The following is a 72,089-nucleotide window of genomic DNA, read 5'->3' on the forward strand; positions in this document are numbered from 1 at the left end:
GTATTATTCTGTATGTTAGTAAATTGAACACCAATAAAAAAAAATAAAATAAAATAAAAAAACAAACAACAACAACAAAAAAAAAACAAATGTGGTTTCCAAGCTACCCATACTTCTGCCTGGCTGAGTACAAATTTGGGAATACCCACAGTTCTCTCTTGCGTTCAATAATTCGCTAGAATGAATTGCAGAGCGCAGGAAAGTACTTTACTTATTAAGGATACAATTTAGGAACAGCCAAAGGGAAGAGATGCAGGGACACTGTATTGGGGGGGATGCTCCTGGGGCTTCCATGCTCTCTTGAAGCACTCTCCCAGCAGCTCCCTGTGTTCACCAACCTGTAGGTCTCTGAAACCTGTCAGTTAGAGATGTTAATGGTTTTATTATTATAGAGATGCAATTTTACTAAATCATTGGCCATTGGTGATTGAACTCAAACCAGCCCTTCTCCCCTCCCCAGAGGTTAAGGGCGGTTGGGACTCAAAGTTCCAGCCCTCCAGCTGTGCCTTGGCCCAACCCTGTCCTGAAGCTACCTAGGGTTACAGGAATCACTTCATTAGCATAAACTCAGGTGTGGTCTAGAGGAGCTTGTTATGAATAACAAAGGACAGTCCTATCTTTCAGGGAATTCCAAGGGGAAGGTTTTAGAAGATTTGATGCCAGGAACCATTTTACTGCACAAATGAGAGAGTACTTCAATTTTTTAAAAAGGATTTTATTTGACAGAGAGAGAGGAGACAGAATGAGTTGAGAAGGAGGGCCAGAGGGAGAGGGAGCTGAGCAGGAGCCCAGTTTGGGGCTCCATCCCCGGGCCCTGGGGCCATGACCTGAGCCCAAGGCAGATGCTTAACGACTGAGCCCCCGAGGTGTCCCATACAGGGTATTTCAAATGACAGTACTGGTCTCACTGGTCACAGTGGAGTGAGACCGGTACTAATGTGAGCATGTCTGTCACATAGAAGGAGTTCTAGGGCATCTTAAATGACTTCCTCATGTTTTCTTGTCTCACAAAACTGACTAATAAAATTTCTGTGGTAATGAAATGCTCCAGTATGGTGGCCACTAACCACATGGAGTTGGCTACTGAACACTTGACATGTGGCTAATGTACTGCAATGTCATTATTTTATTATAATTATTACTTTACTTAATTGTGTTGTGCAAAGCTCTACAGTACAGATCCTCCAGAAATGACAAATGATTTCATGGGGAGGCGGTAGCTCCTGCTGGATCAGGAGCAGCCCTAGGGCCCTCATTTCTTGCCTCTCTCCTTGGAACCGTAACCCAAAGTGAAGAGATCTTGACATCTCCAGAAATGCTTAGTGTCAGATCTACCCACCCATCCATCTATCCATCCATTTATCCTTTGAACAAATATTTCTTGAGCATATTCAACACAGTTATATTCAGTGCTTTTCCAGGTAAACAGAGGTTTTGAATTTAGAATTGCCCAGCAATTCTTAGAATAGACACAGAATTAAATTTTTAAAAAAATATTTTATTTATTTGAGGGAGAGAGTGAATGAGAGAGAGAGAGAGAGAGAGATCACATAGGGGCAGAGGGAGAGGGAGAGGGAGAAACAAACTCCCCCACTGAGCAGGACTCTGTCTGAGGACACTGGGATCATGACCTGAGCTGAAGGCAGACGTTTAACCAACTGAACCCCCCAGGAGCCCGAGTAATTGGTGGTTCTTGCAATCAGGAGGGCATTTATGATAGAGGGAAACTGAGTAGTGTGGAGGGCGATATCTTAAGGAACTCCGTTATTTTCTCCCAAGTGGGATGGTGGGTTAGAAAGAGGAGAGAAAGGAAGAAGCATGGAAGTAGAGTTTAAGAGACTTGAATAAAGGACACCTGGGTGGCTCAGCGGTTGAGCATCTGCCTTTGGTTTGGTTGGGACGTGACCCTGGGGTCCTGGGATCGAGTCCCACATCAGGCTCCCTGCAGGGGGCCTGCTTCTCCCTCTGCCTATGTCTCTGCCTCTCTCTGTCTGGGTCTCTCATGAATAAATAAATAAAATCTTAAAAAAAAATAAAAGAGGCTAAGTGAAATGACACTGCAGGGAAATCATTAAGGGCAATGATGGAGACAGAAGCAATTGGAGCAGAACAAGGCAGGAGAGAGTGCGACATGAGGTAAGTTGCCAGGGCAGCTCAGGCGGCCTGTGTCCCTGCAACAGAAGCCAGCGGGAGTGAGGACTGGGCACAGGTCTGAGGGGCCCGGAGGCAACACTTGCAGGAAAAGCTGGACCCTAGGACAGAGTCTGAGGCAGGTGTGGGCTCCTTGGAAAAAGGGTCACCCCAGGGCCTACCTGGAAAAGGGGCTTCCTCTGATGCTGAGCTGAGTGAGTGAGCCCAAGGTTGATAGGCATGTGGTTTTTCTTACCTAGTGGCAGGTGAGGGTGGGGCAGGAACAGTTTTCTTCCAAGAGGAGAGAAAAAAAGCCAAACAGAAGCTACATTAGGGAAAATTTTTGTGCTTGTTAAATATTTTATGAGAAGGTCCTTAGCTAGGATGCTTCATGCATGTCTTAGTTGGCACTGCTGTAACAAATTATCATAGACTGGGTGCTTTGTAGACAACAAAATTGATTTCTCACAATTCTGGAGGCTGGAAGTGTGATTTTTGTGTGCCAGCATGGTCAGGTGAGACCTGTCTAGGTTGCAGCCTTCACTGTGTCCTGCAATGGTGCAGAAAGGGTGCAGGAGCTCTGTGGGTTTCCTTTATAGGTGTGCTAACTCCACTTACGAGGGCTCCACTCTCACGACCTAATTACACTCCAAAGGTCCCCTACCTCCAATACCGTCACATTGGGCATTAAGGCTTAAACATATATGAATTTTGGGAGGGCACAAACATTCAGTCCATAGCAATCTGAAATGGTTTGTCCAGTCCTCAGTGATTTGGGACCTTACCTCTAGTCACTATGGTGTGCTGACCCACAGAACTGGACAGTGATTCTTATGACATTTCTTAAAACTCTCTCTTTCTAAGAAATTGGGTAATTTCTTATAAAGGAGACTTGCTTTTCTGTCTGCTGTGGCTAGGCTATAGTTCTCTTTGTTCTCTCTGTGCATGAGTAGGAGTTTGCAGGGCCTAGGAGCTAGTTTGTTTGCTTAACATATCCTAAGAATTGCTGCTTGTCTTTTCTAAACTTTAATTAATTGTGGTTAATTTATACCTGTGCCTTGGCATAAAGGGCTCAATTTAATTTCTCTTCTTTCTCTATATACACATGCACACACACATGATACATATACACACACATACACGTATACATATATACATACACATATATAAAGGTTTAGGATATATATACGTACACACACACATACACACACATATAAAGAGGCTTAGAAAAATCAGACCAAGTTATTAGTGATTTATATTAATATTAGAATTCATTAATTCCATTCCAAATAAATCCTTTCCAAACAAAACACATTAATGTATGTAATATATTAAATATATAATATATTACATATATATTTATAAATATATAAAAATTAATGTATAATATATATTCTATTTCAAACAAGTCCTTTCCAAGCAAAACGCAGAGCTGCAGAATCACCCATGCATCTGGCTCTTATATATATATATATATATATATATATATATATATATATATATGCATTTTGCTTGGAAAGGATTTGTTTGGAATGGAATTAATGAATTTTTATATTTATATAAATCACCAATCACTTGGTCTGAGTTTTCCAAACCCTTACAAGCTTACATAAGTATTTTTAATTTAATTACTTTGAAGTAGTGTGGTTATCAGAATTCCCACGGTTCAGGCTCCTCGTTCCAAGGTCAAGATAACTATGCATTTGAAATGTTAAGGTCAGACCCTCAGACTAAGGACTTTGCTCCTTCCTTGGCTATGTGCTGGGCTGAGCTGTCAAGCTCACACAGCTGGAGGAATTGGCCCTGATGCCAGCCTCAGGGGCAGGGACATATTGGTGGTCCTGTCCATAGAGACGTGGGATTAGGTGGTGGCAACAGGACAGCCCAGTTTAAGTGCTGAGAACTGGAATGTAGACTGTGCAGGAGGCTGTGCAGGAGGGGTCAGCCCAAAGCGACACTGACCCAGAGATGCTCAGAAGACATGCAGGTGAATGGCAGGTGCTCAGGTCACTGCTCTGGGCTTGTGTTGGGACTCTGCTCTTATAATGAAGTATTACAGTGAATCTTCCAGGGAAAGTTTGCAAGGCCACTACACAGTCTTTTCTTGGGGTGTCAGCTTTCCAACCTCTTGGATTCCTGACCTTGTTTCAAAAGCATATTTCTTTACAATTTGACTTTTATCCAAGGAGGAGTGAAGGCAATTGTTGGTAATTTGGCAAGTGCTTAGTTTAGTTATATAGTAGTTGAATTTTTATGCCAGAGTTTCACTTTTGTGTGTGTGTGTGGGGTGGGGTGGGGTGGGGTTTTTGACTTTGCCTGTCCCTCTAGACTTCTGACCAGCACATAGGTGTTTTCAGAATGAAATGTATACCTCATTAATATTAACTGGGTAAAAAATGCATTGCTCTCCCAGAGAAGCTTATTTGGGGGGTCACCTTGACTCTTTTCCAGCAAGTGGGGAAATGGTGGGATGTGATATGTCAACGTATCCCCTGCACATGGGCCCAGCAGGCTGAGATCCAGGCTGAGCTATGTGAGGTTAGGGTCTAGGCTCTCTGCCAACATGGGCGTGGCATGCCACAGGCTGCAATAAAATGGCTCAACTTTGCTTTATCAGCACCTGCTTTTGAATAGCTATCAATTAGATGCCTTCTACATGTGTGGCCCCTCCCACTGGAAGATTTTCCAATCCATGGTCAAAGCTAGTGTGTGACAATATCACTCCAATGTGGGTGTAAGAAATCCATCTGCAAAGGAGACTGAAGAGCTTCCAGGGCCTGCTGTGTGGCCAGGAATACCTCTGGGGTATCTGTTCAATGACACAGACACCCATGGCTTCCTGTGGAGGTGATGTGTGTGGCAGCGTGGGTCTTACTCTGTGCCTGGACTGGCTGTGAGGTTCTGGAGAGCCCTATGAGGAGGACATGCTGAGGTTTCTCCTTGCACGGAGGCCCCTCTGCTCTTGGGAGATGGTTCTTAGGCAGCCTGGGAAAGGCAGAAAGTGAGTCCCCTGGGCTCGGAGGCAGCCAGGTGGTGGGTCAGTTGGCAGATCTGTGGGAAAGGGCTTCACATTTGAGCTCTTGCTCCCACTTGCTCATCGTGACTTGAAATTCCTTTACTGGGGGGGGGGGGGGGGGGGGAATTCTTCCAAAAGAGTCAGGTTTCAGGTCCTCACTTCTTTCAGCAATTTATAAGAAATTTGTCATTGGACCTGGCCTCAAGGGATTTGAGTGTTAATTAAAAGATTTTATTGTCAACCTTAAAATTATTTTAAAAATTCCTAATTATGTTTCAGGAAATTTATGGTTTTTAAGGATGAGTCTTTTAGAGACTTATTTAGCTGTATGAGCTTGAGCAAGTTGTAGTAATCTTTTTAGACTCAAATCACATTCTTTAAAAGGAGGCAGTTGTACTACATGATTGCTTAGATCTATGTTAGTTCAAAAGGTAACAATTCTCCAATTAGAATCTTTAATGGAATGATTTTCATAATCAGAAAAACAATGCATATGTTATGTGTAGAGGTGGTAATACTGATTACAAATCATTATTCCATGGTCATGGATTGGAAGAATTAATATTGTAAAAATGCTACCCAGGGCAATTTACACATTTAATGCAATCCCTATCAAAATACCATGGACTTTCTTCACAGAGTTGGAACAAATCATCTTAAGATTTGTGTGGAATCAGAAAAGCCCCGAATAGCCAGGGGAATATTAAAAAAGAAAACCAGAGCTGGGGGCATCTGGCACAATGCCAGATTTCAGGTTGTGCTACAAAGCTGTGGTCATCAAGACAGTGTGGTACTGGCACAAAAACAGACACATAGATCAGTGGAACAGAATAGAGAACCCAGAAGTGGACCCTGAACTTTATGGTCAACTAATATTCAACAAAGGAGGAAAGACTATCCATTGGAAGAAAGACAGTCTCTTCAATAGATGGTGCTGGGAAAATTGGACATCCACATGCAGAAGAATGAAACTAGACCATTCTCTTACACCAGACACAAAGATAAACTCAAAATGGATGAAAGATCTAAATGTGAGACAAGAGTCCATCAAAATCCTAGAGGAGAACACAGGCAACACCTTTTTTGAACTTGGCCACAGCAACTTCTTGCAAGATGCATCCATGAAGGCAAGAGAAACAAAAGCAAAATGAATTATTGGGACTTCATGAAGATAAGAAGCTTCTGCACAGCAAAAGAAACAGTCAACAAAACTAAAAGACAACCTACAGAATGGGAGAAGATATTTGCAAATGACATATCAGATAAAGGGCTAGTATCCAAGATCTATAAAGAACTTATTAGACTCAACAGCAAAGAAACAAACAATCCAATCATGAAATGGGCAAAAGACACGAAGAGAAATCTCACAGAGGAAGACACAGACATGGCCAACACGCACATGAGAAAATGCTCTGCATCACTTGCCATCAGGGAAATACAAATCAAAACCACCATGAGATACCACCTCACACCAGTGAGAATGGGGAAACTTAACAAGGCAGGAAACCACAAATGTTGGAGAGGATGTGGAGAAAGGGGAACCCTCCTGCACTGTTGGGAATGTGAACTGGTGCAGCCACTCTGGAAAACTGTGCAAGTTCCTCAAAGAGTTAAAAATAGACCTGCCCTACGACCCAGCAATTGCACTGCTGGGGATTAACCCCAAAGATACAGATGCAGTGAAATGCTGGGACACCTGCACCCCAATGTTTATAGCAGCAATGTCCACAATAGCCAAACTGTGGAAGGAGCCTCGGTGTCCATCAACAGATGAATGGATAAAGAAGATGTGGTCTATATGTATACAGTGGAATACTACTCAGCCATTAGAAACTGCAAATACCCACCATTTGCTTGGACGTGGATGGAACTGGAGGGTATTCTGCTGAGGGAAATAAGTCAATCGGAGAAGGATATACATTATATGGTCTCATTCATTTGGGGAATATAAAAAATAGTGAAAGGGAATAAAAAGGGAAAGGAGAGAAAACAAGTGGGAGGTATCAGAGAGGGAGACAGAACATAAAGACTCCTAACTCTGGGAAACGAACAAGGGGTGGTGGAAGGGGAGGAAGGCGGGGGGTGGGGGAGACTGGGTGATGGGCACTGAGGGGGGCACTTGATGGGATGAGCCCTGGGTGTTATATGTTGGCAAAATTGAACTCCAATAAAAAAAATGAAAAAAAAATCACATTGAAATGTAAATACCAAGTCGTTTCCTGAGGTCAATATTGGTAAGGGGCAGGAACATAGATAGGTGAGGAGAAAAGGAAACAAACACAAAAAGTGTCAGAAATACGCTGCATTTGGCCAAAGTTTGAGTGTCAGTTTTTCTGGCTCATCTCTATGACCTTGGGTATATTGCTTGATCTCTCGGTACTTCAATTTGCTTATCTCTGAGGTGGTAGAGCCCAGTTAGGAGGGTGTTGTGAAGCTTACAGCAGGTAGAAGAGTGACGGGCATGTGTAGGGCTACCTCAGGGGCTGTTACTCTTATTAATGATGCTCATTTGTGAGCCATTTCCTGGTTAGCAGCAGTTTAGAATGATTCTTGCCTTAATTAAAAAATCACTTCTCAATCTGGGAGTAGAAAGAAGTAAAGGGAGGAATGGAAGTTTCAGCCTTGGCTTTAAAAAGTTGGTGAAGCAATGGGAAGTGGCACCTCCATTTTATGGATTTCAATCTAAGGAGCTCTATAAAAAAACCCAGACTGGTACAACACTTTGAAAAACTTAGTTTTCTTCTTTTGGCTCTGCAATTTGCATGGATTTTGAAAAAGGTGTTAAATTAAAAAAAAAAAAAAAAAAGGTGGCATTATGTATTTTCAGGGTTTAATGATTTATGCATTTTTTTTAAGGTTTAAAAAAGTCTCTGTTTTAGGGTGACCTCGGTTGGCTTCATAGCCTTAAATGTTCCTGGTCTGAATGGTGTTTGAAAATACACCTGCAAAATTTTTCAGTATCCTTTCAATGAGTCCATTGCCTGGGTATAGGAATCACAGAGGACACTGTGACTTCCCTCAATTCATGCCACCCCATCAGCTGGCCTTGATCCTTTCCAAAGGCCAGAACTCTCTTGGGGATCCTTCACTTCTCTTGCAGGCCAATGACTGCCACCCAGGGATCTGCAGCATTCTCCCCAGGCCCTGGGAAGTCTCTAGGCAGTGTGTGTGTGTTGGGGGGGTGAGTGGGTGGGGGGGTCTCAGAGGGGCGGAATAAATGCTAGCCATGATTTCTTTCTTCTGTTCTCTAGTTCTTCCCTACGTCTACTTTTTGTGGGTCAATCCTTTGCAAATGTACAAGATAGTTTGGCTTTTACATAATGCTTATTTTAAAATACATCTCTGAAGTTGTCTAGGCTGAAAGTCACATATAATAGGACTATGAAAATAAGGAAAAAGGATAAAGCAACAACAATAGCAAAAGATGAAAAGAAAGATATAACCATGATGTAAAGATACTTGGTGCTCTTCACCTTAATTTAACTCTGAAACTTCTGGCAATCTGAATGATGATAGAGATAGAAATGAAATAAAACACTATAAAATACTATAAAATACATGATTTCCATTATATCATGAATAGAAGAAGACTAGTTTGAATCTTGACTTAAGAGTTTTGTTCTCAATTCTAAACAGAGTATGTCATGAATGTCCTTATATAAAAGATATTGACTGAGTAGTCTTGAATAGAAATGATGCAACAGTTTCAGGGATTGTATTCTTCATATGTCTATTTCTTGTGTTTTCCCTTGTCCATCACATAAGAGAAGATAGGTTAATCCTGGGACCACCTACTCTAAGAGGTAAGATGAGTCTGGAATAATGAGAGGGCCTCAAAAGAAGATTCTGTTGAATCACTAATGAGGAAAGTACACACAGTACTGCAGTTCTGTTAACCATGATGCTTTCACCTGCCTGATTGCCAGTATCTCTTATTGCTGTATTCTGCCCACCAGGTTGGTCCTGCTCCACTGTGGCTCCAACACAGAATGGGAGGGAAGATTGGGTCAATATAATGATGTAGAGATTGATAGGGACTAGATACAAGTCTTTCTAAGGGTTTTGGTCTTTCTTTATTGTTTTTTTTTTAAACTCTTATATTTAATTTAAAAAAAAAACCCAAGTTGGTAAAGAAGAAGTAAGACTTTCACTGTTTGCAGATGACATGATACTGTATATAGAAAACCCTACAGACTCCACCATAAACTGCCAAAACTGATAACTGAATTAAGTTTTGGTTTATCTTATAAGAGCAATGGAAAGCCATTGTAGATTTTTTTTTGTTTTGTTATTGTTATTTTTAGGATGAGACACATGCTAAAAGGTTTGAATTTTGAAAATACCACTCTGTGTGTGTTGTGTGTGGAGGTAGCAGGGCAGGGGTGTGTGAGAAGGACTGCATAGGAAGCCAGCACAACCAGGTTAGATGACAAATGAAGGGCTTGGCTCCAGGTAAGATGGTGGCAATGGGAATGGAGAGAAGTATGTGGACTTGTGGTTTTGTATATGTGCGGCCGAAGCGAGCACGACTTGTGGTAATTTGGGTGTGGACTGGGTGATGAGAGAGAGGAACATGCCAGTGACAACTCACAGATTCTGGAATGCAGCATGGAATGCCAGCAACAAGGAGGCTGTAGAAGGAAGATGATGAGTTTGGTCTTGGGTGTGTGCCTATGGGTCCCTAGGAGTGGATAGACAGTGGGGGTTTGTATGTACACGTCTGGATTCAGAGATGTCATGGATGGTAGATTTAAACTGGGAGCCCTCGGCATGTCAGTGGTCATTGAGAGTGGGAGATGATCCATGGCAAGAAAGACCACGGGCCTGGAATCCAGAACAAGGGGGTGCCCCAGTGTCTATGTGCCAGGGAAAGTAGGAGCAGGCAAAAGAGACTTAGCAGGAGGAATTGGAGATAGAGGCCTGGGGAGTGTGGTGTCCCAAGACTCCAGGGAGAAGAGTGTCTTGAGAAGGGGGAAGGGAGAATCTGTGTACCATTAGGAGTTCACCCATCTGGTGACTGAGGCAGAGGTAGTTGAATTTCATGAGATCTATCTGGGACAGTGGTGGGGGTAGCAGCTAGGCTAATGTGCTGAAGTGGGCACGGAAGATGAGAAAATGGAAAAGGCAAATGTGAGTAAGTCTTTCAAGAAGTTATATTATGAAGGAGAAGAAGAAGGGGATAGAGTCATAGGGTTGGGAGAATTCCAACAGATTTTTAAGTGTGTTGGGGAGTGGGGTTGGGGGGGTGAGGTGGGGGAGAGTTAAGTTCTAAAGCTTACACTGCTTCAAATATTTTTGGAATCATTAGCCCAAAAGAACAAATGTACACGGTGCAGGATTCCAACTAGTGTTGCTATATTCTACTACCTTGCAGGATGCTTTGAATATGGAGGTGTAACTTAAACATAAGTGATTTTACAGAGATTGCCATTGTGGTGATAGGGAGTGGCTATCTTGCAAAATGAGAATGAAATATACAGGAGGATGAGACATAGAAGTTAGAGAAGAAAGACGGGGTGAGAGATGCCTACAGTCTCCCAGCCAGTTAGGTGTAATACATCCTGTCCCGTCCAAAATTTTTAAATTCATTCCCTAAAGTGTAAAAATAGCCCCTGGCCTCTGCCCTCCACTGTGTCCAGCACTGTCTGTTTCATCACTTAGTAGAGCACATTTTGTGATCAGCTCATACCTCTGAGCACAGGTCCTGTTTCTGTCTTTGAGCATGCACTGTGTCATAACAGACAATTTGAGCTCTCCCCCTTTCCCTCTCCAAATAATCTCCAGAAGTGCAACCCATTACACTACACCTCTGTTCCTGAACCTAGCCAGCACCCGGGCAGCCAGGAACCTGATAGTGCCAACTCTGGACAACAGGCTCTGCCTCTGCAAAGGGAAAAGGAACAAGCCCCAGAAATGCAGGTGTGGGAAGAGTTTGTGACTGGGAAAGGATAATGTATGAGACATCTGTTTGCCAAACACCCCACTTAGCCATGTTTTCCAGTGCTAGTGCCCCTGGAGATGGGATGAGGAACACTCAGAGTGTTTCTCTGCCCAAGAATGAAGAAGGCTCACTTTCTCAAGAAACTTGTGATACATGAGAATTTAGATTTCAGTAGTTAACTGTGCTGTTGTGGATCCAAATACAATGGGTCTATTTTGTGTTTTTTTTCATACAACAAAAAAACATCCCCTATTTCCTAAGGATCCAGCCATCAGATCCAGGCAAGCAGATAGCCTGTTTAGAATGAAGGAAACAAACTCTCTGTGGTGTGAGTATGGGTGTGGGGATGGGGACAGCCCTTCCAACCTCCCTGTGGCTCATTGTTGATCTCTAACCCTCCTTCACTAGCCAAGTATACAGGCATAGACAGCACACGTAGACCCCATGTAGACTCATTCACACCAGCAATGACCCACCTGACTGCCTTCACTGGGTACACTAAACGGGTTCATAGCTGTCAAGCTCTGGGAAGATGTGCTCTGTGGAAACATCTTTCCTTTAGTAAGATAGTGAAGTGGTAAATAAAGTGGCTGCTGGTAGTGAGCCCAAACATTAAATAAGGGAAGGGGGACAAAAGGACACGTCAAATTGAGAGAGAAATGGGCATTGTAGGAAGGGGTAGAGCTCTGTGTATCAGTCTAATTTTGATTCTTGGATTTTGGGTGCTGCAGATTTTTGGCATTCATTTATGATGCTCCCATTATGATTGGCTATGGTGGTACATCTTAAATTTAGTTTGATTGTCCTAGTTTGGCCTCCTGATGTGCTCTTCCAGTAATGGGAATCTGTGCTTCTGGAGAGAGCAGCAGGAAGTGTATAGGGCTGGGATGCTGTAGGAAAAACTGTGGACCCCATGGGGAAGATAAAAAAATCAATATCCGAAAGGATTTGATTTGATGGGCAGGGCATGGGGAGTGGCAAGATCCTACGATAGTGATGAGCCCAGAACAGTGGTGACGCCTTTGTCCAGAGTGGTATCTTTGGAGAAGGACCTGGGCTAGCAGCTGGTAGTTAGTCTCTAAATGGGAGGGTTACAGTAAGCACTAAGCTTTTGCTCCAGCCTTAAGGGAATCCTGGATAATTAGCAATTCTGGTGGGAGTCTCAGGTAGTTGATTGGATGACTTGGGAATTAGAGACAGTATATCTTGGTAGCCTCAGTTCTTCAGAGAGGTTACAACATCATAAGATATATTGTGTTGTGCCTGCTTCTGAACTCTGACTACACTTTAAAATTAACTCAAGACCTTACTACTGGTGCCCAGGCCTCAGCTATTAACTGGCTTACCTGGAAACTCTGGGGTGGAAAGATACATTGACAATTTTAGAAGTGACAAGTATAATTCTAACTTTCAGCCAAGGACTGGGATATTTAATAACTATCTGGTGCTGCTAATCCCTACTCCTCTTGCTGCTGTGTTGGGGCCATTAGCACACTCCCTCTCCTGGTTACAGTTGGCTCAAGAACAAGGCAGGCATTTCTATGTCTCACTGCATTAAGTCAAGATAAATATGAAGTAGATTCTGATAAGTTAAGATGTATCTGGTATGCCCTAGAGGGACCACCAAGAAACCAAGAAAATAACTTAAAAAGATGAAAAAATCATTAAAGCAATTGAAATGTGAGACCAAGAAATAGTTAATGCAAAAGAATGTAGTAAAAGAGTAATAGAGAAAGAAAGAAGAAATGAGACCCATAGAAAACATGTTAAATGGCAGATATAAATCCAGCTCTATCAATAATAATGCTAAATATGAATCAAACAATCTAATCAAATAAACAATCTGTAAGGCAGAGGTTGTCACACTGGGTAAAAATACAAGATCTAAGTATATATTCTACACAGGGGACAAAATATAGATTCAAAGATACAAATAGGTTGAAAGTGAAAAGATCTGCACAGGTATATAAACATACACTCTTTTAAAAGTACCTGTGCAGTTGTGTTGGTGTACAGTGCTGTTCAAGCCTTCTGTCTCCTCATTGACCTTCTGCCTACCTTTTCTACCCATTATTAAAAGTGAATTGTTGAAGTCTACAGGTATCTCCATTATTGAATTTTATTTCTCCTTCAAGTTTGTTAGTTTTTGCTTCATATATTTTGGGCCTTTGTTGTTAGATGTGTTTATGTACAAAACTGTCATATCTTTTTAACGGATCAACCCTCTTATCATTATAAAATGTTCCTCTTTATCTCTAGTAGCATTTTTTTATTTTTAAAGATTATGTCTAATATCATTAGAGCCACTCCAGTTCTCTTACAGTCTGTATACTTTGCGTTCTTCTACCTCCCAACCACTGTAAACTTCCATTCTACTCTTTTTTTTTTATGAGTTCAGCTTTTTTGATTGCACATAAAGAAGTAAAATCATACAGTATTTGTCTTTCTCTGGTTTATTTCAGTTAGCAGAATGTGCTCAATTTCATCCATGTTGTAGTAAATGGTAGGGATTGCTTTTTTTCTCGTGGCTGGTAATATTTCATTCATTTGTAGAAGGGCTTCAAGGTTGTTTATGTATCTTGGCAATTATGAATAGTGCTGCCATGAACATTAGAGTTTTAAATCTCTTTTGAGATCCTATTTTCATTTCTTATGGATTTCTTATGGATATCCACCCAGAGGTGGGACTGCTGGATCATATGGTACGTCTATTTTTAATATTTTGAGGAATCTCCATATCTTACCCAAGGAACTCCATAGTGGCTCTACCAATGGTGGACACTCTCACTAACAGTGTATCAGGGTTCCCTTTTTCCACATACTCACTAACACTTTCTACTTCTAGTCTTTTTGATGTTAGCTATTCTAACAGGTTTGAAGTGATACCTCATTCTGGTTTTGATTTGCATTTTCCTAATGATTAATGATGTTGAGCATCTTTTCATGTACCTTTTGGTCATTTGTATTTCTTTGGAAAAAAATCCATTCAAGTCCCCAGCCCATTTTAAAAATTGAATTGTTTGTGAGTGTATGAGTTCTTTATATATTTTGGATATTGACCTCTTATCAGATACATGTTTACAAATATTCTGTTTTTTAGTTTGCCCTTTCATTGTGTTGCTTTTTAATTTGTTGTGCAGAATGTTCTCAGTGTTCTGTAGTCCCACTTATTTATTTTTCATTTTGTTTATGCTTTTAGTGTCTCCTATCTAAAAAATTGTTGCCAATTTGTAAATTGCCAATTTCTCCTTTGTCAAGGAGATATTTCCCTAATGTCTTTTTCTAGGAGTATTACAGTTTTAGGTCTTATATTTAAGTCTTTATTTCAAGTTACTTTTTTGAGTGGTATAAGATAGGAATCCAGTTTCATTCTTCTGTGTATGATTATCCAGTTTTCTCAATCAACACATTTATTGAAGTGTATTATCCTTTCCCCATTGAGTATTCTTAACTTCTTTCTCAAATATTTTTTGACTCTGTATGCAGCAATTTATTTCTGACCTCTTGATCTTATTCCTTTGGTTCATGTGTTCATTTTTAGGCCAGTACCATGTTTGATTACCATAGCTTCCTAGCATAGTTTTAAATCAGGCAGTGTGATGCCTTCAGTTTATTCCTCTTTCTCTATTTTGTTTTGGCTATCTTTTATGGTTTCATAAAAATTTTAGATAGTTCTTTTTTTTCTATTTCTGTGAAAACTGACATTGGCATTTTCATAAGCATTGCTTGAATGATGGCCTTGTGTAGTTTGGATATTTTAGCAATATTATCTCTTGATCCATGAACATGAATCTTTCTATTATTTGTGTCTTCTTTAATTTCATTATTCAAAGTCTTATAGTTTTCAGTGTATAGATCTTTCATCACCTTGGTTAAATTTATTCCTAAGTTGTTATTTATTTTTTAAATTGTATAATTGACATACAATGTTATATTACTTTCAGGTATATAACATAATGATTCAACATTTATACATTGCAGAATGATTACCACAATAAGTCTAGTTCCCATCTGTCATTGTACGAAGTTAGTGCAATATTATTGACTATATTCCCCATGTTGTACATTACATTCCCATGACTTATTTATTTATAGCTGGAATTTTGTACTTCTTAATCTCTTTCATCTATTTCACCCTCTCCAACCTCCCTTCCCTCTGGCAACCACCGACCTGTTCTCTATATTTCTAAGTCTAGGTTTTGTTTTGTTTTTCGTTTGCTTGTTTGTTTTGTTGTTTAGATTCCACATATAAGTGAAACCATACTTTTCAGCTTTTGCCTTTTACCATCCATGCAGTCCCACATGGCAAGATTTCATTCCATTGTTATGGCTGAGTAGTATTTCAGTGTGTGTGTGTGTGTGTGTGTGTGACATCTTCTTTATACATTCATCCATCAATGGACACTTAAGTTGTTTCCATATCTTAGCTATTGTAAAAAATACTTTGGTGAACATAACTGTGCATATATCTTTTTGTTTTTGTTTTTTTTGCATATATTTTTTGAATTAATACTTTCATTTTCTTCAAATAGATACCCCGTAATGGAATTGCTGGACCATTGAGAAGCTCTATTTTTAATTTTTTGAGGAACCTCCATACTGTACCAATTCCCATTCCATTCCCATTAACAGTGTATGATGGTTCCCTTTTCTCCACACCCTTGCCAACACTTGTTATTTCTTGTCTTTTGATAATAGCAATTCTAACAGGTGTAAGGTTATATCTCATTGTGGTTTTAATTTTCACTTCCATGATGATCAATAATGTTGAGCATCTTTTCATATGCCTATTGGCTATCTGTATTCAGATTCTCTACTATTTACAAATTAGATTTTTTGTTGTTGTTGTGATTCTTGAGTTGTATGGTTATAGATTCTGCATATTAACACCTTATTGGATGTATGATTTGCAAATATCTTCTACTCAGTAGGTTACCTTTTTATTTTTATTTTGTTGATGGTTTTTCCTTCACTGTGCAGCAATGTTCTAGTTGGATATAGTCCCACTTGTTTATTTTTGCTTTTATTTCTCTTGCTTTTGAAGTCAAATATACAAACACTTTGCTAAGACTGATGTCATTGGGCTTACTGCCTATGTTTTCTTCTAAGAGTTTTATGGTTTCAGATCTTACATTAAGATGCTCAATTTATTTTAAGTTAATTTTTATATACGGTATAGGAGGATGGTCTAGTTTCATCCTTTTGCGTATTGCTGTCCAGTTCTCTAACACTATTTATTGAAGAGATTGTTCCTTCCCCATTGTATATTCTTGCCCCCTTTCTTGTAAATTAATTGAACATATATGCATGGATTTATTTCTGGGCTTTTTAATCTGTTTTATTGATGTGTCTGTTTATTCCACATATAATATTCCAGTATTGTTTTGATTACAGTAGCTTTGTAGTATAGTGTGAAATGAGGGTGCATGGTACCTCTGACTTTATTGTTCTTTCTCAAGATTTTTTGGGGCTACTTGAGTCTTTTTGTGGTTCCATACAATTTTAGAATTATGTTTTCCTAGTTCTGTGAAAATGCCAATGGAATTTTAATAGGAGTAGCATTAAGTCTGTAGATTGTTTTGGGTGTATGGACATTTTAACAATGTTAATTCTTCCAATCCATGGTATATCTTTTCATTTATTATTATGTCTTCTTCAATTTCTTTCATCAATGTCTCATAGTTTTCAGTATACAGATCTTTCATCTTCTTGGTCACATTTATTCCTAGAAATTTTATTCTTTTCGATACAATTGTAAATGAAACAATTTTCTTGATCTCTCTGATAGTTTATTATTAGTATATAGAAACCCAATATATTTTTTGTGTATTAATTTTGTATCCTGCCACTTTATTGAATTCATTGACTAGTTCTAACAGTTTTTTGGTGGAATCTTTAGGTTTTTCTGTTCATTGCATCATGTCACCTGGAAATCCTCTGAATGGACTGTGCTGTGGGTTTTTCATTTGTGGTGCTTATTATGTTGAGCTAAGTTCTTTCTATACTTACCTGGTTGTATGTTTTTTCAAAATGGATGTTGAATTTTGTCAAATGCTTTTTCTGCATCTATTGAGATTATTATATAATTTTAACCTTTTAATTAATATGGTGTATCACACTAATTGATCACAAATGTTGAACCATCCTTGCATACCTGGAATAAATCCCATTTGATCATGGTGTGTGATCCCTCTCGTGTATGGCTGACTTTGGTTTCTAAATATTTTTAAAGATTTATTTATCCATGAGAGACACAGAGAGAGACAGAGGCAGAGACATAGGCAGAGGGAGAAGTAGGCTCTTCACAGGGAGCCTGATGTGGGACTTGATTCTGGACCCAGGATCACACCCTAAGCTGAAGGCAGATGCTCAACCACTGAGCCCATCCAGGCATCCCAGGTTTCTAATTTTTTGTTAAGGATTTTTGCATCCATGTTCATCAGGGATTTCAGCCTGTTATTTGGGTTTATAATACATAAAATAATAATGATAATAATAATAATAATGTGTGGTGGTCATTCTGGTTTGGTATCAGAGCAATGCTAGCTTCATAAAATGAGTTTGTAGGCATTACCTCCTCTTCAAATGGAAGAGGAGGTAATGCCTCTTCTCTTTGAAGAGTTTAAGAAGGCTAGGTATTAAATCTTTGAATGTTTCGTAGAATTCACCAGTGATACCCAACTGGTCCTGGACTTTTTCTAGTTAGACATTTTTGATTACTGATTTAACCTCCTTACTAATAATCAGTCTACTCAGATTTTCTATTTCTTTATGATCCAGTCTTGGAAGATTGTATGTTTATAGGAATTAATATATTTTTTTCTAGGTTGTCCAATTTGTTGGCATAGAATTGTTCATAGTAGTCTCTAATAATCTTTTGTATTTCTGTGGTATCAGTTGTAACTACTTTTTCATTTCTGGATTTATTTATTGGAACTCTGTCTCTTTTTTTTTCATGGTGAGTCTAGCTAAATGTTTGTCAATTTTGTTTATCTTTTGAAAAAAAACAGATTTCATTTTTTTGAACTTTACAATTTTTTTTTAGTCTCTATTTTACTAGTTACCCCTCTGACCTTTATTATTATTTTCTTTCTTTAACTAACTTTGGGCTTCATTTGTTCTTCTTTTTCTAGTTCCTTGAGGTGTAAAGTTAAATTGTTTTTGTGAGATTTCTTTTGTTTTTTAAGGTAGTTTTGTATTGCTATGAACTTCCCTATAAGAATACATTTATTGCAGCCCATAGTTTTGGTACTTGTGTTTCCATTTTCATTTGTCTCCAGGTGTTTTTCATTTCTCCTTTGATTTCTTCTGTTATCCAGCAGTTGTTCAGTGACAGTTGTTTAATCTTCATGTATTTGTGATTTCTTTCAGTTTTTTTCCCCTGTAATTGATTTCTAATTTCATACCATTGTGGTATAAATTATGCATGATATGATTTCAACCTTGAATTTGAGACTTGCTTTGTGGCCTAATATGTTATCTATTCAAGAGAATTTTCTACATGCACTTGGGAAGAATGTGTCTTTTGCTGTTTAGGGTGATATGTTCTATTAAATTCCTCTGGTCTAATCTGTCTTTTAGGTCAATGCTTCCTTACTGGTTTTCTGTTTGGATGATCTATCCTTTGAAGAGTGTTGAAGGTCCCATTATTATTGTGTTGCTTTCCATTCCTCCCTTTAGGTCTGTTAGTATTTGCTTTATGTATTTTGGTGCTCCTCTGTAGAGTGGATATATATTTATAAATGTTATATCTTCTTGCTGGATTGATCTCTTTATCATTATGTAATGCCATTTTTTGTCTTTTATTATAGTCTTTATTTTAAAGACTATTTTGTCTGATATAAATATAGCTACACCAGCTTTCTTTACATTTTTATTTGCATGGAACATCTCTTTCCATTCTTCACTTTCAGTCCACTTGTATCTTGTAGGCAGTATATAGATGTGTCTTTTAAAAAAGCATATATCCAGTCAGCTGTCCTATGTTTTTGACTGGACAATTTAGTGCATTTAATTTAAGGTAATTATGGATAAATATGTACTTATTAGCCATTTTGTTAATTGCTTTCTGGTTATTTTTGTAGTTCTTTTGTATTCATTTATTCTTTCTCTTCCCTCGTGGTTTGATGACTATTTGGTTTTATGTTTAGATTTCTTTCTCATTTTATTTTTTGGTATTTACTATATATTTTTCTTTGTGGTTACTGAGGTTCACATATATCATCCTATGTATATATCCATCTATTTTTAGTTGATAGCAACATAATTTGAACACATCCCAAAGTACATTTTTACTTCCCTTCCCCATGTTCTATGTTTTTGATGTCAAATTTTACATATTTTTATTTTGTGTATCCCATAACTTGTTATTATAGTATTAATTTTACTGGTTTCGTCTTTTAAACTTACAGTAGCTTTATAAGTGATTAATCCACTACTTTTACTATATATTTACCTTTCCCAATGAGATTTTTACTTTTATGTGTTTTGTTATTAATCAGTGCCATTTCTTTTCAGCTTAAAGAAGTCCCTTTAAGATTTTTTGTAAGACCAGTTTAGTAGTGATGGACTCCTCAGTTTTTGCTTGTCTGGAAAACTTTTGATCTCTCCTCCAATTTTGAATGATAACCTTGCTGCGTATTCTTGGAAAATTTTTCCTTTCAACACTTTGAATATGTCATGCCACTCTCTTCTGGCCTGCTAAGTTTCTGCTAATAAATCTGATATGCTTATGGGGTTTCTCTTGAACACAACAATTTGTTTTTCTCTTGCTGCTTTTAAGGTTCTCTAACTTTTGAAATTTTGATTATAATGTATTTTGGTGTGGATCTGTTTGGGTTTATCTTATTTAGAACACTCTAAGTTTCCTGGACCTAGATGTCTGTTTTCCTAGGTTAGGGAAGTTTTCTGTCATTATTTCTTCAAGTAAGCTTTCTGTCCCTCTTTTCTCTCTTCTCCTTCTGGTACACTGAATATGTGAATGCTTTATGCTTTAAATGTTGTTCTTTAGGTTTCTTTGTTATCGTCATTTAAAAAATTCTTTTTTCCTTTTTCGTCTTTGTCTGGGTTAGTTCCATTGCTTTGTTTTCCAGCTCACTGGCTTATTCTTTTGCTCCATGCAGTCTACTGATGAACCCCTCTAGTGCATTTTTCAGTTCAGTTATTACATTCTTCAGTTCTATGACTTGTCTGGTACTTTCTTAAGAGTTTCTCTTTGTTGAAGTCTCCATCATGTTTATCCATTCTTCTGAGTTCAGTGAGCATCTCTATGGCCATTATTTTGAATTCTTCATCAGGTAAATTATTTGTCTTTATATTATTAAGGTCTTTGTCTGAGGTTTTGTCTTATTCTTTTGTTTGGAACATATTTCTTTGTTTCCTTATTTTACTTGACTCTGTGTTTGTTTCTGTGTTTTAGATGAAACAGCTATCTCCCTCAGTCTTGACAGAGTGACCTCATGTAGGTGATGAAACTCCTCATTCAATCTTGTTTAAGCCTTAATTGTCTCTTAAACCTTTGTGATTGTCTGAACCACCTGATTTATTCTTGGTTTATCCCCATTATTGAAGGTATGTTAAGATCTGTCAATGTTCCAGGGGAAGAATTTCACTTAATGCCTAGTTTCAGGCTCATTGGAAGCCAAGTCCTCAGGCAGTAGTTTTTAAAGTACACAAATATGTACAGTGCTGTGGGATTGCAATTGTAATCCCTGCTGGCCTCCAGACCAAGAGATTTGGAGGTGTCCCCTTTGGGTGGCAGTTGTAAAAATCATGATATAAACTGTTTTCTGGGATATCTTGTCAATGTAGTAGGACCAAGAGGTCATGCAGGATGGTGTCCACCTTATATGCCTTGGGAATTTCTTCTTAGACTCTAGATGTATAGGAAACTTGAAGCCTTTCCTCCAGGCTGAAGCTCCAGGCTAATAGGCCTTTTTCATGGAGTACTGGGATATTTCTTTTTCTGTCTGTGCAGTGTTCTGGGGATGCTAGCCTGCCAAAAATTATCTTTCTGATTGTTACATGTGGGGCCCAGAAACATAAACTTCTTCGCCACTAGAGCCAGGAGATCAAGGGGCATCTTTTGAGTGGATTATGCCCTTCTGTTGGCCCTGGCTAGGTGTGGCTGGAGAGTGTAGGGGGTGGGTCATACTTAGCACCTTTAGAAAGGTAGTGGGAAAATGTCTTGATTGTGTGCACCTGCAGGCTTCAGGAATGCAGTGGGGGAATGCTTTTCTGTGTGCACATGATGGCTTAAGGCTAGGAGCAAGAGAATGACACCACTGCTCCTGCTCACCAGTCCCAGTCAGGGAGTGAAGTAGCGCTGCAACTGCCTATGTACTCCAGCTTTAGCAAGGCAGAGGGATAGTGCCATGATCACTTGCCCCATCTATCTTAACAAGGCAGTGAGAGGGTGCCACATCTGAGCTCACCTACCTGTGCTAGCATAGGTAGAGAGTACAAAAATGGTATCTTCCAACACCTTCATCTTCAGTGAACATTTCAATTGTCCCTTCCTTCTCCAGCAGATGAATTTTGATCAGAAAATATATCTCCTTCACATAGGGGGCACTTTTTAAACTGCTAATTTTTTGCTGAATCCTAGGGCAAGTGAAACTGCACATGAGACCTTCAAAAGAGGAATCTGTTTCCCATGGACCTTTGTATGGCTTGGATTGCCATGCCAGAGATGGGGTTTTTGTGAGGCTATGTCTCTCTTACTTGTCTCAACGTGGTCTTTTTATCCTTTTTTTTTTGTGTGTGTATTTGTGTGGAGAAGCAGTATATCTAGTTTTCAAATCTTTTTCAGAGGAAAATGGTCCATAAAACTAAAAGACAACCTATAGAATGAGAGAAGATATTTGCAAGTGACATATCTGATAAAGACCTAGTGTCTAAAATCTAAAGAACTCAATGCCCAAAAAAAACAAAAAATCCAATTAAAAAATGGGCAGAAGGCATGAACAGACCTTTTCCCAAAGAAGACATTCAGATGACCAATAGACATATAGAAAGATGCTCAACAGCACTCATCATCAGGGAAATACAAATCAAAAGTACAATGAGATATCACCTCATTCTTGTTAGAAAAACTACAGTCAAAAACACAAGAAACAACAGGTATTGTTGAGGATGTGAAGAAAAAGAAAGCCTCTGTACTCTTGGTGAGAATGCAAAGTGGTGCAGCCACTCTGGAAAACAGTATGGAGGTTCCTCAAAAAGTTAAAAACAGAACTGTGCAATGAATCAGGAATTGCACAATTGGGTGTTTACCCAAAGAATATAAGAACACTAATTTGAAGGAAAACATGCACCCCTATATTTATAGCAGCATTATTTACAATAGCCAAGCTATGGAAGCAGCCCAAGTGTCCACCGACAGATGATTGGATAAAGAAGATGAGGATATTATTCAGGATAATTCAGGATGAGGATTTATTATTATTATTATTATTATTATTATTTTATTCCTAAAAAAGAATGAAATCTTGCCATTTGCAATGACATGGGTGGAAGGAGAGAATTTAATGCTAAGCAAAAAAGTCAGTCAGAGAACAAAAGGACAAATACCATATGATTTCACTTATATATGGAATTTAACAAACAAAACAAACAAACAAAAGGAAAAAAGGAGATAAACTAAGAAATAGACTCTTAAGTATAGGGAACAAACTGATAGTTACCAGAGGGGAGGTGGGTGAGAGGATGGGGAAGTAAGAGATGATGATAAAAGAGTACACTTACCATGACAAACATAAAATATATACAAATATATGGAAAATATAAAAGGCATAAAATATGATAAAAAAGAAACATCCAATAAACCTGTCTTAGCTAAAAAACAAAAACAACAAACAAACAAAAAACCCACACAAAAAAATAGAACTCTTGATAGCATTATTTGAGAAGTGTTCCCCCTGTTCTAAATTATCTGGAAGAATTTTGGTAAAATTGTTTTCTTAATGATCTGGGGCTGGAGTTACCTTTTTAAAAGATATTTTAAATTACACATTCAGTTTATTTCATACTTATGTAATTGTTTAAGTTCTCTGGTAATTTATATATCCCAGGAATTGAGCATTTCTTTTAAGTTTAATTTACAGGTATAAACATTTATATTTTTTGGAATTCCATTAGCAGTATTCCCTTATTATCCTGCAGGATGTTTAGTAATTCCACCTAATTTTTCTCTTGATATTGTTGGTTTGTGTCTTCTCTCTTTTAATCATTGTCAACTTGGTTTGTCAATTTCACTGGTTTCCTTTTCCCTCAAAGAACCAACTTTTCTTCTATGAATTGGTTTTCATTTCGTTTTGTTTTGTTTTCAATTTAATTGACTTCTGTCTTATTTTTATTGTTTCCTTTCTTTTGCTTTGCTTTTTTTTTTTTTGTGAAGTTGAAACTTAGATTTTTTTTATTAGAGATCTTTTCTTTTCTCCATTAGAAAGATTTAATGCTATAAATTTCCATCTGATCAATGTTTTAGCTGCATCCTATAAATTTTCACATGTTATGCTTGTGTTTTTATTTATTGGGCACTTTTAAAGAATGTAGATGGAGTGTTCTATAAATGTCAATTAGATTCTGTTGGTTGATGGTGATGTTGAGTTGCTTTATATCCTTGTTGATTTTCTGTCTAGTAGTTCTATCAATTTCTGGGAGTGGGTATTGTGGTCCTCAACTATAATTTATTTCTCCTTTCACTCCCATTAGTTGAAGCTCTGGTATTTCGTGTATAAAAATTTAGGATTGTTATATATTCTTGAAGGATTAATGTAATGTCCTCCTTTTTACTCTACACAGCAAGGTACATCTCTGCATGTACCTAGAAAGAAATCTACTTTATTGCAATTAATATATTCACTACTATTTTTAAAAAATTCATGTTGTATAATGTATCTTTTCCTATCCTTTTACTTTAAACCTAGCTATGTTGTTATGTGTCAGGTGAATTTGTTGTAGACAGTATATATTTGGGTCATGTATTTTGTTTTTTTATTATTAAACCATTGTGTCAACCTGTGTGCTTTTATTGGTATATTTAGATCATTTACATCTAAAGTAATTATTGGGACGCCTGGGTAGCTCAGTGGTTGAGCATCTGCCTTCAGCCCAGGGTGTGATCCTGGAGACCCAGGATGAAGTCCTGCATCGGGCTTCCTGCATGGAGCCTGCTTCTCCCTCTGCCTCTGCCTATGTCTCTGCCTCTCTTTCTGTGTGTCTCTCATGTATAAATAAATAAATAAAGTCTTTAAAAAAAAAGATATAATTAAAAAATAAAGTAATTATTGCTCTGCTAAGGCTAAGGTCTGGCTTTTTTCCCTGTTTATATTGTTTATATTTTTTTCTTTTTAGTTTTTGCTCTCCTGTGTGTAATTTGAACATTTTTTTAGAATTCCATTTTGATTTCTTTATAATATTTTGAGGATATTACTTTGGATAGTGTTCTTTCTGATTATTCTACATATTACCCTAAACATATGTAACATCACAGTTTATGGGTGTTGACATTTCATCAACAAATGAAGTGCTAACCTTGTTTCAAGTTAGGTCCTTTTACTCTCCTTAGTTTTTGCATATAATTATCTTAAGTATTTCCTTTACATATATTATCATCAAATCAAATGGTATTGTAAATTTTGCTTCAACCATAAAATGATTAAAATAACTCATGAAAGAATAATCTATTATGTTTACTTATCTTTTTTACTCTTTTCATTATTCTTTTTCTGTCCTGAAAATTTTAACCTTCTTTTATTATCATTTTCTTTATGTTTGTAGAGCTTCATTTACTCAGTCTTTTAGTGTAGGTCTGCTAGTAACAAGTTATCTTAATTTTACTTTGAGAATTTATTTATTTCCTCTTCATTCCTCAAGGATAGTTGAGAAGTTTTTAGTCCCACACTCCTTTCTCCTCTCCTTTCGGACTTTGAAAATATGAAAGTTAGATCATTTATTATCCCATAGGTTCTTGATACTCTGATCATTTTCAAATCTATTTTCTCTCTGTTGTTTAGATTGAGTTAGTTCTATTGATCCTGTCTTCAAGTTCACCGAATGTATCATCTATTGTCATCTCTCAACTATTGAGTTCCTCAAGTAGTTTTAAAGTTTTAGTTACTGTGTGTTTTCATTTTGTTCTTTTTTCATTTTGTTAATTTCCATTTTGTTCTTTTAAATAGTCTCTTTACTGAGATTTTTCTGTTTTTGCATTTGTCTTGAAATATTGTTGAACTATTTTTATGATAGCTGGCTTAAATATATGTCTAATAATTCCAACTTCTAATTCATCTCTGTGTGCTAAATTATCTTTTTCATTGAGGTTGCAGTTCTATTGGCTTTTGATATGATGAGTGAATTTTTATTTTATATCCTGGACATTTTGTTGATTATATTAGGATACTTCTAATATATTTAAATCTTCTGTTTCAGTAGATTATTACCCTATTTAACTTCAACCCATAGATAGCTTTTTTGTTGGCTTTTTTGTTGGCTCTAATTCCAATATTTAGTTTTCAGATCTTTTGTAATGCTGTTCTGGTCTAATCTTCTGCCACTTCTATGGACTGCTTCCTTGTTTTTCTTTCTTTCTTTCTTTCTTTCTTTCTTTCTTTCTTTCTTTCTTTCTTCTTTCTTTCTTCTTCTTCTTCTTTCTTTCTTTCCCTCTTTAGATTTATTTATTTGAGAGAGAAAGAGAGAGAGAGAGCATGAGAGGTGGGAGGGGCAAAGGGAGAGAATGTCAAGCAGACTGCATGCAGAGTGCAGAGCTTAATGCAGGGCCCAATCTCACAATCCTGAGATCATGACTTGAGCCAAAACCAAGAGTTGGTCCCTCAACTGACTGAGACACCCAAGTGCTTTTGGGGTCTTCTTTCAATTCCAGGATGCTATCCACATGGACTGAAACACCTACAGGAATGGATAGCAGTTCTCTGGGTTGTCTTATGTTGCTGGCCCACATTCTGTCACCGGGGGCAGAAGCTCAGAAGCCACAAGACTTAGATCTCCTCCTTATGCAGTTGCTGGAGGGCAGGGCAATGAAGGGCTCTGCTCACCTGGCCCTATAGGTGGACTGGCCTGGCTACTAATGCTCAGGTCACAAAGAGGAAGTTGGGGCTCCCCACTAGGACTCTGCTGGGTTTCCTCTTTCCCAGCTCTTTGGTCAGAGAGAAAAGCTTAGAAAAGTTTTTGTTTATAGCTGTTAGTAGTTCTGATTTGCAGGCTCCTCAGACTCCTTAGTCTGAGGTCTATGGCAGATAGAAGCTCAGAAAATCACATTGCTTTTCTTCAGGTCTTGAAGTCTCTAGTCAGCCCACCTCCTTCTCTCTAGGCTTTTGAGATCTTTTTATCATTGTCTGTTTATAACGTCCAGGATGTCCAGTGTTATTTAGTTGTACTTAGAGAAGATAAGCAGAGAAAAGAACACCATGTTTTTCTAGACCCAGAAAGCTTAAATGGATTTTGCAATATGGGTATTTCCTTTGTACTTGCAACTATAGTTTGAGCTCAAAAATATATATCCATGGCATATTTGTGTGGGAATGTAGATGTTGTTTTTTATTTTAAATTTTAATAACACAGAAAGCATCTTGACATTACTTGTTATTCAAACAATGTTAGCAGATGATGAAATGACTTTATCACATTATAAGTATTATGTATAAGCATTTCTGTCTTTTTAATTTTTGGTTGAATTTATTAAGAAATATTATCAAATCTGTAGCAAGTGCTAATTCCTAAAGCTATTCAGTGTTTGAAAATAGTGTTTGAGGATGGTTCTTCCAACCATTTAAAAACACAAAAGCCATTCTTTGCTTGAGTCATACGAAAACAGGCAGAAGGCCTTAGTTTGTCTATTTCTGCTCTACAATTTATCCCAGTGGTATGCTGGGAAATGTTTAACACTTAGATCTCTGGAGACCAAAAGCCCTGGTTTATAGAGTTTTCTGTTTTCTGTGGTGGAAATACTCCCACCAAGGCTGATTTCAAGTACCAATGTGATGTCACTCAATGAATTGTTATGAAAATGTGTGCATAATAGGCTCTCTTGAGCTGGTGCTAGCAGATTTCAGCAAACCGTTGATTGAAGAGACCTTAAGAGATCTGCTAAGAAAATCATAGCTTCTATGTCACACACACTGAATACTTGCTGTAGGCATCATATTTTGATAATTGTTCACTTAGAGTCTCTCTCATCTTTATAAAACATGCACACATATGGAAAAGTTGCTTTCTACGTGATTTCGTTGTAACAGAACAGGGGAAGAAATAAATCAAATTATTACTTTTCTGTACTGGACCTGAAAAACTGGTTTCACCAATCCCAATATTTTCTTCATAGGCAAATATTTACTTTTGGAATGACAAGCCCTGCACCCCAGGTAGTAGTTAATGCCACACATTAAGTAATGCTTCTTTATGTTATTTACGGAAGCATTACCCTGGTTTGGCTTTCCAAAAAAAATGGCAAGTCTTGTTTTAAATGTCTTTTGTGGCTGCATTTGTTAATACATCAAAGTAATAAAGAAATCTGCTTCTTTGAAGGATAGTTACTTAGTCAGCTGTTTGCTTCCTTGCTCATGAATGGATACTTTTCCAACTGCATGCACAGCAGGGCAATGTCTCATGCAGAATATTTACTCTAATTGGCTCTTTTCAAACCTTCCCCATTTTCTGGTCTCTCCTGCCCTCTGCTCTTATAGCTCTTTATCTATGGTACTGGCCACTTTGCAGCTCTGTGTTTTGTGGGTTCTGCTATGTCCCTCTGCCCAACTCTGCTCTCTGGGATATTGAACACTACCAGGACCCATGTGTTCCTCTCCAAGTCAAAGCAATAGCTGGCATCTCCTGCCATTGGAGCTGCCATGGCAAAGAAATGAATACAGATTAAGAGGTCTCTTTAACCCTGAGACCAATTCCAGTGGGGGAGGGGTGGTTCCCTGAACCAACAAGCAATTCTCAGACAAGGTGTCCAAGAATTTAGCTCAATTTTGAAACTATCTGCCTGGAGATAGCATCAGATTCCATAGCTTAAGGGCTCAGTCCTACAAGACTGCCCTCCACCCTCCACTTCAGATGCCAGCCACAAGCTCCAAGTTGTTACCTGGGCTACTCTTGACCAACAGGCTATGTCAGAGGTTTCCCAGGACCTCCTCCCTAGATTTGATTAATTTGCTAGAGTGGCTCACAGAACTCAGAGAAACATTTTACTAGATCATATTGGTTTATTATAAAAGGATATAACTTAGGGAACAAGCAGATGGAAGAGATGCATAGGGCAAAGTATGGGGAAGGGGTGTGGAGCTTCCTCTGCATGCAAGCCAACTCTCCCCTCCCTTCCACATGTTCACATGCTTGAAAGCTCTTTAAATCCAGGCCTTTTAGGTTTTGTTTTGTTTTTAAAAATTTTATTTATTTATTTGAGAGAGAGAGTGAAAATGAGAGCACAAGTGGGTAAGGGAAGAGGGACTCTGAGTAGGGAGCCCCACTTGGGGCTGGATCCCAGGACCTTGAGATCATGACCTGAGCTGAAGGCAGACACTTAACTGACTGAGCCACCCAGTGTCCTGTCCTCTTGGGTTTTATGGAGTCTTCATTAAATAGGCAGAATTGATGAAATCATCAGCCACTGGCATCCTATTCAATGTCTAGTCCCTCTCCTCTCCTGGGAGGTCAGTGGGGTAGGACTGAAAAGTTCCAACCCTCTAATCATGTGGTTGGCTCTACCAGAAACCAGTCACCATCCTTAGATGCTTTCTAAAAGGCACCTCATTAACATAACAAAACACCTTTATCACTTTCAACACTTAGGAAGTTCCAAAAGTTTGGGGAGCTGTGAGCTTTGTTTTTTAGATTTTATTTATTTATTTGACAGAAAGAGAGAGAAGGTGCACAAGCAAGGGGAGTAGCAGAGGGAGAGGGAGAGGGAGAAGTAGGCTCTCTACTGAGCAGGGAGCCCAATGCAGGGCACCATCCTAGGACCCTGAGTTCATGACCTGACTGACAACAGACACTTAACTGACTGAGCCACCCAGGTGCCCCCAAATATGTATTTCTTTCAAATCATAATATTACAGGGCCTAAGACCTGATGGGCGCTCTGACTCGAATGCCACTGCAATATTAGTAGAGAGCTCCTGTCTCATTGGAATGGTAGAATTTCTGGGAATGAGCAGGGCAGTAGGGCAGTCAGGATTCTCAAAGCAGCTGCTGACCTCTCTTGCTCATAAGGCCTACCTGAAGTTTGGTGTAGACAAGTCAGTAAAGTCGTTCCCTTTGTCTTATTTATAAGCTGTCTGCCACATGGGGTCAAAGCAGAGCTTAGTCCTAGAAACAAAAGGGTTACATTTCTTCCCTGGGCCTACGACTAACTCAGGAATCTGTCAGCTCTTTTATTTTGGGAAATGGGAGAGAATCTCATCTGTGGGAGAAGGGTTTAAAAGCATTCTACTAAATCCCTTTGTTATCATTCTTCATGAAGTTGAGGGTCGATTTGTGGTACAGATGGAGGAAGGGTGCTAGATAATGGCAGAGCAGGACCAAGATTGCTAGAGTGGTTGGTTGTGCACAGTCAGGCATCACTTCCCATCCTATCCTGAGTTACAGCTAACCCTATTGAGGGTTGATGATTAAAATTTATGATCTCAGAATTCTTTATTTTTCTTAAGGATTCATTGCTTGTGGAAATGGAACCTCCCCAGAGGGAGGTGCAAAACTCCTTGAGAAATATCAGTGATCTAAATTCTTAATTATAGTTAGTTCTTCATGTCCTTTTCAAAAGACTAGGGGCCAGGGAGGGGGAGAAGAGGGCCATAGGAGATGTGGTATATGAAGGTAGCAGTTCTGAGCTAGCTGAGGGCAGACAAAGGGCAAACTTTGGCCATTTCACACTGTTGCCTCTGGCCAGCCCTTGGAGGAGCAACACAACATTAAATATTTCAGCAATGACTTTTTAAAGGGACTATGGAATGTTCAGGACATTCACTAGGAGGACATAGATACACATTTGCCTATGGGATTCTTGTTTTCAAAGAATGTGACTTTATTCTAATTGAAACAGATCCTAACTCAGTAGAGTCACAACATCTCTCTAAAGCACAAAAGCAGAATGGAACTTGGCTGGCAAAAGAAAGAAATTTGCTTTACTAAAGATGTCTAATCACCAGTGTTTCCAACACCTTCTTTAGTTTCATATTACTGTATGTGGAGACTTCTTATGCAGAACAACATTCTGAGGCATTACATGGTCTTAATTTATCAAAGAGAGATCATGCTCACAGTGCAGAGCTTCAGGAAAGAGCTAACTTCTATAGAGCACCTACTTTGAAATAGGAGCCTGCCTAAAGTTCTCAATTAAATCTCATTCTCTTAGTCAGCTTGGGCTGCTCTAACAAAATACCACAGACCAGGTGGCTTACACAACAAACCTTTATTTTTCAGTTCTGGATGCTAAAAGTCCAAGATCAAGGTGTTGGCCAATTGGATTTCTGGTGAGGGCCCTCTTCCTGGCTTGCACACAGCCTCTTTCTTCCTGTGTCCTCACGTAGCCTCTCCTTGGTTCATTAGGAGGCAGAGATCGCTCTCTTCCTTTTCTTATAAGGCTAGTAACCCTATCAGCTTAGAACCCTACCTTTATGATTTCATTTAATCTTAACTACTTCTAAAAGCTCTATCTCCAAATACAGTCACTTTGGTGGTTAGGGCTTCAACATATGAATTTTGGGGGACATGATTCAATTCACAGCACCCACTTTGACTCAAGGTAGAGTGTGTTGAAAATAATAAAATAGCTACAGAAGAGGAAACTGAGGCAACAGTGGTAAAGAAGTGACAAAGAGTGATTCACCAATGCTAGGATGCTGGCTAGTCAGATCCAGATATGCCTTCTTCATGAGGCATGCTAAGGTCCAAATGCTAGGCTCTTTTAGGAGCATGGGCATGGTGAGGGCTGCATCTGGTCTATTGGGACTGAGCTTGAAAGCTTCCTGGCAAAGGGCAGACATGTAGTGCTTCTCCCCTGTAGGTGTTTGGTAAGTTGAGTAGCAAAATTCTGAAAACACAGATAATTCCTTTGATGTTCAAGGGCCAGTTGTGCACTCCATATTCCTTAGAGAAGAACAGAGATATTAACAAGTGAATATTGTGAACAAAGTCCTAAGAACTTCTGTTGGAACCATGGTCCCAATTCAGATGACCCACTGTCACCTGTGCTGAATTAGTCTCTATCCCACCTGTTCACAGGGGACTCAGAGCGGAGCTATTAAGACCCTTCTTCCTAGGCTAATTCCACTTTTCAGTTACTTTTTTTAGCATTTGCTCACTATTTATTAATACCTACAGTGTGTGGTGCTGTTTTGGGTACTAGAGGTAAGTAGGTGAGCAGAACAAAGCTGCATCCTGATTGTCAGCACTCCATTTTCTTTCCAGGAGTCAAGATGGGCAAGGGACTGGTTACTTGAGACTTCTGGACAGGCCTGGTGTTGTTTATCCCTATTTAATTTTATTTGAATTTTATTTAATTTACTTCATTTTATTTTGTTTTACTTCATTTATTTTAGGACAAATGCAGAAAGCCATGCTGCCAGAGTAGATAGTGCCACAGAAGAAACTAATTATAAAGACCAAGTGGTCATACATTGGCAGGATTTGCTGCTGTAATCAAACAAAACACAGTTAATCTGGCACACATTTCAGGATGTACATAGTCATTACTGTGCTGTATGATAATCAGACACAAATGATCAGCAGTTAACCAAAATAACTATAATCAGTATGACTTTTACACAGACAAGTCATCTTCTACATGCTTTCTCTTATTAGGTCTCTAGCACTCAGATCTAGTGTCACTCTAGCTTTCCTAGTACTGGATGTGGCTGCCACTTCCCAGGGTACAAAGACAGAGCTCTTCATCTTGTGTGCTTCATCAGCTGGGCCTTCCTGGGTCCACCAGCCCTGCTTTGGGTCTCTTCTATACCTCCTCACATTCACCAGAATTCCCACATTCTTCCCTTCTTCCTGCCAGGCACCTTTGTCCCTGTCCTGAGACCAGTGCTGTAGGAAGAGTCTGGGATCTGCAGGGCTTGTGGTCTGTCAGTGGGAGTTGGCCAAGTTGAGGAGGGAGAGAGATGGAAAATCTACATCCCCTGGAGAGCCTGGGGTTCAAGAATGGGAAGGAGGTTGTGAGCCAGGTGAGGGATAATGTTGGCAGGCAGAGGAGCATAGCCCCGGTGCCCATGCCTCTTTCAGATCCAAGCTCCAGGGACTCTTGATGTGATTTTAGATGTAAGGAGGATTTATCCAAAATCCTCCCCTCCAACCAGACATTCCTTTAACAAGACACAAAGCTTCCATTTAATGATTGGAGATAACAATCTGAAATGCAAATGCTTGGAGAATTACTACTTTGGCTTGAAAGGGTTTGGGATCCAGGATAAATATGCTGCTTTAATTGAGAAAGGGGAAGCCCTGGGAGACAGTGGAGGGTAGGAAGGAGATGCCTTTTAGGAGGCAAGGAGGAAAATGTGATTGGTTCCTAAGTTAAGTTCCCAATTCAGCCTCAGGTCTGGATCTGTTCTAGGCTGATGGGAGTCATTGGTTATGTGATGTTGGGCCACCTGCATGACTCAGGTCATACACTAATTTGGCCTCTTTGTCATGAGAAGACTTTGTGAAGAGTGATTCTTGATAGAAAAAGATGATTTACTTAATGAAGTGAGGTTAGATTGCAAGGAGGCTGTCTAACATGTTGGCATTGCATTTCAGGGCAATTACTAGATGCTTTGGGTGGAGTTACAGGCATAAGGCCAAAGGCTGAATGACTTTAAGCCACCCAAGTAGAAAGATTCCTGCTGAGAAATGGATGGCCTAAAATGTTGGGGGCTGGGTGGCTGGTGGGCTGGGAAGGAGAGGGGGCGGCTTGCCCCAGGAAAGGAGCTGGTGGTAGCTTTGTGGGGAAGGCTTCGATGGAAGGATCAAAGGAGCTTAGGAGCCCAAGATGAGATCAGACACTGCTCTCCCTGTGTCTGTCCATGGGCCATGGTCCACATCCCTCTGGAACCAGGGGAAAGCCTTTACCCCAGTCAGGGCTGCCCCAGAAAACCTGTGCTGAACATGCTGAGAACATTGGAGGATTTAGGGCCAAGCTAGAAGTTTCTCAGGAGCCCAGGAAAGCAAACAAAGAAGTTCCTGTAAAGTTCCTTTAATCAAGGTCCTATCAGTAAAACAAAATTACTGATTTCAGAATTATGCTCATTACTGTGGGTGGCAATGCACCCAAGAAGAAACAAAAGACAGATGGCTCACTCTGAATCATATATTTTTTTTTGACCAGACAGTATTTAATGTCAAAGAAAGTAGAAGAAAAAAATTAGAACCCAGATTAGTCTGATGTAGCACATTCTCTTGTCATGATTATTTCTATTTCTTGGATTTCACTTGGGAGGTTGCTCCTATTTGGGACAGGATGCTAACTGTTGTCACTTAAGGCACATTTCACAACAAAGCATTGTTCTGGATTTCAAGGAAGAACACTGGTCTTTCTGAAAATCTTAATTCTCAGAGTCGTCTCATCTACTTTCTCCCACCATAGAGAATAACAGATGTTTTTCATAAAGCTGTACATGTTTATCAAATATGTAAATTAACAAATACCACATCCATTTTTATATTTTAAAATATATATAAAGTATTTTATATCTGATAGAGCACTTTTCTTCATCAGGAAGGGGGTGAAATTTGGTCCACACGTTAGGACCTTCTGTCTGGAGTGAAGAATTCCATTTCTGGCCATTCCTGGTCTAAACTGTGGGCAAATGGCCTACCTCTTCCTGACTCCCTTTCCTAGTGGATGGAGGAAGCAGAAGTACATGCCATGTTGTCACCAGAGCCCAGAGACTCATCTCATCCATGTACCTTTCATGCAGTCCTTGACTATTTAGGACATACATAGATTTAGGATATCAGACCCTAGAGGAGGAGGGGGCATGTATTCTCTGAAGAAGCCCTCATTCTCACTCCAAGGATATAATTCATGGAGTTATTTAGGCCTTTTGGGAAGATTGAAAATATTACTCGAAATGAATTACCATTTGATTTAGCTATCGGTTAGGATTGTTGTTAATTCATAAATAAGCACATAATTACATCCTTTCTATCCATCTTTGTACATCTCCTAATCAATTCCACTCACAGATTGTTGTGGAGGATCTTCCCTCCCACATGGAATGCAAGCATGGCCCCACTAGGCCTAGCTCAAGGCTCTTTATGAAACCTTCCCTGATGGACTCTCCCAGGGTTGTGAATTTCTTTACCATTGAATCAGTTCTACATCATCTAACTTATTTCTCAAAGTGAAATTGTAATTAATTCCTAGTTAGCACTTACAACATGCCACTTGCTGTTCCAAATGCTTTTCAAATGTTAACTATTTCCACATGCATAAAACTCTAAGACACAGATACCATTATTATTCTCTGCAGACAAGGAAAGTGAAGGCCTGAATGGTCACTTGATTTCTGCGAGTCCTACCACTTGTTGGAGTTATAAAGCAAAGCTATGCATATGGGCATTAGGTCCAGTCCCTTTCTACAGGCATGATTACTCTCCAGGGAAGTCATGGATGCAAGAACACTCCCTGACAGTAGCTCCTGGCTACATATCAGAGTGATCTGGGGGAGCTTTTATAAATTAAAAGTTCCTGGGTTCCCACTCAAAGTCTGTGATTTAGGGAATGTCTTCAACTTCCTTCAGTGCTTTGAAGGTGAAGCCAAGTTTGGGGACCTTCTTTCCTGCAGCAGGATCCTAAGTGCACACTGGGTATAAAATGAGTGTGTATGTGTGTGTGTGTGTGTGTGTGTGTGTGTTGCCTTGCAGAAGCCTCAAGATCAGAGTTCTCAAATATATGTGAGTCTGTAGATCATCTAACAAGCCACACCCAGAGGAGAGCTGTCACCAATCCTATCAGATATGGCAATTTTTGACAATGGTGGGTAACTAATTTAGGGAAATTTATTGTAATTTAAAATAAAAACTTGTAATTGGAAGGCAAATTTCTCCCAAAACTCATGCTTCCACTTTTGTCCCTTGCCTAGTTACTGAGTCCACTTGTGGGTCAGAATGTGCCCAGCCATGCTGCTGGGTGACACTGATGTCCAATATTCCAGAGGGACCAGGGTGAGCCACAGAACCGAGAAAATGAAGCTGGTCACTTTTGCTTCATTTGGCCTTAGATTCTATTAAGTCAGTTGTCTCACTGTGTATCAAAGTCAAATCCAAACACTTTTTCAAAAGTACAGCATCTTATTCATGGCACTGTGTCCACTGATGTTTGGTTTGGTCCAGAAGATGGACACACTGTCAGCAGGATGGGCCTCCCCAGTGTGTGAGTCTCACTGCCCTTTGCAACAGGCTTCCTCTCCACCAGAACTGAAGAAAGGCATTTTAATATGAATTCCTGCTCCCTGCAAGTTTCCAAAGTTCACATCTTTCTCTCTTACATCAGAGCAAAACACAAAACGCAAAAAATCCCAGGGTAGCAACTATCCAGGATTAATTTCCCCCTTCTTTTGGCCCTTCTCTCCCTCTCTAAGGGTTAAGTATGTGGAGGGAAGAATTGCTAGACTTTGTGTCTGTGCTTGGTGGGAACTATTAAATTACTGCTGGATGTTTTTGATTATACCACACATCAGTGCCTGAGCACTGCGGCCCTGGAAGCCACATGTGCCTCGCCGTCCTGGCCCCCGGCGCCTGGCCCCACACTCGCTCGCAGGGGCCTCTCTGTGGCACCGAAACAGTGCAAGGATGGGAGCTAGTGTTGGCAAAGCAGAAGGAAACGGGCAATAAAACCGAGAGCTGAGCGGCTTACTGGAGCCAGGACGCTGGGGTCTGCTTAATTGCTCTGAAATGAAAAAGATTCGGGGGTTTCATGAAATCCCATAGGTACACTTGCCAAGCCTCAAATATTAGATTGAATTACAGTTTCTAATCTCTCCCCTCTCCCTCAGCCATGTGTCTTATTTCTTCTGGATGTTTGTCCACAGCTTCGAGCAGGAGGAGAAAGGTTAACCTGAGTGGTGACCAGGCTCTCCCAGTCTCATCAAAGCACACAGAGGCACCCTGTGGGAGTTCTCCATCGCTGGGCATCTGGCATCCATTGGTGCCAGAGCTCCAGAAACCTTGAGAACAAAGGTGCTTCCCCCAAGGCCCAGGGGCAGCCATGTTCTGAGGCTGACCAGGATCAAAGTGTACAGGTCATTTCTTTGGAAAGAATTGATATCTTTTATCAGAGACTCAAAGGAGTCTTGTAAAAATTAAGAAGTACTAATAGAGAAAACAGAAGTATGATAACACAGTTAGGGATTTTCCTGGGTGTGAAGATGATTTTCAGGACTGCATAAAGGAGGAATGGGAAAAGTGAACAAGGCTGCTGAAGCCAGAAGGGTGGTAGATAGTTGGTATCCAAATGACAGAGAGGGGAGGGAGCACAGCATTCTCCATCTGACCTCACCAGTGGGAAGTATCTCACTGAGCAATTGAGGGCAGGAAACCTGGCTGGGGTAGAAAGGATGTAGCATGAAAAACAGCCCAATGAGTCATGCAAGATGAACACTGGCCTATAATAAGTGCAAAGAATTGTTAGAGAGGAGAAGCTGAGAGTACAGGGAGGTTTGGTGGGGGGTGGGAGGGTGAGATATAAGGCCAGCTATGCCAGGAGGGCAAGTGGTGCTGGTGGTGTGGCCTGCTGCTCCTCAGTTCACACTGGCTTCACACTCTCTAGGCAAAACCTGGACGGTCAGGCTAGCGTGACCTCTGAGACTGAGCTCAGAGGCAAGGACTCGTTCTTCAGGCAGGTTTTGTCTTCCCTGGGGCTTTTGCTTAACTCATTTTGTTTGTCTCACAAACTTTCAGCTTTCTTTTTATGCTTGGTGGAACAAGTGTATCGGATTGTTCCACCAATCGTAGGTTTCAGGGCCAGAGGGTAGCAGGCACTAAAAGGAGCTTTCCTTCTGGGTGACAGAAACTTTTCAAATTTTCAAAGCATTCTTAGAGGGGAAAAAAGGCATTGAGGTCTGTTTTGAGGATATACACAAGAAAAGTGATAGACTGAGAATAACAGTGACATGGTGTGAAATCAAGGAGACTTTGGAGGCTGTCAAGGTTAATATGGAAAACAGGGAAACAGGGAAAGTCTACCTGAATGTGAGCTACTGTCACCATCATCATGAGTGAAGAGGCTCTTACTTTTCTAGTTCCTAGTTTACTGAGCACATGGCTTAGTGTAAACTGAATTTGGAAATTCTCTTCTTTCCAACATTCACACCACTAAGTTCACAGTGTCTTCTGTAGCAGCATATTTACTACTGCTTAGAGGTGGCACCTCTGTGACTTAGTGTGCCATCGCTCTCATAAGAGGGTCATCCTGTGCCCTATTTCTTCCTCCTTCTCTGTGGTCCTACCTGGTGATTTGTGCTCTGCTCATGTTTGTCATTGTATGTCATGGTTTTTTTTTTTTGTTTTTTGTTTTTTTTTTTTCCAAATCAACTCTGTGTGGTCTTTTTGTGGTTTTGTTGGTAGATGAAGGATCTTGCTTGTGACTGGATGGCCTTCTAGAAGTAGTCCAGACTTTCAGTGTGTGCTGTCCCCTCAAAGAATATCACAGGTCTACCCAATGCTTTCTTGGCAGACAGAAAACCAGGATCTTGTGACACAGTTTTCATGGGATGACTCTTGTTCCCAAGGAACAGCATGATCTTCAAGGTAAGGTCAGTAGCTAAACGTCAGGGTGAGGGAAAGTGCTGTGGAGGCAGAGAGGCAGATGAGGTCTCTGTGTCCTCCCTCTGCAGCTGGTTGGAAGGAAGAGCAGAGAAATAATGCATACGTGCTGGACACTGGTCCCTTTCACATGCATCATCTGATTTAACCTCCCAGGAACTTCATAGGTGCTAATTATTTTCATTATTTTAAATGATGATAAAGCCCAGAAGCATATTAGTTAACAACTAGCTGTTGTAACAGATAAACCTCCAAATGCAAAAGGCTTTAAAAATAACAAAGGTCTGCTTCTCATTCATTTAAATTGCACATAGGCATTCCTTCTCAAGAGGAACTCTCCTCCAGGTAGCCCTTCAGAGATATACTTCCCTCCACTCCTGAGACTTAATCATTTTCAAGAGTTTTGTGGTGCTTTGGCTTCAATGGTGAGACTGATTTAAAATATGGTGAGGATGGTATTTTCTAACTGGAATGAACCATAGCAATAAATAGTCCAAACTCTGTATTTGTGTTGATTAGGAAACTGAGATTCAGGAAGATTGAGGGATTAGTCAAGATCGCAAAGTTAGGTCATATCTGTGCATTCGGTTCTACAGATGTGACTGAAAATTTGCTGAATGGGCCTAGATATAGATAAGATTTCCTCTCTCAATAAATTAAAACAGACTACAAATTCAATTCAGCTTTTATTTGTAGATATGAAGCACAGGAGGAGTTCAAAGTTCTAGAAATCCTTGGTATGAATATTTGGGCAAGGAGATAGTAATGCATGTGGCCATAGGCAATGTGGGAGATACCTTCCAAGGAAGGTAACAAGTGCTTTTCTCTGCCACTTCAATTTTCACCTGCTTTTCAAAATATTTGTTCTCTCTATTGACTAACAGAAAGTATTTCCAATAGGTGACAAGTGGAGTTTCCTGATTTGCCATCACAGGGGCAAATCTGATTACGTTTTATCTTTGGTGTTCCCTATGTTCCCAGAAACTGCAACTGTGGAGCAGGATAGGAAAGAGAAAAAGCAAACGTTTTGCAGATCCTAATCAGGTTTCCCTGAGGGAAGCAGAAGGTGATCCAGCTTGTGAGACTAGCATGCAAGGACTGGCTAGAAGGGTAGTGGACAGAGAGGAAACCAGTGTTTTACATAGAAAACAACAGCAAAAGATGAGTCAGGATAGCTGTGGTGCAAAAATGTACAGGGAGGGGATGAAGAAGTGATAGGGTTTGATTCACTTCTATCTAGAGCCACGGAATGAAATCACTTCTCTCCCTAGGAGATTAAAACCCAGTCTTGCTGTCTCCACCACAGAATGTCTGCTTTTCTCATTAACTGGACTTCCATATGTGGTATGGGATGACCTAAGCTGCGGAGGGCAGCAGGCTGACCAGAACAAAGGTCAGATTGTAATCTCCACACATCAAATCTATTTTTTGTCTACACTCTCAACATCCACTTCCTACCACCAACTAAAAGGTAGAAGAACAAATAACAACATAAAACTGTAACAACAATAGGGTGTGATGTGCAATAAAGCCCTAGAAATGTCCATCTGCTGTTATCAACGCATTTAGGACTAAAATCTTCACCACTCATTCCTATTTGGCTGTGATGGTGTGCAGAACAGTCCTAGTGAAATCTGTAACAGTGGAACCCAGAGACACCTACACAACCTGTTAAGGAGACCATCACCAAAATGGAATGTATGCTTATTTTATTTGTAGATACAGTAAGTCTAAGTTTGCATAATGATTTTTTTGAGGGAGAGAAATAATTTGTCAGAGAAAAAGTCATTGGTTTTGAATATTATATTTTGTTCATTAGGTTGTTTATGGTTGCCAAATCTACAAAAGTGCAAAACTTAAAAAAAACAAAAACAAATGACAACTCTTGTTGAAATCTCTTGGAAGATATACAGTCTTCAGAAAAAACCCTGTGTTTTCCTTTAAGTTAGACAACAAGTAGAGAGAAGTAGGTTTGTTGTCCTGGAACCAGTGGTGGCAGAGGTGGAATTTAAGTCTGAAGTTTGATGCATTTGATTCTTGTCAATTGTGTAGAGCAAACTGGAAATAAATTACACTGATTTCAAGTGAATTAGTTTTCTGAGCTCTCTGGAGGCTTGGGTGATTTTAGTAGTGGAATTCTGATGCTCTCCAACACCAACAAAGACAAAAAACATACAAACCATGGCTATGATTGGAGAACTCTCAACGACAACGGAATTTTTAGACATCTTTTTTTAAACAGCTCTGGCCTGAAATATCTGGGAGATTTTGTTATAATGTTCAGATCTGTTTCCTGGTAAAGGTAACTTCATGGCTGACAATGGAGTCTGTATGAAAAATACATATAGAACAGGAAATATAAAAGACATCTTTCTTTGCGATTGCAAAAGTTTGGTGACCAAGTGCTTTATTTTACTTTTTAAAATTTTGTTTTATTTTCCGATTTTATTTGGTTCGTAATATTATTTTCCTTGGGCTTGATACGGCAAATGTGCAATACTTTTGGCTACTTTGGAGAATAAAATGGAAAACCCTGTTTCTAGACAGGAAGGAACAGAGCTCCAGCATGAGGCTGAAATGCCATTTGACCCCTGTGGAGACTGCAGTGGGCTCAGTCCTGCCACAGGCTCCTGCAGGGAGGGCCAGCTTTGGTCTCCATGTCCACCCCCTCCTACTGCTCTTCCCCCTCCTTCCTCCCACGCTTCTCCCAAAGTGTACAAGCTTCAAAGCAATCCTTAGTAGGTAAGTGACCAAGTCTTGGAAGCTTGACATTGGGATAAAACTTGGATGTTCTGGAAAAGACTTTGGAGACAGAACAGGACAGGCAGCAAACCCAGCTATATCTAGAAACAGCTTCCATACCTCTTTTAAAACAGAAAATAGCTGCTAAACTGGGTTGTTTGGTTTTGTTTTGGTATGAAAACATTTTATAGTTTGGAAAACTTTCTTTAATAAAAAAAATTATATATTTTCTTCAATATTGCAATCAAGTACCTAAGGGGTTTGGAAATGTTAACAACCACAAAATTATGTTTGTTGTAAGAACTTAATACTCTGTCTGGTTGCTTTTATTTTCCCTTCTACTCCCTTCCACGTTTCTTTTTGTCTTATTAATAAGATGCCCATAATGACCTCCTGGGTATATTTCTAAAAAAAAAAAAAAAAAAAAAAAAAAAAAAAGAAGATCCTTTTGTCTTAAATTCCATTAGTGTTTGAGCCTCTGGAATTTCACAAGAGGTGTCAAATTTAGCTGACCCCAAACTTTTCACTTGAACAGAAATAGAAGCCTAGAGGGGAAAAGCCATGCTGTGTGCTAAGGATATGTGACCCATAAAAAGAACTACAATAGAATATGTTAAATGATCTTGTTAAGAGCATTATGACTCCTCAGAGTTCTGTTTCACCTCTCTTGAGTGGGGAGTATAGAACTTTGTTCAGGTTTGCTGTGCCTGACTCTAATAAAAAGAGTTTAAAAAACAAATCTGAAATGAGTTTTTCTTTACTAATTTAATGCTTTTATCAATATTACCTTGTTTCTGTTCTTCACCTCTTTTGTTATCAGTTGTTATTCGTTCATTGATTTAATTCTTAATAAGTGCCTACCATGTTTCTATGGAGAATAGAAAGATAAATAAGACACAGATCTTACCTTCAAGGAATTCAGTCTCAATTTTGTGATCTTAAAACTGAAATATTATGTCTCTGGCTTTTTAAATCCAATGGAATGATGAGATGTTATTTAAATATCGTGCCTTCAGGTGCCTTCTACAAAAACACATTCGTATTTTATGGCAAACATAAGTTGGTTTTGAGGGCCTTTTGCTATTGATGATTTTGCTCATAGAACTCTTACTGGCCTTTAGATTTTGTTCAGAAAGACCTTTTGCTATTTCTAGTACAGGACCTCGCACTTCTTGGTGATACCGCAGGCATAAAAGGCATGCTTGTTTTTCCTCAGGATCTGTGCAGTTGTATGTGTGAGACTGCACGTGAGCATAGAAAACCATTCCTGCCACAGGAAATTTCGGCAGTGTGGAGACAAGGCAGCAAATATCTATCATGTGACAAGTTCCATATTAGAAGCTCATACCAAGTGCTACTATGGGAGTGTAGTCGGTACGACTCTGGAGAAGAGATATGGTTAGTCTGGGAAAGTTCATTGCAGGAGATGACACAGGATGCCCAGATGTATAGGAAGGCCATAGAGGGCGGAGGGTGGAGGTGCCATCCATCTGAGGGTTTTGTGGGAGAGCAGGTGAAGCCTGGGGTTGGTGTTCCTCCCTTGGCCAGAGCTGCCTCTGTAGCTGTCCCAGTTGGTTTGTTCTTCACCAAATCCAGTCTCAAGGGTGGCTGTGACTCTCCAACACACATGCTGTGCGAGTCAGTCTAAATGAATCCAGTGGTGGTAAGGGCCATTTACTTGGAGATACTCTGAGATTCTAGGAGAACTGTCCTTGGAATCTGCGAAGGTCTAACAGCATGCCCTCTGCACTCAGAGGGGAAAATATTTTTTGTTCTTATTTTTGAAGAATCTTTCTGCCTCCTTCAGCACATGTCACTACATCTGCATAGCAACTGAGAAAGTCCCACATAAAGTCCTGTAGTGTGTCAGGCACAAGCCCCATAGGCACTGGGGCAGTCTCAGTCTTGACCTAGGGGTCTGCCTAGGTGCATACAGCTGACAGGCGTGCAACCCAGGTCTTGGGACCCTCAGTTCAAAGTGCCACATCAGTCTGGTTTATTGGAAATTTACTCTTTTAGACAGGGACAGTCTTGTGATTATGCAGAATGATCAACTGCTTTATAGGCCTCTGTAAATTTCTGGCCTCTAAAATTCCATTTCTAGGGATTTCTTCCTCCTAGGAGTAGTGGTAAAAAGAGAAAACTCCAGCAAGTCTTATCAGTTGTGTACATAGAGAATCTAAGAGGCTCTTATCAGAGCTGGCTGTTACTGGGGGGCTGTCAGGGTGGGTGCTGCCGAGCTCTCACTGGGCAGGTGAGGGGGACAGAGCTGCAGAAGCCATGAAGAGGAGAGGCCTTGGGAGCTGAGAGCCATTTTACCCAATCACATGTTTTCTGTTTGGGACATGCTCGAACTGCTTCTTGGATTGACCATCCAAATTTGCTGGAACTTTGGTTGTCAATGTGATAGCAGCAATGAGGGAGGGTTGCCTGATTTCTTTCCTTGTGATCCAGGCCTCAGGTTGTAAATATTTTGGATGACTTCAGTGGGATCCTCCTTGTCACCCATAAGGAGAACTAGCCACAAAGGGAAAGAAGCCTGGGTGGGACAGGCTCACCTTTCCTGCAGAGTGGGCTGACAATCATATGCTATAACATGACCCCTTTTCCTCTGCTCTGGGTGGGACAGGCTCACCTTTCCTGCAGAGTGGGCTGACAATCATATGCTATAACATGACCCCTTTTCCTCTGCTCTGGGTACCATGTGGAGTGGGCACAATGGAGATTGCCTGGGAATGTGGCCCATTTCTGCTGCTCCTGGTATGTTCTGGGCAGCTAAGGAGGGGCTGTGTAGGCTGCCTTTGTGCCCAGAGCCAACCGGCACCATAAGCTGGGACACAATTAATGGGTAACCTGGTCCTTTCTGACCTAATTCAGATGTTCCATTATGAGTCTTTAGAGTTGGACCAAGCTAGTACAAATATCATTCTGTTTACCTGGCCTAGTTAAATTTTTTTTTTTTTAAAACAAGGAACTGAATTTGTAGCTTTTTTCACCCTATAATTATTGCACAAGAGATCTGGAAGAGAAACTTCTGTACCTTGTTTCATTTTGCAGAGTTGCTGTGTACCACTGTGGCCAGAGCATAGGCTTTGGAGGCCTGAGGACCTGCGTTCTGATTCTCAGGTCTAAACTATGTGAGGTACACAAACTTTTGCTATCTGAGTTTCTTCCTTTCTGGAAAGGGAATAATAGTACTTATACCCAAGTTGTTCCAAAGATTTTGTGAGGTGACCATGTGGAGGGCAGGGTGCTGTGATCATTGTTATTGGTATTATCATCATTAGCCTACAGAAGTTAAAGGCTCTGTCTATGCTTAGAAAGGTGCAGATTCACTGTAGAGTAGGTGGCCTGCTCCCCTAGCCCCAAGTCTGGTCACTCTGTGCTGGGTGCCCTGCAATATGCCCTGTGTTTATATGTGGCACCACTTTCCCAATATTGCAATGAAAGCATGAGTGGCATCCTTTTTTATGTTACATAGACATGCTCCTGGGACACAAAGAAAAGGAAGCAAGCTTTAAGAAAGTAGAAGATCTGACATGACTCTGCCCTGTCCCTATGAAACCTGGGGAATGCCCTTAATTTCTTGAGATCTTGGTTTCCTCATCCAAAAAATGGGGATAACAAGAGAGACTCAACTGTGGGATTACTGGTAGGAGTGAACAGTCTGCGAAGGTGCTTGGCACATGGGCTGGCATACAGCGGCACACCCTGCATAGAGTTCTTGATATTCCTGGCAGTGTCCTCATCGTCATTATGAGGCGTGCTGGGAGGAAAGTGAGGTCGTTGTCCTTTTCTTTTCTTTTTTTTTTTTTTTTTTAATTTTTATTTATTCATGATAGGCACACAGTGAGAGAGAGAGAGGCAGAGACACAGGCAGAGGGAGAAGCAGGCTCCATGCACCGGGAGCCTGACGTGGGATTCGATCCCGGATCTCCGGGATCGTGCCCTGGGCCAAAGGCAGGCGCCAAACCGCTGTGCCACCCAGGGATCCCCGTTGTCCTTTTCTATTTGAGAGAACCTTATCACTCTGCTTCCACCGAGTTCCACAAAGTCACAACCTGTAATTAGTCACTTGTGAGGAGCTTCACTTCATGCCCATCTCCCTGCTCCACAGGGAGGCCTGCTGGTTGGCTCTGGTGAAGTAGGAATCCCATCTGTTTGCTTTTCCTCCTTGGATCCTGGCTCCTGACCTGGCACATGGTAGGTGCTCAATAAGTATTTGACAAGCAAATGAATACAGAGGGATATAACATTCTTGTTACCTCTCTGGACCATCTCTTTCTGGGACAGTTGAAAGAGCACAGGCTCCAGACATAGCCTTGGGTTCAAATCCCAGGTACTAGCTGATGAGCCTTGGTGGCACCCGATCCTGTGCCTGGGGTCCCCGATTCGAGGTGTGGGACTGGTGACCACACCTGTCTCCCAGAGTTACTCTGAATATCCAGGGAAGTAATGGAGGATGGATTTCCACCATCTTCCTTTCTTATGAAGACACCTTATAGGAATTAAAGTGGCATGTTAAAATTTTCTTAATCACTACATCATATTTTTTATACCTTTTCCAAAGAGAGGAATTCTCCTGTTTTTCATTAGTTTTATAAACAGATGTGCCGGACATAAATGCACTAAAGTTAAATCCAGTTTCTAAATGCTCATAAAAACTAAATTATGCCAGATTACCAATTTGATCTTCTATTTCATCCTTTAGAAGCTGACCATTCTGATGTAGTAAAAATAGGACAGTGTTCTTTCTCACTGAGGCATCTTAAGGTTGCTATCCAATTTTTCTCTTGCTTTTTTTTTTTTTCTAATTTATTTGCTAGGCTAATTCTGATTCAACTTTTCTTTGTTTGATCCTTAGAGACACACCTGGATGAAAATAGTTTACCCAAGAATAGGTATCAGTGTTTAAGAATCTTCTCAAAAAGTTCTTTCCAGAAAGGACCCTTTTCTGATTCCAGGATCATTGCAAGGGCACCCTAAAACACATGCCATGACTTGGGCCTCCTCTCCTACCTCCTTCAAAAGGGGTTTCATTCCTTCCCAGCTCTTGGCAGTGTAGATGTCACCTGGCACCCAGGGCCCTTATGGAGCATGAGGATCAGGAGGCCCAGCCCTCAGCTGGTCAGTCCACTTCCGCAGCACTCGCTTAGTTTCTCTACCTGCAATTTGAAGGTGATGGTTTTGGGCACACAACTCACAGAGCAAGGCTGCAGAGGTGGCCTGTGGAAAAAAAAATTAGAAAAAGATTCCGACCTTTCTACTGGTGGAAAACAAGAAGCATGTACTCACAAAGCAGGTTTCTGATGCTTTCCTTCCTGGGACTCTCCCTGGGGAGCTGCTCAGAAGGTCTCTGCACCTCCTCATCAGCGCAGGCTTGCGGAGGCCTGGCCTGCCCCCAGCACCCCCCCCCCCCCGGATTTGACATTTTTTGCTCCCTCCATAGCTACCAGTCTCACTGCCAGTAAGGCTCCACGCCCGCACTCAGGGGGCTGCGCCTTCTGCTCCCCTGCCTAGTAGTACCAGTGCGCCCACCACCCGTCCGACCTCCCGCTCCAGGCCTCCCGCCCCCCCCGCCCGCCTCCACCTGCCGCCCGCAGCCCGCCCCCCCCCCCCCCCCCCCCGCGCTCCGCTGGCGCCAGCCGCTCGATGGGTCTTGCACTTTGATTATTTGTGTTAACAGTTAATTTAGCACCGTGGCCACGTGTGCCAAAGCTGCCTCCACTTCCTGCGGGCTCGCAACAAACGGCTTTTATGGGACCTCTCGGAGCGGCGCCCCGGGCCCGGCGTCCGTGGCCTCCCCTGCGCGCTCACCCCCGGGCCTCTGGCTCGCCCTGCCCCCGGCGCCCCTCCGCAGGCCACGCCGCGGCTCGGGTCTGCAGGCGGTGCTGGAGGGAGCCGGGCTGCCCGCTCGCCCCGCCCCGCCCCGCCCCGCCCCGCCCCGCCGGCGCGACCTCGCGGAGCCCTGGGGCGGCCCTGCGGGCCTGCGGGTGCCGGGCGGGACCACGAGCTCCGCACACGGCCGCCGCCCCAACCGTCCACTGGGAAACCCGCCGAGCACTTCTGCTCCCTTCAGGGCCTCCTAACATCTAATTCCTCTCCGCCGCCTCGGGGTTACTGCCTCGGGCTAAAATGCCTTGAGGTCACAAAACACGTGTTTGGGCTTTTAATCCCCCCCTTTTTTTTTCCCTAAGTGCAGTATTTTGCAGAAACGAGAGGGAAATGGCTCCTCCAAAGAGTTAGAGTGAGGAGGCCTTTGACATCCATCAGAGTTTCCTAAACTCTGGCTTTTCTTTGTTTTAAAGAATTCATTTCCCCCTTGCTTAGATTTTTAATATAGATGATGTTCCAGACTACTAATAATATTTAGTCCTTTTTTTTTTTTTTTACTGGGGACAATTCCAGTCATGCTTGCAGTGAATGTTGTGGCACAGAAGAGGGGCTGTGTAAGCTGCTTATCGGGACGCAGAGGAGGGGTTAGGTGTGAGCTGCCAGGGACCCTGGTCCTTCTGGTCTAAGGGACTCTAGCAAGCCTGGGCCAATGTTAGTGTAAACTGGGGATTGCAGTCTGCTTTGCTGTCACCTCAGTGTTGTTTAGACCAGGGTTTGCCCTGGATGGGCTCAAATTCCTGCGAGTCCGGCATTCCTCACTCCATTTTGGATGGTTGGAGGCTGGGCCCCTCCAGTTCTCAGGGAAGGTTCCTGAGACAGACCCTTAATGGTGGAATTACATTTTGTGTTGGAGCTGGGTGTGCTTTAAACTCAGCTCTTTCTATTTGACTCTTATCTTCCACTTTCTCTGACCATTCAAATTGAATGTCCCACCATAAAATCCCCATGTAGTCACCTACCATTTGGCAAAAAAAAAAAAAAAAAAACCCTAATTGATGCCTTAAAATGAGTGTGTTTGGGGCTGACCCCACTCCCTAAAGAGAGAGACAAAGGTGTCTGTTTCTACATGAAAGTGTAAATGCATGCTTTGAGTTTGTGTCTGTGTGTTGTGATATCTGACCAGGGATAATAAAACCTGTCTTTCATACCCACAATACTAAAATATGTGGGTTTTTTTTTTTTTTTAAGATTTTATTTATTTATTTATTTGAGAGAGAGAGCATGAGCAGGGAGAGGGAGAAACAGACTCCTTGCTGAGCAGGGAGCCCCACAAGGGCTATCTCAGGGTTCTGGGATCATGACCTGAGCTGAAGGCAGATGCTTAACCTACTGAGCTACCAAAGTACCCCTAAAACTATATTTTTGAAGGTCACCAGTGACGTCCAGTATGTCAAATTCATGGCCAAGACCTAATCCTCATTTCCATTAAGTTTTCGAGAATATTTGACAAAACTGTTCAGTCAGGGTCTGTCTAGAAATTGCTCTGCTCTCTGTAGCCATGAACCTGCCAACTCTTTCCCTACTTCCTTTTTCTACTCTTTCCTCCTGACTGGATGGGTGAGGCTGCATCTTTAACACCTGTCTTTTTTGGAGATGACTCTAAAATTGAAATGCTTTGTCCTAAATGCCAGGCCCATATTTCTAACCAAATCAGACATTTATGAGTGATTGAATTGCCATCATCTGAAATGTAATATGTTTGTTCATTTGTTCAAATAATGCTGACAGCCTAGTGTCTATAATCTTGGTGTTGGAGACACAGTAGTGAAAAAATAAAACAGCAAGTTCCTGCAATGTTCCCAACATCAGTGTTCCCATTCCATCAAGGCCTTCCTTTATGATGGTTCTTCCTTCACAATGGCTTTCTTTTCTTTTCTTTTTTATTGGTATATATTTTTTTATTGCAGTTCAGTTTAACAACATACAGTATAACACCTCGTGCTCATCCAATGGCTTTCTAATCCATTCTTTTTTTGTTCTCTTTTTCGTCTCTTTCCTTCTGAATTCCTAACTACTTCTAGATTCTTCAGACCTCCCCCACTGAAACCGTGATCTTTTCTCTCCCAGCTGCTAGATTATTTTTCAAAAAGTACAGATCTGATCAATTCAACTATTCATTAAACAAACATAAGAACCCAAAGTATGCCAGACAAAAAGCTAAGTGCTGAGTTTATAGAGAAAAAAAAAAAAAGAGAGAGAGAGAGAGAGAGACAGCTGTAGAAATCCTTACAGATCTCACAATCTACTATATGGTGAACTGGACTAAAAACCAAATTAAAAACAGTGTGATAACTATGAAATTTGATTCTCTATCATCTACTAAAGTTATGTTTTCTTACCATGGATCCAACACCAGCACCTGGGCTCAACCTGGTGTCCTAGCTTCCTTTAATCTGCTTCCTGTCCTCACGGCCACACTGTGCTAAGTGCCTCTTCCGGACTGTGCCCCACCTTTCCTGCCATTCTGTTTTGCCTTTGCCTTTTCTGTTTGTCTGCAATGCCCTCACCTCACCATCATTATCAGTTCAAATTCAATCTATCCTCTAAAACAGAGCTGAAATCCCATGCTATCCAAGCAGCTATTATCAGAATTCCTCCAACTGAAAATCTTAGCCCCTTTCCCAAGCTTTTTTAGCTGTATTTGGATCCATTCCATGACATCATCAGACACTGCTAAGATTGGAGTTATTTGCACCTGTGTACCCCCTGCTATACTGTCAGTTCCCTAAGAGCAGAGACCTCATATTCTTTAACTTATTATACTCCACAGTGACTCTGACATATTAACCTGAAGATGTAGACAGGGGATATTTTTGAGTGAATGAATGGACTCATGGAGGAAGTAGACTTCTTTGCGGCTTTAGGAGGGTAGTTATAGTCAGGGTTATTGATGTGAAGGAAAAAGGGTCCTTTCTCAGAAGACAGGAGGTTATAAAGGTGTAGAGTATTAGATAGAACCCACAGACAGAGAAAAGACAGCAATATCATGGTTGCAACAGGGGCCTCTGAGTTGGAGAGGCTAGCGTCTTTAACCAAGTATATTTTCAATAAGAATTTAAATATGATTGTGTCAAAGACCCCAGAGGAAAAAGACCTTATTTTACGTGAGCTGAGGAGAATGACTCAACCCTGGTCTCAGGGTGAAACTAAAATAGAAGAAGAAGAACAGTAACCTCAGGGACTAAAGAGAAGAGTCATCAGACTAGAAGCTTCCACAAGTTAGCTAATTTTTTTTAGCCAGTTAACTAAGTGATGTAGTTTGTTCTTTTGCAATCCCCACTGTATGTAATTTGTACCCTGACTTTCCCCCTGGTCCCAGGGGGCCCATTTTTTATAGAAGAACCATCAAGACCGACCTTTAGAAGGGTGAAGGATTGTAGGAATCACAGAAACACGGCAGACTTCCTCGTATTGTGGATGAGGAAATCAGATTTTCAGTAGCTCATTAGTGGCAGCTGGGATGTAGTCCTTTCTGCTGCATTCACCAGGTGGATTTTTTAGGATGCTTTTGGTTGTAAGTCATTGAAAGAGCACCTCAAAGTGGCTTAAACAATCAAAGAAGGTATTTCTCATATCACTGTAAGGCCCTAGGCTCCAGGTCTGCAGTGATGTGTCTTCATGGTGGACCCTGAAGAGCAGTGACTCCTGAGGCCACAGCTTTCCGTCCACCTGGAAGTTGAGGCTGACTGACTGCAGGTGGAGTTCCAGATTCATCACTGATGAGGGCGATTGGGATGTGAGGGGCCAGACTTGGGGTCAGATTTCCCTGAGTTCTGTAAACTGTCTAGGTGGCTTCTTGCAAAAGGGGTAAGAGAGAAGGGTGCTTGGGAGGGACCAGAGAATGGCCTGGAAAATGGACGGTAGTTCCTCACACACATCATGCTTGGGAGCCACACAGTATCCAACAACTTACAAAGAATGTTGGTTGAGGTTAAATACTTAAAGGCCAGATATTTTACTTTTTAAAAGCTACCTATGGTATCCTAGAACACACTCACTGCCTGGGAATCTGGGTCTGAGGCTGCTCATGTCCTCTGGCCACACCCTGTCCCCACAGGTCTGCCCCCAGCCTTCCTTTCCTCCAGTCTCTCCCGCTTAGTTACCAGCTGACTCTGTGTGTTCTGTCATCCATTCTGCCTTTGTTCCCATCAGCCTTTTCCCTTTCTTCCACGTATGCACATGCTTGAAATACTCACTGAAGTAGCATTTAAATTCTAAGTTGATGCAGATATTTAGGAAATTGGAAAGGTGTGTTAAAATCTTTTCTTTTCTTTTTTCTTTTTTTCTTTTTTTTAGTGCTAGCTACTCTGCATTGTGTAGCTTGTACTGGACAATGTATATAACATGATCTCATAGAAGCCCAGCAAGAGCTCTGTGAAAGGGCTATTAAGAGACCTGAATACAGCCATATAAATTTTTGGGGTTCTGGACTTAAACTCTATGTTTTTATCTTTACAATCTTCTGCCAAAGTCTATCTCACTGAGGGAAATTTAATATTGCATAATTTTTGGTCATCAGCATGGGTGGCTAAGTAAAGATCAGCATCTAAACTCACCAAAGAGGCCTTGGTGTTTTCTAACTACTCCCCTATTATACATTTAATGAGGTTTGTCTGGGAACAATGCACTCTGTACAGTGGAACAATTTGAGTACATTCCCCACTGATAGAGATTTGGATAGATTAGGGGCCAACTGTGCTTCTAATACATTTTTACATGTGGGTAGAAATACCACAGCCTGATTATATGGAACCTAGCTTCTTCAGGACTGGGCATCCCATGCCCAGACACCACTATTGTGGAGGGATCTCATGTTGCCAAGGCCTTCATGGCTGATGAGCAAAGCAGGAAAGATACAGTCCAGGCTGGCCTTAGTTGGGCATTTGCTTTACCTGTTTAGGATCTGCCATAGCTCTTGCACGTGTTGACATTGCCTTTGCTTTGCATATATACTGCACAGACTGGGAACATCAGTTCAAAAAAGATAACATTCCAGGTGTGTGAAGAATGATCTGGAGTCTGGGATTCTCATTATGACAAAGTATCCCAGGGAAAACGTCACTGGCTTCCTGACTTAAGTTGAAAATTAGCAATGTGGATTTCTTAACCAAGAGGTCCTGAGCCCTGTTCTTCATGTCTTCCTTAGATTCTGTGAACTACTCCATACCTTTTCAATAAATTGCTGTTTACTTTAAGTTGGCCAAGCAGGTTTTCATTTCTTTCAGTCAAAGAGAACTGAAACCATGATGAAATGACAGGTAGATGATGGTTTAGAAAGCACAAAAATATGAATTGCTACTTGGTTGTCTCAAATGAATAATAATGCCCATCTGTCATACCAGCCTGTGTCTGTGAAGAATCTACTTCAGCAATATGCTGTTTAAATCATTTGCCTTGAGAGAAGGCCTACTGGAAACTGACTGTGATAATATATCCAGAATGACCTGTTGGCAGCTTCTTACTTTCTCACCAGTATCTGTGTCCCCAGCTTCCATTTGACTCTGTGAAATATGCCTGCTTGCCTACTCTGAACTACCTCTGAGCATCAAATAACTGGACTAAACTACAGATGTAGATATAGAACAAAAGTAGAGGTAATGGTTTTTGAATGAGGGTCAGGGATGGAATTTAGAGCAAAAATATATTTGGGTCTAAATAGGGTAGCTATAGATATTTTAACCTTCCTTCTTTCTCTATCTAAAGGATTTCTGTACATTATGACAACCAGTGGGTCGACACTAAGAGTTCAGTCCTGAAGCTGGCTAAGGGAACTGTCAGCAGGTATGGTGGCTTTTCAGTAAAACAGAATAGAGTTTTTCTAAGACACTGGTAGGTAGGGCCTTCAGAGATCATGCAACCTCTACCCATCCCTCACTTAGTAAAAGTGGGAACTCTGATGTCCAGAGAAGTGAAACTGAGGTGAAGCCTCCCCAAAGCTGGCTGTCTCTGCAGGGCTCTGGCTAGCATATATTGTGTGTTAGCTTCACCATGGTGATCACTGCCCAGGTCTGTGTCCTTAGTTTAGGATTCACTGAGCCAGGTAGACATGGAGCACCTCAAAATAAACAAAGTTGAAGAAAGGAATGTTGGCCAAAAACAAAGATGCACTTACTGATGGCTGTGTCCTCTGGTGCTCTGATGAGGATGAACTGGACTCTATCATGCGTTGTCCCTAGAGATCTTATCATTGTCACTTTGCTTGGGACTAAACAATTATTCAAAGCTTTGGTCAGTTGAGAGTATGTAATTGCACTTATCTGAACATAAGCTGCAGGAGGCTATGGAGGAAGAAATACAACTTGATTATACATTGAGCTGGATTTATAGGCATTAGATTAGAAGTAGAACCATAAGAAGTTTAGGGGTTACAGTTAGTGAAGTGTTTTAGTGAACCTGCTTTTCCCCCTATCATTACAGGCTTTGCATTTCTAGGTATTGTTCTGTACCTTCTTGGTTTGAACGGAAGATTCTCTCAATTTTGTCTTAATTCAATGCTGATGTTGAGTTTCTAAGTGAGTGAATGACAGTTGAGATTCACTGTCATTGATTAAGCTCTTTAAGGAAACCAAATCCAGAACTACACCTGCCAGACCTGCCTTAATGTGTATGCCAGTGTTATAAAACTATGAATAAAAAGAGGAAAACAAGTCACTCATCTGGGAGTTGTCACAGATTGTTCCCAAACCGCTACATGGCTAGTGGAAATGTGTCCTGCTTTTCCTGGGGTTTCTTCAGCTTACTGCTCCTAACTCTGCTCTCAAGGACCAGTCAGGAGAGTTCTCGGAATTTTCACTTATGCCTCAGACAGCTTCCACTGCTTACAGGCTGTTCTATATCCTGTTGCCTAGTGAATCACTATTCAAAGAAGACTCTCAGAGGGCTTCTGTATGGTTCTATTTGTGTTTTTTACTTGGTTTGTGAAATGTATTGCTTAAATCATTTCTTAGATTAACTTCAAACACTGTTAGAATCACAGTCCATGAGGAGTTGCCTGATCTGGTTGTAATATATAAAGAATTAGAGCTTGCTGGCACAGAAAAAAAACCCATTCTTAGATAATATTTTGAGCACCACAGTGAAGGGCTTCCTCACGGAGATCTGCATGGGGTGTTATGTTCTTATCAGGAGATTTGAGATACTTTGACTTTTAAAAGAATAATGGGTTTGTTTTTTCCCTCTGTGGGAGAACTTTATCATTCTCCCTGCCCCCAGCTTAAACTAAGAATAGTGATGCAGAATTCTTAGGCTTATAGAGGTCTTGACTTAAAATCTAGTAGCTTTGTTCTCTAGGTGCTAAATGATATAGAATAAAAATGCTGACAATGCCTTGTATCACAGCCCAGCCAGCCATCTTCATATTCATTTAAGGAGATAGATGAGCTGCCTCTGTTCAGTGAGAGAAGATAAGACCAACCCCAGGAGAGCACTGTGAGCTGCCGGCTCCTGAGGAACTTGGAGCACAGGGCCCTTGACTTAGACTCAAGCTCTCCAGGATGTAACAGAGCCCTAATGTCACATTAAAATATCAAAATGTATTGAAACTTTTGATCAGGCTATTTAATTTGCGTATAGTAAAAACTATGTTGCTTCTTGTTAAATCTTCATGAAAGTACACGAAATTTCCCTGGAAACCTCATAAAGAATAGACATTGGGAAAGACCTTGTGGCAGTGCATGCATGGACATACATCCATGGAGCTGGCTGTGCACACACATTCCTGCTTGGAATCAGAGCATGCATCTGCTCTTGCAGGGACCACACTCTCACAGATACTGTGGGCCCTCATTTGGGGCATCCATGCCTCATTCCTATGGCCAACAAACCCCCACATGCTGACTGTGAATCACTGGACAAATCCCATTGGATGCCTTGTGTTTCCCTACTTCGAACACAGTCCTGTTTCACATGAGGGCAGAGATTTTTGCTTCTGTCCAATGCAGGTGTCAGGGGAATCAAAAGAATTATAAACCTGCATTAGAGGACAGTTCTCAGGCTCAACTGGTGCCTTTTTGAAATTCCTGAGTTTACTGAGCCCTGGGCATTGCACTGGTACATTGCATGAAGCACTGTATTTCATCTTCACAACATTTTTAGACCATTTTCTCTACTTTATAAAAAGACTACTGAGTCACAGAGAGAAAGACAGAGAGAAGCTAGAGAATATGGCCAAAATTTCATAGCTAGGGAATGGTGTGGACAGGATTTAGATGCAGGTCTACTTAGCTGAACTTTGTGCTTTTTCTTCCAAAGCAAGAGACCAAGTGGTATGAGGATGATGTAGAAGGAGGGCTAAAATGGCAAGTGTCTCCTGCTGCATAAGGTCTGTGTTTTCCCAACCTCCATACCATCCTCTTGGATCTTCTACCATTTATACTGATGGTGTGATGTCAGCATTCTTAGTATGCAATAATATAAAATCAGAGAAATAAGAAAGAAGATGATTGGTGTAGTGTCTGGTGAATTGATGATTCATTTGTATTCCACCAGGATGCTGGGTGGCTTGGTGTAGTGACTTGCACATTACTTCTCTAACTTGATGCACACAGCTGGCCCTTGAAGTCTTTTTTGGGGGGGGCTGTCTACATGAGAAACAGCTATACATGGCCTAGGCATTGCTCTGTCCCAGGACCTACTGTGCATTCCGTGCTTGTGTGTGGGCTCCCCGAGTTGATGCCAAGGTCTTGCTTAGCCCGAGGACACCCCCAGTTGTTAAGTCCCCTAGCTTTTGGAGAACTTGTTGCAGCCACAGAAATCTGACTCACAGAAAAGTGGAATCTGGGTTCCACTTTCCTCACAGTTAAATCTGCTACATTCTTCTTGTCTGGGCCAGATCAGCCCTCACACCTCCTTGCTGCAAAACTGAGACCTCAGCCTCCACAGTTAGGGTCCTCTCACTTTGCCATTCCCACAGAAATTATCTAGAAGTGTACAGTTACAAAATGGAAACTCACCAAATTGTGATGTAGAAAAATTGGAATCCCTTTGCAAAGCTGTATTTGCTACAGAAAAAAACAAGAAAAAAGAAACGACAATTTCTCTTTTTCTCTTCTCTTCTCTCTCTCTCTTCCTCTGCACACATATGGACAAATCCTACACACACACACACAGAGCTACAAGCCTAGTAGGGACTGCTCCCTATTGCAAGCAAAGCTGCTGAGAAAGCACACGCCAGCCATGGTGGTGAAGTCATGCAAATGCTATGCCCCCAAAGGCCACAGGAATTGTGGAAAGATTTGTGTAAATATCTCATGCATTCTTGTGATCTAAGGTTTATGGAAATGAAAACCACAATTGAAAAGCCAATGCCACATTTATTCCTCCTTCTTCCTTTTCTCCTTTAGAATGAATTCATAGAACATTTTATGGAGCAGCCAAGAAAATAAATTATTTCAACTTTATTACCAGAAAGACATGAACCAAAGTGCATGGCAAGGAGTAACCAGGTTAAATAGGATCCACTTGGGTAAAAGATGAGCAAACACTGTCAACTATCCTTGCTGCCCCCTGGGCTGGAGTTCTGAGACATGAAGACAAGAGTGGCTATTTATTTCCCCCATTTCCAGATGGGATTGGTAGGGTTATGAATGCTCAGTTGGTTCAAACTCTATTTTACTCCCATGAACTTCAGCCTTCCTTTCCTCATTTCTCCTTTTTTTAATTTTGTGGGGAACACTGGAATTGGAATGTCTCACATACTCATCACAGCTCAGACTTTCAACTTGCTGAAGCTTCCCTGGCACCAAGTTTAAAGAAACCATCGAGGAACACATGGTTTTCCACACAGCTGGTGCTGAGGCACACCCTCTGCAGGATCCCAGCAGCAGGCTTTCTGGATTTTCTGCCTTGGCCATTTCATAGGCCTGAAAGTGAGGAAGGGCTCTCTCTGGACGGAATCCTGGGATGTTATAGGCTCATGCTCACCCACCCCCCACATATCTTGTTTAACACAGCAAGGAAGTCAGTGCAATGAGAATACATTTAGATCCTAAGTTTTATAATGCACTTGTATGTCATGTTAAAAGTTTAATTTAATTCTTGCCCTATTTTTTTTTCTGACTTATAAGAAGGAGCAGTGGGTTAAATATATTCAAATCTGACTTCCTGCTTTCTCTTGCCCCCCATTTTCCTCCACTAATCTTCTGTTGATGTGTGTCAGCCATGTATTGAATGGACTTAGTTTGTGAACATGCAAAGTAGGAAACAATACTATTTTTAATTAATCCAGTTGAAGATCCCTTCACTGCCCTGGGATGAGATTTTGTCCACAGCCTGTAACTTTCTTGTTTACTTTCAGGTATTGAAAGTTCATTCTGAATTAAATAAAAACTTTACTCTCCCATCTAATTGGATCTGACCCTCACTCTGGCCCTAGATCTCAATCCTAATCTAGGCTTGGGACTCGGCATGGAGAAAGGGAGTATTTCTCCATCCTCCCTTCTTTCTCTTGAGTTAGGGCTGGGGAAGGAAGGAAATTTCTGATAGGAAGATCCCTTTTGCCTAAGATAGCTATTATCTAATATATCTAACACCTTTTCCAGGTACCCAGATACTGGCTTTTTCTTTAAATAGATGCTTCAGTGGATTCTTTGTAGAAGAACTCCAATAAAAAAAATAGATAAATAAATAAAAAAACCTCTTGTCTGTGTGGGTCAACAAAATGGCAGAGTAGGCAGCACTGACCCCTCCATAGAAATATGAGAAAATGAGCAGAAATAGTTAGAATGAACTTCTTAAGAACTCTTCAAAATGGCCAAAAAGTTTATAGCAACTAAGAGAATGCTGAATCAAGGAAAACACAAGTTTAGAATGGTGTAGAATCTTTTGGCATTTTTATTTAGCCTTGCCACATCCCCCTTACAGTTGATGACAATCTTGAAGAAGGCAGACTGTATTTCTGGAATGGAACCATGGTCCCTGACTCCAGACATTATTTGAAATGATTGTGTTTGTCTCTTCTTCCCTTTCTGTGAACCCCCTGAAGGACTGATACAAGGTGCTTGTCTCTGTTTCACCTAATTCAGAAGTCTATCAGGGTGGAGAAGTAATGGACATTTCTTTAAAACATTGTAAGACAAACAAACAAGTCACAGCCTCTTGAGCAAAAGATTACAGTTGAAACATACAAGAGACCACCTAAATCTTGGGAGAGAAAACTGAAGTGTGTGTGTGTGTGTGTGTGTGTGTGTGTATGTGTGTGTGTGAAATTAGGGTATTCTAAAGCACCTGTATATATAGCATGAAATTTAGAAAGCAACATGCATGCTCAGGCAAAGACTCATGCACAGAAAAGTTCTGGGAAAACCCTAACCTTTTACCAATGACTGATCTAAAAAATCATTGCAGGCACAAAACGAAGGCTAAAGCAGAGCTATAAACAGATTGGCTAAGGGTTGAAGGAGTGCCTCCGCGCAATCTTCAAAGATTAGTAGAGGTATGTTTTGTTTTGCTTTGTGTTTTAGCTGTTAAAAGTCAAAGAAATCTGTCAAAACACCAGCTGAAAGCAAGCTAAAGGAATAGTCTTTAGTGCTCACACAGGACTAGGAATACAGTATTTGAAAAAAATATAGTTTGATAAAGTCGTCACACAAATGGATAACTACAGCCTTCAAAACAAAAACACCAGGCCTTGGGGAAAGGGAAATAACCTGATTTCCAGACTAACCACACTATAATATTTAAACATCCAATTTTCAATAAGAAATCACACATACAAAGAAATTAGAAAATGTAGCTCATTGAAAGGAACAAAATAAATGGATATAAATCATCCCTGAAAAAGTGTAAACATCCAAGTTACTAGACAAAGATTTAAGTAATCTGTCTTAAATATGTTCAAGAAGCTAATAGAAACTATGGACAAAGAGCTAAGGGAAACCAGATAAAAATGATTAAAAAGAACTAAATAGAAATAATAGAAATTCTGGAGCTAAAGTACAATAACTGAAATGAAAAGTTCACTGGAGCATTTAAACATTAGATTTGAAAAGAGAGAAGAAAGAATCAGAAAAATTGAAGCTAGAACAATTGAAATTATGTAATCTGTGTAATACAAAGAAAAAAGAATGAAGAAAACCAAGCTGTGCCCAAGGAACGTGTGAGATATCACTTAAAAAAAATCAACATATGCATTACTGGATTCCCAAAAAGGGACAAGAGCTACACAAAGGGCAGAAAGAATATTTGAAAAAATAATGGCTGAAATTTTACCAAACAGGAGGAGAGATGAATTTACAAAATCAAGAATCTCAACAAACTCCAAGTGGGATAAGTGGAAAGAAATTCACATTGAGACACATTACACAATTGTTGAAAGCTAAGGGAAATGAGAGAATCTTGAAAACAGCAGGAGAGAAGTGACTCATCACATACAAGGGATCCTCAATTATATTAACAGCTGATTTCTCATCAGAAATGAGAATAGATGCAGTGGGATGACACATGTAAAATATGAAGAAAAAAACTCCCATCAACCAAGAATTCTGTATCTGGGAAGACTATCCTTCAAAAGTGAAGAACAAATTAAGATACAGAAAAACAAGCGCTGAGGAAATTTATTATCAGTAGGCTTTCCTTACAAGAAATACCAAAGGGAGTAAAATGAAAGGACACTAGACAATAACTTGAAACCATATGAGCAACAAAGATCTCTAGGAAAGGTAACTATGTGGGCAAATACAAAAGCAATATGATTGCATTTTTGGTTGTAATGCTACTTTTTATTTTCTACATTATTTAGACATATGCATAAAACAATTAAAAATCTGCTATTGGGCACACAATTTATACAATTGTAATTTGTGACAACACAAGTGAAAAGGGAAAGAGCTGTATAGGAGCAGAGTTTTTGTATTCTACTAAAGTTAAGTTGGCATTAATTATAACAAAATTATTATAAATTTGGGATGTTATTGTAATCTCCATTATAAGCACATATATATTTATATATACATATATATATATATTTTTAATATATATAATATATAAAGAAAATTGAGAAGGGAATCAAAATGGTTTACTAGAAAAAAAACCAACCAAATACAAAGGAAGACAGCAATGGAGGAAATGAGCGATAAAATGGGACAAGGCATAAAGAAAACAAATATGAAAATGTTAGAAGGAAATCCTTCTTTATCAAGTAGTTCTTCCTTTTTTACATTTGGTTACATTAAATGCCAATGGATTATATTAAATGCAAAGTCTTCATTTCAAAAGACAGACATTAACAAATTGAATAAAATATACAATCCAATATCCTTTCATGGTTACAATTCTCATCAAAATAAGAATACAAGAAAACTTCTTCAACAGTATAAAGGACATTTATGAGAAACCCACAGCTGACATTACATTAAGTGGTGAAAGACTGAAAGCTTTCCCATAAATATTAGGAACAAGACAATAGTGTCCACTTTTACCACTGCTATTCAACATTGTATTAGAAATTCTAGTTTACAGAAATTAGGCAGGAAGAAAAAAGAAGACATCCACATTGGAAAGGAAAAAGTAAAACTCTATCTGCAGATAACATGATACTCTATACATAAACATATAAAATGCCTAAGAATCCACAAGAAAGCTACTAAAGCTAATAAATGCATTCAGCAAAGTTTCAAAGTTTGATATAAACACGCAAAAATAAGTTGTGTTTTCATACAGCAGCAATTAGCAAGTCAAAGAGGGAATAAGACAATTTTTTTTACAATATCATCCAGAATAATAAAATACCTAGCAATCAATTTAATCAAGTAGGTGGAAGACTTGTCCAGTGGAAACTACAAAACATCACTGAAAGAAATTAAAGAAGACAAATAAATGGAAAGACCTCTTATGTTTATGGACTAGAGGACGTAATATTGTTAAGATGCCAACTCTACCTAAAGCAATTTACAGATTCAACGTTTTCTTTATTAAAATTCCAATGACGTTTTTGCACAAAAGGAAGAGCTAATCCCACAAATTAATATGGAATTATAGAGGATTTTGAATAGCCAAAACAATATTGAAAAAGGAAAACAAAGTTGGAGAACACACCTGTCTCTACTTCAAAACTCCCTTCAAAAGAGACAAACGGGAGTGATGCTAACATACATGTAGACACATAGACCAATAGAATAGAACTGAATGTTCAGAAATGGACCTATACATTTGTGGTCAACTGATTTTTGACAAGTGTACCTAGACTTTGAGTTTCATTGAACAATGGGGAAAAATCATCTCTTCAATAATGGTGCTGGGACAACTGGTTACCCATACGTAAAAGAAAAAGACCCCTGTCGAGCACAATATATAAGAATTAACGCAAAAGAGGTCTAAATATAGGAACTGAAATCACAAAACTCTTAGAAGAATGCATAAGGGTAAATGTTCAAGACCATGGGTGATAACAGATTCATAGATATGAATAACAGCAAGAAAATATTGATAAATTGGATTTCATAAAAATTAATAAGAAATTTTGCATATCTAAAGACAGTATCAAAAAAATGCAATGGCAACCTATAAAATGAAAGAAAATATTTGGAAATTATGTATTTGATAAGAGTATAGGATCCAGAATATATAAAGAATTCCTACAACTGAAAAACAAACAACCAAACTGAAAAAAAAAGGAGATATACAAATGGCTAACAAATACATAAAAAGATAGGTGCTCAACAGAAATCCTTGTACATTGCTGCTGGGGATATAAAATGGTACAATCCCTGTGGGACACTGTGAGGCATTTCTTTAAAAAGTTAAATTTAAAATTATTATATGACCCCAAAATTCCATTCCTAGAAATATACCCAAAAAAAGTAAAAACAGTTACTCAAACAAGAGGGTGAACACATACATGCATAGTAGCACTATACACAATAGCCAAAAGACGGAAACAGATCTACTGCCCATCAGTGGATGGGTGGATAGACAAAAGTGGTGTATCCACAATGGAATATTATTCAACTATAAAAAGGGAGTGAAGTGCTTATATGTTCTATAATGTAGATTAACTTTAAAAAATTATACTATTTAAAAGAACTCAGACACAACAGGTCATATATTGTATGATTTCATTTAATACAAAATATGTAGAATAGATAAATCCATAGAAACAGAATTCAATATGGTGGTTTTCAGGGGTAGATGAGGATAAAGTGCTAAATAGGTAGAAGGTTTTACTTTGGAGTGATAAAAATGTTTTGGAATTGATAGAGTTGGTAGTTGTGCAGCATTGTGAATGTGCAAAATGCCATTGAATAGTTTATTTTAAAATGGATAATTTAATGAAATCTCCTCTGAATCTGCTCCATCCATTTGGCACCTCTCCTGAGGCTGGAAGGGGGTGGAGACTAAGTGTCCCAGAACAGATGCTGGAGTATCTCTTTGAAAGTCTATAATTTCTCTTTAGAATGCGACTAGTGCTTTCATCTTAGTAAGGGATCTTAGTAAGATATCCTGTTGCTGTGTATGGTCTGTGATTTGTGTTGAGGCTCCATGCCTCTTTTCTCCAAAGGGGAGTGTGTGACAGAGTGCAGCCTATGAGCACCAAGGAAATGGGTTGCAATGGACTCTTGACATCTCAGGTAAATTTTACACTCTTACCTAAAGGAAGAACAACCCAAGCCAGAACCTAGGTCATGGCTCCTATTTGCAAGATCCCATGAAAAATTGTTCATTACATAATTATGAGTCTTAGGTATCTTAAAGAGATAGAGGCTTTTGAAAACTTCTATAGAATCCACGTATCCTAGTTTCTCTCTTTTTACAGAAAACTGAGGCTCAGGCATATTGAAAATTTGCCTAGAATCCATAAAGATAAAAGGTGGATTAGGGCTGGAGTGGTGGGTTCTAAATAGGGAGTGGCTGTTAATGGGTCGGAGTTTTCTTTTAGGGTGACAAAAATATTCTAAAATTGATTGTGGTTCTGGTTGTGCAACTCTATGAATATACTAAAAATCATTGAATTGTGCATGCTAAATGGATGAATTGTATGGTGTGTGAATTATATCTCTATAGAGCTGGTATATTTATATGTATATACACACATACATATATATGTATAATATTATCTATCTATTATCGATATCTATCTATCTATCTATCATCTATCTATCTATCTTCTATCATCCATAAATTTCCTGGTCCCATTCACAGCAAATTAGTAGCAGGGGAGCCCTTCAGCTCTCTTACCATGAATGACCTATCACTATGAGTCTCAGATGACTCTTTGTCCCAATACCTGTGTCTTTTGCCAGGATTGCTCTGAATAACTGCATTGATCCTCTAAATCACTTGCCAATGTGATAGCGTCATTAGTCTACCCATATAAGACCAGTCCAATGATGCATGCTGTACTGGGCTTCATAATCTAAGTGGCTGATATTATGGAATGAAGACGGCTATGTATTTGGAAAACATAATCTTCCAAGGAAACAAATAATGAGGTTTTCAGTTTCTAAGTATTTTCTGATGCAATGGCCCTGTTGGGAAAGCCCTTCTGGCCATCCTATAGGAGAAAGTCAAGTGAGATAAAATAGAAAAGAATTTCTCCCATGAGGAGGCCACTCCACTTCTGAAACTACCCGGAAATAAACCAGGCAGAGGAGCACAAAAGCTCTTTTAGTGGTTATATCCCGAAGTTCCCCTGGTAATGATAAGTGCATTTAAGAGGCATTCAGTGAATTATTGCTAGCAAAAATGCTTTTGTATGAAGAGTGGCTCCAAAGCATATGGAAAATACTACTGGCCCAAAATATTTTATTTTTTCAGACACAATGTCCCTACAGCCATTGGGCTGACCCAAGGCTGAGTAGGGGATGATTGAGGTCTTCTGAGCCCACTGCTTTTCTAGTTGAGGTTACTCTGATTGGTGGTTTTGGCCTCCAGATCTGGGTCTGCATACACAAAGCCAAACAAAAACTTGGTAATTGCACTGACTCAGTGAGGGAATCCACTTAGGCAAGATGGCCAGTGTGCATTGTTCAGTAGTCTCCTCCTTTAGGCAGGGATCTGTGCAGAGACTAAAGAGCTCCCCGCCACAGGCCTGATTTTGGGTTTATATGACCCAGTGTTTCCTTGGATATTTTTCAACACATTGGATTTCATTAGTCTGTTCACATGGATGCTGCCTTCTATGCAGAAAGAAGCCATATTAGATTTAAGACAATTTTCCTCAAAATAGCTTCTTTTTATAAATGCCTCCAATACACTTCCTTCGTCGTCTGCGATCTCTTCTGGGGGAAGGCTGCAGTGCTTTGCTGACCTGAGTTCAGTGGTTTGTTGCTTATTTTATCTCCCTAAACAAAACAAATTTCTCTCCATTTTGTCCTATTTCCTACCAGATAGAATCTTTTGTTTTCACTTGCTGCCTCGTCAGCTTCCAAGAATTTTTTTCTTCTTGAGACTAGTCGAGACACCCAGGGTTCAGTGGTCTATGGCCGGCTCCAGCTCAAGGTCGAGGATTCCCTCCTTTTCCTTCCCAGTATTGTCCAGCATCCTGCAAGGCCCTGTCTCTGGCCACACTGGCGGACATTGCGGCCTGGCACCGGCGTCCTCCTGCAGCCTTAGGGCGCGGTTGCGCCCTCCCCAGGCTTCACCATAACCATGTGTTCTCCCATGCCTGATGGAGGAGGAAACCAGAAGCTCTGAAAGAGTGGGTTCCTTTTGGTCCTTGGCTATCTGGGTTGTCCCATTGAAAGCAGGTTGGAGAATCTCAGAGATGTTTCCCTCCTGCATACCATGTGTGTCACTTGCTAGATGGTGGACTGTACCTGTATTTTAGGGAGATGCCTAATAGGGTACTCCCCAGATTAGTTTAGGGACACTATAGCTTCATTTCAGTGCCTTTTCAAGTAAAGAAGAGGATTTCTGCCTTATAATCTTTCCTCCACACTAAAGTTTCGTGTTTAACATAGATTTAATCAATTTGGAAACAAAATCTTAAAAATCTTCCATGGTTTCCATTACCCATAGGAAAAAGTGCAGACATCTCAGGTTGGCACACCAGAACCCCTACAATCCACAACCCAGACAGCCCCTCTTGCCTGCCACCCTGTGGCCCTGGGCTCACACAGCCCCCACAGCCTCTATGATGGCATGTCCAGATCCTCCAGCCTGGTTCTGGGGTGTGCTGCCCTTACGAGGTACTCCAATGGCTGAATCTATTCTGTAAGCCTCTCCCCAATTCTCTGGAAACTCACTGTTGACATTCATCATGATGACATATTTATCATGTGCCTTATCTTATTATCATAGCTCTGCCTATCTCCCATGTAGACTGTGAGCTCGTGGCTTGGCTGTGAATGGTGTTTATTGCATGTAGCAGGTGCCCAGGAAATATTTATTGGCTAAAAACCTGTAAGGTTAAAATGGAAAGGCTTTAAATTTCATTCAATGAGCATTTTTTGAACACTAAGCAAGGCTGTGGGAGTGATATAAAGATAAATGAGACGCTTGTCACTGAGAAAGCAATACAGTATATCACATGTAGGTGGTGGCTCTGGTTATACACATGAGACCATTGGCAGTATCTCAGAAGGTCGCTGCTTTTCTGATCACTATTTATGAACTTAGAGTATGAATGGGGGCTCACAAGGGCGTAACCTAGAGTAAGTTGTATTTTGACACCCAGCTGACACATGAATATGTGTATATGCTCATCTTTCAAACTCACAGATCATTCATGAGAATTCTTTCCATCATTTCAATTTGAGTGAATTCCTTTGCTCAGGCAATGAGATTGGTTTTCTCTTAAAGCAGTAGAAATCATTTACTCTGAGACAGAGTGGAGTAGGGAGGAGATTTAGTTGCTGAAAGCTAGAGGAAGGAAGGCCTGAGACACTACCACCACCACCCCCCCCCCCCCCGCCCACTCCCCACACCCTCTTAACTTCAGGTCAGCAATGGCAGGCGTATGGTAGGCATTGTGCAGACAATTGAGGGATGCCTGACTGGCTCTAACATTGCGTAAATGGCGGACAGTCAGATTATTCAAAATGTGTGTTCTCCAAGTCTGTTTAGAGGGTTTCTAGGTATTTCCCTAGCTCAAATACATTTCAGAAATGTTGAACAAGTTTCTTTCTTTCTTCCAGAATCTCTACCAGGGCTTTCCCAATCACATTTGAACAGGGAACCCCCTTTCCCTCATAATCATTTCCATAACACACATATTTGGAAATGCTGGTGCATTGAAAAGAAGAGACTTTGCACCCAGCAGTTGTGAGTGAGCTTCTTCAAATGACTTTGCCTTTATGCCAGGATCTCTGTGCTGTGCAGGCTGTGAGGATGCATGTGAAACGTGTGGATGAGGGCCTGTTCTGCGAGAATAATTTTTAGTTTGTGCATGACTGCTTTGCCCATACTTGGGGGAAGAGGCTCCCTCTAATCAGACTAGTTATTCTTATGCCTACTCCCTCTTAGAAGAAGGAAGAGTCATCAACGGGCCTCAACTATTATTGCCCTGGAGTGCATGCAATTAGTAAAGAAGCAAGGAAGATTATCCTCTTAACTGCCAGAATCATGACTAGAAAATTCCTTACTATGAAAAGTGGGCCCAGACAGCACAGCATATCTGATCATTTATTAATTTGTTCAACCAGTACTGACCAAGTTTCTGCTGAGTGTCAGGCCTGGTGTGTGGAGCACGAAGGTATTGTAGTGAAGAAAAGCAAACACAATCTCTATCCTCGTGGGGCTGCTGTCCAGTGTAGAAGAAGATAGACTTATCAAATAAGCAAAACCAGTGTTTCACACTTTTTCTGTAAAGGACCTGGGAGTAAATAGTTGAGGCTTTGCAGGCCATGTGGTCTGGCATAACTGCCCAGACCTGCTGTTGCACAGCATGAGTGTGTCCAATAGCACTTTAATTACAAAGATGGATGGTGGATAGACTCAGGCTATGAGTGGTAGTTTGCCAACCCCAATCAAAAAAGATAAATATTCAACTGAAATGCATTGGATAATGGGAAGAAATTAGATAAGGGAAGGGGGAGAAAAGAGAATTTTAGGTAGATAGAGGGAAATAGGGACTGAGGTGCAGCTGACAAGGAAAGGAGGTGGACACTGCCAGGCTATTTGGCTAGGCTCAGGGCTATTTTAAGCATGATGGACAGTGTCATGTGCAGGGAAGTATGTGCCCAGCTACGTTTTGGAAGCACCTGTTGATTGAGCTGTAGACAGTGGGTTGGAGAGGGGAGGAGTGGATGTGGGTACCCCAAGTGGGAGGCTGGTGTGGCTGTCCCAGCAAAGGTGGCAGGAATATGGGCAAAGGGAACACTGTGGGTGGAAGAAAGCGTAAAACTCTAGTAATTCTTAACAAGTAAAATCAGCATACTTCATTCTGGACTTAAATTTGAGGGTGCAGGCAGAGTCCAGAATGACTCCCAGGTGTCTGGATTGTCTGACTGGTTGGGTGTGTTTCTTAGAAGACAACAGAAGAGGTTGATTTGACAGTCAGGAAGCTGTGACATCCACGTAGGTTTGGTGGACCGGGGTGCATTTTGTTTATCCAATAGGGCAAGAATGGGTCTGGAAGTCAGAGGAGAAACCTGGGTGAAAACCATATGTTTGGATAGCAGTTGAAGACTTGATAATGGATCTGTTCACTTAAGAGAGAGTAGAGTATGGAGGTTGCCAAATGCTGGCCATGCGGTAAACCAGATGGCCACCTGCTTCTGTAAATAAAGTTTTATTGGGGGCATGGTAGTGCTTGTTCACTTAAATATCATCTATGGCTGTTTTTGTGTTAAACTGGCAGAGCTGAGCAGTTGCAACAAAAGATCCTATATCCCACAAAGCCTATAATATTAACTCTTTGACCCTTAATAGAAAAAGTTTGCTGACCATTGGTATTGAGTGAGGAAAAAGTGGTCCTAGGGCAAATCCTTGAAAAGATTCCACATTTAACGTGCAGGGGGAGGTGGGTGAACTTCCAAGGGAGTGGCAGAGAGGGAAGAGGGACACAAAGCCAAGAGAAGAGCGCATTTGAGGAAGGAAGGTGTGGTCATGAGTGTCAAAGCTTTCAGGAGGTCGAAGGGAGATGAAGACAGAACCACCATCCACTGAGCCCAGTACTGGGGGTCACTGGGAAGCCCAATGGTGCTTGTTCCATTAGAGACAAGGAAAGATCTGGCTGCTGTAATATATGTATAGAACAAGAATTCAAAATAGGCAGCAGATAGGAGACAGAGATCATCTTGGGAAGTAAATTCCTTGGAAACTTGTTTGCAGATGATTTGGGGAGATCACTGTGTTTTTTTTTTTCCCCCACAGTCTTGAGAGGAGAGGTAGAATATAATAGCACTTAGCTCTTGAGGAGCTGGGACTTCCCAGCTAACACCTGGATTACCATACCTGTGGTTTGGGGTGGTGGTGGGGGAATAAAATATATTTATCCCTATCTCTCCTTACTAGGGTGTAAGATTCCTGATGATAGAAACCATGTCTGACTTGCTCATTTGCTGCACCTCCTTATACTTAGAGCAGAGCCTGGCACAAAGTATGAATGAGCCTTCAGAACAACAAGGAGAAACAGAAACTTTTTTTATTATCATCATCTTATAGAGCAAGAAACAGGTTTAGAGAGCCAGATGCATACATAAAGAATACAGAATTTTGATTTCTAGTGTACATATAATCTATTTTTAATCCTTATGCATTATGGCTCATAAGGGTCCCACTTTCTTGGGCAGCTCCCTGGTGACCATGTCCTTTTCACTGCAAAGACATTTTTTATGATGTTGGTGATGGAGGGGGAGCTCACGGATGATTACCCTCTGACCTTCTGTTTTATAATGGCTCTGACTTTAGCATCTACTTATCCCTTCCAGTTCTCTCCCACATTCTCTTCACTGACTCCACTTTTCATCCTCTTTAGTTCTCCACCCATCCTACAGCTTTAGGCAGGCAACCACTTATATGAGTACAGGTTATAATAACAGACAGTTTTCACATGAGTGTGACTGAAATCCCCTGATCCTTGGTTCTTCTATGGTTTCTTATTAGCAAATTGCTTTTGACATACATTTTTAAAAAGCTGCATGAGCTTCCAAGTGTTAGTGAAGGGTGTAGGGAGCATGGGACAGAGAACTTAATCTCTGAGGTTGACCTTTTGTGGTCAAGTCCAATTATCAGCACTGTCTGGAACAAGAGAATGACAGAAAGGCACTGACTAAGAATTATTCAGAATATGAAGGGTGGGCTTATTTGCTTTGTTTCAGGAGTTTGCTAACATCCCCCCCATGACTCCACTCTTTAGACACTGAAGTTTGAATTCTAATCTGGTTTGCAAGCATGGTTTCTCACCACAGCTTCCTCCTTGTGGGAGCCCTCATGCCCTGTTGGTGGGCATGCAAATGTGATAGCCATTTTGGACAGAACTGGCCCCCTTCAAGCAAATCAATTATGGGACCACTCTGTGACCAGCAATAACTCTGGAAATCCCCAGGTAGGTTCTTGTGGTGAGGGGTCTGCTGATGTTCACAGGAGTGTGGTGTGAAGAACAGGGGTTGGGGGCAAACTGGAACCAATGTGCAGTGTTCTGGTTAGAAGCAATGGGCCCCTGCATGCACCACAATATGGACTACCTGAAAAACATAGTACTTGGTTAAAAAAAAAAAACCTAAACATTTAATGAGGTAAATTACACCATCCATTTACAGGAATAGGGAATACATGTGCATAAAAAGACACTTTTTAAGAACACATTCAAATAGAGACATTGTAAAGGCAATGCCTTTGAAGGGGAAGGGAAAGGGTGGGGGATGGGAAACAGGGAAATTTAATAATTACATGGGCTAACGATAATAATGTGCCAAGAACTGAGGCATATGATTAACTCAACCCTCTGCATTGGATATTAAAAAAAAAAAAATCCTCCAAGGTTTTTCTCTTGAGAAGTCTAATCCTTATAACAGGTGTTGGCGAGGATGTGGAGAAATTGGAACCCTTGTGTACTATTGGTGAGAATGTAAAATGATGCAGCTGCTGTGGAAGAAGTATGGAGGTTCCTCAAAAAGTTAAAAATAGAATTACCATATGGCCCAGCAATTCCACTTCTGGGTATACACCCCAGAGAATTGGAAACAGAGTACAGAGGAGATATCTGTACATCCACGTTTATAGCAGCATATTCATGATAGCTAAAACACTGAAGCAACTCAAGTGTCCATAGACAGATGAATGGATAATCAAAATGTAGTATATACATACAGTGGAATATTATTCAGCCCTGAAAAGGGAAGGGCATATTTTACAACATGGATGAACCTTGAGGACCCTATGTAAAGTGCAATAAGCCAAAGAATCCTATACTGTATGATTCTACTTATGTGAGGCACTTAAGTAGTTGAAATCACAGAGAAAGAAAGTAGACTACTAGTTGCCAGGGTTGGGGGGAGGGGGAGTGGGTGATGTTATTTAATGGGGACTGAATTTCAGTTTTGTGAGATGAAACGACTCCTAGAAATGCAACAATATGAATGTATTTAATACACTGTACACTTAACATGGTTAAAATGGTAAATTTTATGTTATACGTATTTTACTATTATAAAAAAATTGAAAAAAAAGTCCACATCTTAGCATGGTTTTACCGTCTAGGTTAACAGTTTGTGGTCTGGTTACTACTTGCTTCTGCAGACCTACCTCCACAGCATCCTCTACTTACCCCTGCCCCCATAACAAGCCCCCCAAAACGATTGGTGGTTCCCTTTGTCTAAAACTACTGTTCCTGAGGACAGTAGTCTTCAGGACTACTGAGTAGTGGCTCAGTGGTTGAGTGTCTGACTTCGGCTCAGGGAGTGATCCTGGGATCTGGGATCGAGTCCCATATCAGGGCTCCTTCCTGGGATCCTGCTTCAACCTCTGCGTCTCTCTCTCTCTCTTTCTCTCTCTTTGTCTTTCATGAATAAATAAATAATATCTTAGAAAAATAAAAATAAAACTACTGTTCCTGTTCCTTTTCACCTGGATAATTCCTTCAGATCTCAGCCTAGATTATGTTTCCACTGCCTACCTTGCCTTGACCCCCAAACTTGCATAGATTTCTCTCCTCAGCTCATTTAATACCCTCTCCTCCCTGAGGACTGTGCAGAGCCTCTCCTCTCCACTTACCTGGGAGGGAACCATGGACAGACCCCAGCCCCTGTTGGCACTTCGAAGCAGGACCCGCAGTGGGAGCGTCAGTAGGCACCCTCTATCCAAGGAATGTTTTATTTTCTGAGGAAGCCCAAACATTCAGCTGCTTTGGGTAATAATAATCTTGCTTTCTGATAGCTTCTCAGGGGAAAAAATAATTCTGGCTATTTCTTTTCCACTTGGAAGTGTTTTTTTTTTTTTTTTTTTTTTTTTGAAAACTAGCCTCTTTAGCTGGTCTTGTTCCTCTGTGTTTGCTGATATGTTTCTGTGTGGGTGAGAACCATTTTATATCTGTCATGCTCTGGGCTATTTTCTTCTGGGATGGGGTGATTTATAATGAACAGCCCACAGTCCTCTGGGACCCTCCACCATGGAAGTCTCCATGAGAGATAGGCTGGTTCTCCCAGCAACTTCCTGCACACCAAACATCAGCCGCTCTCCATCAGTGCATGCTGATGTCACTCTGGCCATTTACTTCAGATTTGGACTGAGCCCCAAACAGGGACTGTCTTTGGGAGGAAGATTAAGAGAGCTGAAAGGAAGCCAAGATTTGAATTAAGCAAGTGCCCCATCTGGGAGCCCTTCTCTCTGGTTACCTCCTCTGTGTTGCCTGTACATGGGGCAGGGAGGAGGGAGCTTAAATGAGGGTGAAGAGACAGGAGGCCCTGCGCCCTGTCTTGAGCTCTGAGGGGCTCCTAGTTTGGGTGGCTCTACTGTGAAGCCCCTGTTTCCAGGCTGGGTATCGACCGAACACTTCTTGTATGCATTTGTTCTTAAATTCGTATCTCTGGGCAAATCCTCAGGGACACATGCACCTTTGTTCAGTGAGGCTGGGAGGAAAGGAGAGTCTTCGGTGCCCCTGACCCTACTGTCTCGTGGCCTGTCAGGTGGTGGTATTCAACCACTGACTGTGTCCTCCTCTTTCCCTGAGACCCTGTGTCTCATCCAGTAGGTGAGAACAAACACTGCTCTTGCTCTGCTTGGTGTCCTCCGGCTACCCGCCAGCAACCCCGGTGGTCGGGGCATCTGGAATCTGGAATCTGACCACAGCTCCTGGCCTAGAGCTTGGGGTCTGCCCCTGAGGGGTGGGGACAGGTAGGGGTTGGAGAGGGACCCTCCCTGGCTCGCCCACATCTCCATGGCCAAACCGAGCTCTGAAAGGCCCTGTCTAGCTGCCAGTTCAGCCCCATGGAAGAACTTCAGCCCCCACCTTCAGCTAATTTGTGTCCTTTTTTGAACACAGAGTAACTGAGGATCGCCAGGTCTGGCAGTTTTTGAAAGAAGACTTTCTTTCCATTTTGGCAACTTGTGTCCTTAAAGACACTGTGTTCTTTTTATTGGATGGGAAATAATTTCACAAATAACACATTTACTTTAGTAATGAAGCCCACCTCATCCTCCGACCATCCACCTCTCACCAACAGAATTTCTCTCTTATCCATTTGTTCCTAGGCCTCTGGCGTTCATTGTCATAAGGTCAAAG

General features: G+C 40.6%; 1 long non-coding RNA gene across 2 annotated transcripts; it reads right to left on the reverse strand.

Annotated features, from left to right (window-relative positions):
- Nucleotides 1-43,219: 43,219 nt before the first annotated feature.
- Nucleotides 43,220-53,279, reverse strand: LOC112678422 (uncharacterized). 2 transcript variants are annotated; one of them, XR_004810581.2, is made up of 4 exons: nucleotides 52,939-53,279; nucleotides 52,605-52,770; nucleotides 45,617-45,762; nucleotides 43,220-45,095 (listed from the first exon to the last, which is right to left on the reverse strand). It is a non-coding gene; the product is annotated as an uncharacterized LOC112678422 (long non-coding RNA). The 2 variants fall into 2 exon arrangements; XR_003147566.3 differs by having other exon boundaries at nucleotides 52,605-53,279.
- Nucleotides 53,280-72,089: the final 18,810 nt, after the last annotated feature.

Source organism: Canis lupus, chromosome 29 (assembly GCF_003254725.2).
Source record: "Canis lupus dingo isolate Sandy chromosome 29, ASM325472v2, whole genome shotgun sequence".
Classification (NCBI taxonomy): domain Eukaryota; kingdom Metazoa; phylum Chordata; class Mammalia; order Carnivora; family Canidae; genus Canis; species Canis lupus.